Below are 72,089 nucleotides of genomic sequence, written 5' to 3' on the forward strand. Positions count from 1 at the left end.
GTGTTCTCCTGTCTACATAACAATAAGGGAACTTACCCATTGTGATTACCGCCATGGAGGAAAGATGAGAAAATGAAGCACTCTAACCTTCAAACCTGTGGAGGGAGTGGTATATGTCTTTAGTGAGGAGCAATTGGAGTACGCAGCCCTACCAGCATTGCATAGGATCCTCTGTCCATGTTAACAGGGAAAAGCAGCTACTCAAAATGCTGGCTTTCTAACAAGGGAGAAGACTGCAGAGAAGACTGCTTCTGCTCTTATGCCTAACCATCATCTGTTAAGAAATAAAGGAGGAGTGTGCAATTTTTGACTGGAAATCTCTGATTATATGTGATGCTGTTTAGACATTTTTAACTTTTTGCCACATTTTACATAAATACCACTTTATACTAGATATTTAAATTAGTTGTTGCTTCAATGCCACTTATCTCATGATCTGCAGTTTGAGGTCAGTTTATTAGCTACTTGCAGACACATTGCTGCTAGGACATGTTTATAATTTGTCATTTATATTTAAACCTGCTATCTTGATTGACTGCATACACACCTAAATTGTGAATTTAGAAGAAACTTTGATATTGCACAGATATGTTACGTTAATATTTTAACTGTAAATATGTGTAGTTTATTGACAGGTACTTTATATCAAGTTGATAAACTGAAGAATTTGATAGCAGAACGTAGCTTTCCAGAGCAGTAGCAAGTCTATATAAAAGTCTTACAGACATGTGTAAAAAGATGGCAATAACAAAAGGTAAGTAAAAGCTCCTGAGAAGCATGTACTAGCTGGTAGATGAGGTTGTATATGGCTACATGCTAATGCCAGGATTGAAAGTTTTAATCTTAAGTGGCCAGGGAAGCCAATATTAAAAAACAGCAGTTATGTGATTGAAATGAACGTGCCTGGTAATAACATTCATAACGCATTAAACAGAGAACAGGCTAGAATACAAAAAGGGTACAGGGAAGGATACATCAATCAACAATTTAAAAAAGTAATTGTAGGAAATATAGCACTCTTTGGCAATGCAGACCAGCAATTTATAGGCTACAAAATTAAGCATTTAAGGAGAACACTACATATGGCTAAACATGGTAGAAGATCGATAATGTCTGCTTTGCAGCCTCTGGTACTAGAGACCTTGACCTTAGTGAAGGAATTATGAAATCAGAGGATTACCAGTAAATTGAGCAAAATCTACTACCTAGCGCAAGAAAACAAGACGTGTGTCAAAGAACCTGGGTCTCCAGCAAAATAAAGACCCTAAAACACAGATCTAAAAGCACAAAAAGCCTTGTTGAAAAGGATAAAAATTTACTGTTTTAAACTAGCAATGATTACTGAACTCAACCCAATGAAAAAATCTTTGGAGAGAGCTGAAATATGCCATTGGGAAAAGAAATCCTACAAATATTCGAGAGCTTCAAACTGCAATGGAAGAGTGGGATAAACTACCAGAAGACAGGTGCAAGACACTTGTATGATAGCTATAAGAAACGTTTGGAGGCAGTCATTGTTGCCAAAGAGTGCAATCAAATACTAAGGGTGCCTTTAATACTGTCCAGGTCATTTTTTTTTATTATTTTTTTTTAGCCTTAGACATTACTACGTGTAAGTTGAAGAGGAATGTTTTTTAGTTCATAACCTTGGAAACCCTGTTAAAATATTGTGATACTAAGTTGGCACATGTCCATTTCTAAAGATATTGTGCAGGTTATACAAAAAAAAAAAATCAAGGGTGCCAATGTTGAGCAGAAATGTATATGACACTGTAGAGTAGCTTGTCAAGGTAAATGGAGTCAAGTGATATATCCTTTAGAATAGATGTTTAAAAGATGTCAGCCCAAAATTTGTTTTTCAGACTATGCTCTCTATCTTGCATTTAATGAATACAGCAGATAGCAGTTGACTTGACAAAATCAATTGAAAAATTAAAAAGTAGTCATTTAGGAATATACTATAATTAAAAGCTTTCAGCAAAGTGATAACTACAGAAATTGGGGAGGTTTTTCCACAAAATGTGGACAGTTTCATGTTTTTAATCCGTAAACAAATGAAGAACCAGAAGTTACCACATGAGGTTGTAAGAGCCAGCATGTATCAGACACCAGAATGACTGCAATAAGCTATTCCACAAAAGGAGTTGTAAAATGTGTTACATTACAGATACTGCACCAGATACTTCTTAAAATTCTCTGGGTGTTGAATTCAGTAGTGGACCACAGTTTTCACCATCTTAAAAGCTTTAGTTGAGTATAGGTATTCGAACAAAAAAATGCCAAAACAAATTGCTTGTTGTAATGATTTTGATTTAATTCTTCTTTAATGGAACTATGAAGAAAGTGTTTGTTACAAGGCAAAAGTAGTCTGATAATACAAGCACAACCCTCCTTAAAAAAAAAAAAAGAAAAAAAAATTACAGTATGTCAACCTTATATTAAAACAATTCTTAAAAATGATTAGTAACGTGTAAATCGAGGGTCATTGGGTCTGTTTTGCCCTGTAAAGTTTCCTCCTTGAAGTCCTAAAGTTGCTGACATATTTGGAGAGTTTTCACTTTGAAGAAAATTACTGTAAAAAAAAAAAAAAAAAAAAAAGTATTAAATATAGATGAAACAGAAAATAACCCCCGCCCCCCCTCCTCCGACCTCAAGCCATTCAAATACATTTACCCTCCATATGTAAACAGCCATCAATTGTCAAAATTGTGGCATTAGCCCAGAGACCTAGCAGCCTTAATAGAGGACAGTTATAAAAATGTGTATCACAAGTATGGTGCATGACTTCAGAAAATGCTAAAAATGGCAAAGAAATGGACTGGGTTGACACAGAGATTGTTTTGGTTTTTTTTCTGGCTGCACACAAAAACACTTCTACAGGACACTGGCAAAATCGATGTTCTAATTTACAGTCATGGCCAAAAGTTTTGAGAATGACAAGTATTGGTTTTCACAAAGTTTGCTGCTTCAGTGTTTTTCGACCTTTTTGTCAGATGTTGCTATGGTATACTGAAGTAAAATTACAAGCATTTCATAAGTGTCAAAAACTTCTATTGATAATTTTATTAAGTGTATGCAGAGAGTCAATATTTGCAGTATTGACCCTTCTTTTTGAAGACCTCTGCAATTTGCCCTGGCATGCTGTCAATCAACTTCTTGGCCACATACTGAGTGATGGCTGCCCATTCTTGCCTAATCAATGCTTTTTGTTTGTCAGAATTTGTGGGTTTTTGTTGGTCAACCCACCTCAAGAATTGACCACAAGTTCTCTATGGGATTATTGTTTGGGGAGTTCCCTAGCCATGGACTGAAAATTTCAATGTTTTGATCCCCGAGCCACTTGGAGCACCTTGCCATAAGACAAAAGTGATAACTATCATGCTGAAAAAGGCATTGTTCGTCACCAAACTGTTCTTGGATGGTTGGGAGAAGTTGCTCTTCAAGGATGTTTTGGTAGGATTCTTTATTCATGGCTGTGTTCTTAGGCCAAGGGAGTGGGCTCACTCACGATTTTGCCTGAGGACCAACTCCACACATGAATGGTCTCAGGATGCTTTACTGTTGACATGACACAGGACTGATGGTAGCGCTGACCTTCCTTCTCCAGACAAGCGTTTTTCCAGATGCCCTAAACAACGTGAAACGGGATTTATCAGAGAAAATGAATTTACCACACTCTTCAGCAGTCCAATCCCTGTACCTTTTGCACAATATCAGTCTGTCCCTGATATTTTTCCTGGATAGAAGTGGCCTTTTTGCTGGCCTTCTTGAAACCAGGCCATCCTCCAAAAGTCTTCACCTCACTGTGCGTGCAGATGCACTCACCTGCCTGCTGCCATTCCTGAGCAAGCTCTGCACCGGTGGTGCCCTGATCCCGCAGCTAAATCAACTTTAGGAGGTGCTGGCGCTTGCTGGATGTTCTTGGGCACCTTGAAGCTTTCTTTACAACTATTGAACTTCTCCTTGAAGTTCTTGATGATCTGATAAATGGTTGATTTAGGTGCAATCTTATTAGCAGCAATACCCTTGCTAAGCCCTTTTTGTGCAAAGCAATGATGACTGCACATGTTTCCTTGCAAGTAACCATGGTTAACAGAGGAAGAACAAGGATTTCAAGCACCACCCTCCAGTTGAAGCTTCTAGTCTGTTATTCCAACTCAATCAGCGTGACAGAGTGATCTCCAGCCTTGTCCTCGCCAACACTCACCTGTGTTAACGAGAGAATTACTGACTTGATGTCAGCTGGTCCTTTCATGGCAGGGTTGAAATGCAGTGGAAATGTTTTTGGGATAAAGTTCATTGTTATTTCAAAGAGGGACTTTGAAATAAATTGCAATTCATCTGATCACTTCATGAAATTCTGGAGTATATGCAAATTGCAAACACTGAGGTAGCAGACTTTGTAAAGGATTTTTTTTATACTCCTCTGATTCCATCTGGGGGACACTGCTACCAGTGTGAGGAGAGTGGAGTTTGGCAGTTTGACTTGTTAATGTATTATGTTGACAAACCCCTCCCTTCCGCAACCTCCCTCTACAGCCTCTTCAGTTTAAGTATAGAGCCCCAAAGAAGGGGAGTCAACCAACCAGAGACCAAACAGTAGAAGTGGCTCCCAGGTGGAATCAGAGAAACAGATTTACCGTGAGTGTAAAAATTCTCTTTTCTCCTATATGGGGGACACTGCTACCATAGGGGCGATCTAAAGCAGCCGCCTTAAGGGAGGGACCGCTCTAACAGCACTACGGCCAAAACAGACATCTGCAGACACAAATACATTGCATTGATAAATCTTTGTAAAAGTATGGACCGAAGACCAAGTGGCCGCTCTGCATTACTGGTCCGCTGAGGCCCCATTTCACGCAGCCCAAGACGCCCCCACCAAACGAGTAGAATGGGCAACAATATGATTTGGCACAGGTCGGTAAGCATTGATAAAAGCCTGCTTAATAGTCAACACAAGTCACCTAGCAATTAATTGCTTGGAGGCCGGTCATCCTCGTTTTGAGAAGTCAAATAAAATAAAGTAATTTGTGCGGCGAATCTTTGATGTCCTATGGACATAGATTCGGAGAGCTCTGACCACATCCAGAAACTCCATAGAGCGTGTCCCTGAAGATTCTGGCTCCACTGTGAACCACTATTTCTTGGTTAACATGAAAACTGTAAACCACTTTGGCAGGAAAGTAGTAACTGTTCGGACAACCACCCTATCATTGTGAAAGACAATATATGGTTCGCGACATGAGTGCACCCAACTCGGAAACTCTACGAGCAGACGCAATAGCTAGTAGAGACGCAACCTTCCGTGTTAAGAACCGTAATTCCGCAGTCTAACGAATCAAAAGGAGGTCCTTGAAGCACATTAAAGGACCAGGTTGAGATCCCAGGGTGCCGTGGTCGGAAGATTTGGAGGTTGGATATGCAGGACTGCCTGCAGGAAGATCCTGACAACCGGTATGTCAGCCAGGCGAAGGTGAAAAAAAAAAAACACACAAAGGGGACAAGATCTGCACTTTTAAGGAACCCAGGCAAAGGTCCAGATCCAGGCCATCCTGGAGAAAAGCAAGAACCCTTGAGAGGAAGGAAACCGCGTGGCAGGGTCGGCTCTCACCATCTAATGTAGGTAATGCGGTGGCAAATGCAAGCAGAGACTGGTTTTCTAGCATGAAGGAGGGTGTCCACTACTCGTGGAGAGAACCCTCTAGACCTCCAAAGGTTGTCTTCTACAACCATGTTAAACTCAGCCGAGGTCAGTCTTTATGTTGGAATGGTTCTTGTAGAAGGTCTTCGTGAAGAGATAACCGAAGACCTGATAACAGAATTTCTGCATACCAGATTAGCCGCGGCCAAGCTGGAGCCACTAGTATGATTGGAAGTCCGCCTTGCTTGACTCTTCTAAGGATTCGGGGAAACATGGAAATGAGAAGGGAACAGGTACCCAAACCAAGGTACCCAAGGTAACAGTCCCAGGGCATTGTCATTATATTGATGGCCACCGCCAAGGGATCCCTTGCTCTTGAGTAAAATTGTTGGACCTTTCGGTGGTGACGAAATGCCAGTAAGTATCAGTCCGGGGTCCCCCATCGTAAGTTTAGAGTGGAAAACCTCTGGACGAAGAGACCATTCCCCCGGCAGAATCGCATGCCGGCTTAGTCTACTTCCCAGTTCTGGATGCCTGAAATAAAGACTGCAGAAATGGAGGGAATGTGGTTTTCAGCCCAGGTCAAGATCTGAGCAGCCACCTCCATTGCTCCTGCACTACTGGTGCCCTGTGTCTGTTGACACTGCTGTGGCGTTATCAGGCTGCAGACTGACCTGGTGCCCGTGAAGGATGGTCTGTAAGGCCATTAGCATGGCTTTCAGTTCCAGTATGTTGATTGGGAGAGGAAAAAGGTCTCCCAAGTGGACAGGAGTCCCTAAAGTCCTAAATGAAGGACCACAGCCCCCCATCCCCATAGGCTGGTGTCTGTGGATACTAAGATCCAGGACCATGGGGCAAAGGACCTGCAGACTACCAAATTGTCCTGGACCATCCACCATCTGAGGGATTCTCACCCCTCTGGTGACAAGCGTATCAGTTCTTATTTTTGATGGGATCCTGACCAATTCTGTAAGAGGTCCAATTGGAAGCAAGAGTGAAGTCGGCCATAAGGAAGTCTCGAAGGTCTACACAATATCTTTCCTAGTAGGCGCATGCAAGTAGTATTCTATATATTATGCTATTTGCAACAATTTTTTAATATACCTTCATCTAGATCCACAAGGCCAAGATGTCTGTAGCAGGAAAGGTCTGTCAGCAGCTCTGCAATTCCCCTCTGAAGTAGCTGCTGCTTTTGCCAGGCAGTTGCTTTGGCAAGTCCAAATTGTGTCTGCAGGTGACGGGGCTCTATTGGCTTTAGCTCCCCATCCTGCACCTCTGCTGTCTGGCCCTCGTTTTATAGTAATGCCCGCAATGGCGAATATGCTGCTTCTTTAACAATCAGTAAATCGCCCAATCTTTATTTCTGTGGCCACTATAAGTAATAACCAAGTTCACCCCCTCCATTTCTGAAGAGGGTAATTGGGTAAGGATCAGTGACAGTGGCTTTGTAAGCCAACTGTCAGCACTGAGAAAAGGGGAGATAAAAAATGATCCTGCTGTCAGTAAGAGCCGTCCGGTTCTCACTGTCCGACAGCTGTAAAACAGAGCACACTTCTGTAAAAGGTTTGAAAAAGAAAAAAAAAAAGGATTTATATACTTACGTTAATTAAATCTGTTTCTCCGATTCCGTCTGAGGGACACTGCTTACCATGGGGTGTGAAGGGGAGCATGGGAGTTGGCACCTAGCTAGCTAATTTCTAGCATTACTGAGACCCCTCCCCTCCCCATACCCCCGCCTCTTCCTCCTCAGTTAATTCAACAAGGAGAAAGGTCAATCAAGCAAGAGCATACAGAGGAAAGGCAGAAGGTAGGGATCACAGTGTCCCCCAGACGGAATCAGAGAACGGATTTAACGTAAGTATATAAATCCTCTTTCATCCAGTCTGGGGGACACTGCTTACCATGGGGACGTTCTAAAGCAGCCCCCTAAGGGTGGGACCGCTCTGAAAGACCCACTCGTAGAGCACTACGAGCGAAATCTGCATCTGCGGACGCGAATACATTAAATTGATAGAATTTGGTAAATGTGTGGACAGAAGACAAAAACGGAACTACAATTTCCTGGTTCAAATGGAAAGAGGACACCACTTTTGGAACAAAGGAGGGGAGTGTTCTCAAAACCGCTCTGTCCTCGTGAAAAACCAGATATGGCTCCCGACAAGACAGAGCACCCAATTCCGATACCCTACGTGCCGATGCAATTGCTAAAAGAAAAACAACCTTCCAGGTCAAACACCTAAAATCTGGCTCAGGTAAAGGTTCAAAGGGAGGCCCTTTAAGCATGTCCAGTACCAGGTTAAGATCCCATGGTGCTGTAGGTGGAACATAGGGAGGTTGAATATGTAAGACTACCTGAAGAAAAGTCTTGATATCTGGCAAATCCGCTAATTTCCGATGAAAAAAAGACTGACAGTGCCGATACCTGAACCTTTAGGGAACCTAAACGAAGACCTGTTTCCAGCCCATGCTGAAGAAAAGCCAATAAGCGAGGGAGACGTGTGATATGACCTATTTTCACACCATCTGATATAGGTTCTCCAAATGCGCCGATAGATGAGAGCCGAAACTGGTTTTCGAGCTTGCATCATAGTGTTAACTACACTAGAGGAAAAACCCCTAGCCCTCCTGAGGCTGGCTTCAACCTCCATGCCTTTAAACTGAGCTGAGGAAAATTCTGGTGACTGAAGGGAACTTGAAGAAGGAGGTTGTCTCGTGGCGGAAGACAAAATCCTTATCTTATCGGAAGACCCCCTTGCCTTACTCGTCTGAGCATGCGAGGAAGCATGGGAATCGGAGGAACCAGGTATCCCAACCTGAACTCCCATGACATTGTCATTTCGTTCACTGCCACCGCTAAGGGATCTCTTGCCCTTGCTAAAAACCTGTGAACCTTCTTGTTGTGTCTGGAGGCCACGAGATCTATATCTGAAAGACCACACTTCTGAACTAGAGAACGAAATACATCCGGATGGAGTGACCACTCCCCCGGCATCATTTGATTTCGACTTAGATAGTCTGCCTCCTAACCCCTTATTCTTGGAATGAATACTGCCGAAATTGCCGGAACCTATTGCTCTGTCCAACAAAAAATCTGAGCTGCAATTTTCATTGCGGCTGCACTCCTGGTTCTTCCCTGCCTGTTGACATATGCCACAGCCGTGGCATTGTCGGACTGAATTCTGACAGGGTGGCCCTAAAGGAGGGACTGGGCCCCCCGAAGGGCTAAAGGAAATGCCTACAGCCGTAACATTTATTGGTACGGCTGATTCCTGGACCGACCAAGGTCCCTGGAGCCGGAGGAGCAAGATTACCATCCCCCAATCTCTCTGGTAATGGGAGGGCTCCACTGCGAATCTTAGGCTGCAAATGACTCTTTGTAAAAGAAGAGAGGCGACACAGACTTGTATTGCCTGACTTCCTGATCGCCCTCGGGGTAGAGGTGTAACAAAAAAACAATGTGGTACCGGACCCAGCAGGTCTAACATGTACCCCCCTGCTATAATACCCCGAATCCAAGTGCCTTGGGATGACACTGCCCACTGTTCCCGAAAAGAGACAGACGTTTACCCCCGCGGCACCACCTCTGGCAGAGTAGAGTGGTCGTCAGGACGCAGGCTTCTCCTGTGTCCTAGAGGCCTGGCGCCTAGCCGCAAACGAGGATCTACCCCTGACTGAAGAGCCACGAACATTTGGCTGTCTACCTCTAAATGACTGTCCTCTAGGCCAGGAGTTCCCTCTAAAGGGCTGACGAAAGGAGCCGACCCGAGAAGTCCTGCCCCTACTGGCAAAGAAGTGCTTTTGCCCCCTGTTGCCTGGGAAATCATAGTATCCAATTCCGGCCCGAACAAACCTGCTGCTGAAAAAGGAATGGATTCAACGGACTTCTTTGATTCCAAATCTCCTTCCCAGGATTTCAGCCAGAACGTTCTTCTTGCTGAAATGGATGCAGCCTGAATAGAGGAGGACACAGACGCTGAGCTCTGAGCCGCCTCATAAAAGGTACCCCGATGCCTCTTTCAGATGCAAAGCCAGGGGAAGTAACGCTGAGTCCTGTAAGGCCTCTGCCAGTTGGTCTGCCCATGTTACCATGGCTCTAGCAACCCAAGCTGAAGCAAATGTGGGTCTAAAGGAAGAACCCGCAGCCACAAATATAGATTTTACCTGGGATTCCACCCTGCGATCATTGACATCCTGCAGAGTTGCCGAACCTGGGACTGGTAGTAAAGTGTGTCTGACCAAACGGGCTACTGGAATATCTACCTTAGGAATACTCTTCCAGCGGGCCACATCTTCCTCCTGTAATGGATACAGGGAAGAGAACTTTCTGGGAACAGAGAACCTTCTATCAGGCTGTTTCCAGGCTCCCTCTGCAATATCTCTGAGTTCTACCGAAGGGGGAAAACGATTAGCCTTCCTTTTGGCCTTCTTAAAGAGCCTTCTGTCTCTAGGAGTCGGTTCAGGGAGGTCCAACACCTCTTACCGCTAAAACCAAATCATTAACAAAATGGCTTTTAGGGTCTTCTTCCTGCACCAAAGGTTGCCCCTGGTCAGGATCAGAATATACTTCCCCCTCCTCCTCAGAAACTCCCTCCGGGTCTGAAAGGACCATAAGGATATTAGTGGGTCTAGGCCTCTTCCTCTTAGCAGGTGGGATGTTTGGGGATTCAAGTAACTGGTTTAGATTATCCAAACCTTTAATAAAAGCTGCGGACCATGCCGGCTCTGTGGGAACAGGGGCTTGGTCTGTAAGCAATGAGGAAGGTCCTGGCATAGACTCTTCAAAAGAACCTGTGGCAGCAGGAAGGCCCAAAGGCTTACTAGCACTATTAGCCACCACGGCTGCCACAGTAGACATCAGCTGATTGGACTGTGACACCATCTGTGCTAAAGAGGAAACCGACTGCGTCAGGGACGCCATCCAGGCCGGTTCCTCCGTCAGTGGGGCTGCAACAAGCTGGGATTGCGTAGGGGGTCCACCTGCATCGCAGCCAGAACATAGAGCCAACGGGTCCCTCTGCCCACTAGGTAATTTTGCATTACATTTTGAACAGGTGAAACACTACTTTAGGGCCCTTTCCTTTATCTGTCATTTTACAAAGGGAGGCACACCAAACATACAGACTTAAATTTAGCTGTTAGAGAGCGAGAGACAGCATAGAAAATATAAAAAAGAAAAAAGAACAGGCATAAAAGTTATACTTGTAAATTATTAAACCAAAATAAAATAACTTGGCAAGTGGGAGAACTGCAATATAATTTCCACTAGCCCACTTTGCAGTCAGCAATACAATATATGTTTAAATAAATCAGATACTTAGCCTAAACAGAGGAGAAGTCCAACAGCAGTGCCTGCTCCCCCTGATCTGTGTCCTTTCCCGGACTTATATTTGGCGCCAAAAAAGGCTGGGCTAATCCAACTTTCCATGGAGAGCAGAGGAGCTCTATATCATAGCTTCCCCCCTCTGATAATGCTGTCTCTCTGAAGTGCTTTTCCTGCCCCATTAGCGGGGAGAAGAAAACAAATAGTATATGGCAGAGTAGTGGAGACCTCAATTGAGGTCTCCGCAGCGGATTTTCACCCCGATGCCCCCTCCTATGTATGAGGGAGGGAATCCTGGTATGGCCCCTTCCGTTTCCTCTCCTCCGCGGCTATATTTTTAAAATTCTTTTCATTCTGATAACCGGCCCTCCATGCCTAAAGGCAGTGACGGTTATCGGTGAGGCCCCAAGAGTGACAGCGGTCCGGAGAGACCGCTAGTCACTCTGTATTCAAGCACCCTAATTTGCTCTGCCAGTGAGAGCCTCTGGCTCTCAGCTGACAGAGCAGTGCCTGTGCTGCTGTTCTGGGAGTGTGCTCTCTATAATAGAACATACTCCCAGGTCTGCCCAAGATATTCTCCTACAAAATAAGAAAATAAAATAAAATCTAGCAGCAACTAAAACAGTGCCTAACTCCATGGGCACCTAGAAAAAACTGAGGAGGAAGAGGAAGAGGCGGGGGTATGTAGAGGGGAGGGGTCTGTCAGCAATGCTAGAAATTAACTAGCTAGGTGCCAACTCCCATGCTCCCCTTTCACACCCCAATGGTAAGCAGTGTCCCCCAGACTGGATGAAAGAGAAAGTTACATAAATTATTTTAAATCTTTAGTTAAAACTATCTAGCATAAGAAAACAACTCCCTTGGGCACTCAACTAAAACTGAGGAGGCTACAGGTTTGTTGCAGGGGGTTTGTCAGCATGATACATTAACATGTTAAGTGCTAAGTGCCAAACTCGACTGCCCTCATACAACCCCATGTTAGCAGTGCCCCCAGATATGATGAAAGAGAAAAATATTTGTGTCATTCTCTAAACTTTTGGCCATGAATATAGTGTGTTAATATTGCGCACTGTATTTCTAAACGCATTGTTATCACCTTTCTAAACCTTTTAAAAATATGCATATATAGCCCATGAACAGATTTTGGCTTACCCATGAACTCCTCTATTCATGTGTCCTTGTCCTGAGGGACCGGGCGGCATTCCACGTCCACCTTTCAAAAGAAAAAAGATAATATAAATGCATTTTAAGTGCTGAATGAGGAAAGCCCTATAAAATATACTCAAAGTAAAAGATGGTTGTCACGTGAAGTGAAGCTTACTTTCATTGACCCAAAGCGACCCAATTACCACATATCGTGACCTCTAGCTACAAAACAGTTCACATTACCTGCTCTTGAACGATCAGCTTCCATTTTACGACCATGATCTCCCCAATCGCGGCCATCCCTAAAACAAACATGCATTTATAAAAAAAAAAAAAAAAAAACATGCACTGTTTATATAACAGGTTAAAAGTACTCTGGGGAAATATTAACGGATAGTTCATCATTTTTATAGAAACTAATGACCAATGTATTAACAAAAATAGTAACATGGAAGTCCTATGTTTTGCCCATATAGAGGACGTTAAGAATATTTTTATCAATGCAAAAAAGAAAATTGCACTAAATAGTAAGCCAAATAAACCAGATTTTCACTTAATAAAATCATTTTCTTAGAGCCAATGGGAAGCACATTAACTAATAGTTAAGAATCATTAGGAGTCAGAGCACATATAGTCATGGAGAAGGGGATAGACAGTGGCCACTTCTTGTTACACCACACTGTCAGGCTGCAGCCTGACATAACAAAAAAAAAGAAAGAAAAAAGGGCCCTGAACCTTCTGTGTAAAGGGCACCTTCCTTAAAGGTGGGCCCCAGTTATTTTGTGTTCCTCCATACATATATACACACACACACACACAATAAAGAGAGGATTTTTATACTTACAATAAATCCCTCTGATTCGATCTGGGGAACACTGCTACCACGGGGTTGTAGCTGGGGTGTGTGGAGTTGGCACTTAACTAGTTAAACTGTGGCTGCTGACAGACAATTCCTCTCTGTAACCCCCTGTATCTAGTCAGTGTAATTCTAAAGCCCTCAAGGAAAGGGAGTCGAACGAACCAAGAAGCAAACAGCAGAAGAACAGAAGGGAGGAAACGCAGTGTCCCCCAGATGTAATCAGAGAGGATTTTTATACTTACGATAAATCCCTTTTTTCTCCTTCATCCTATCTGGGGGACACTGCTACCATGGGGGTGTACCAAAGCAGCCCCCAAAGGGAGGGACCGTCCTGGAAGCCCACCTCGTAGCATGCTACTGCCGAAGCTAGCATCCGAAGATGCGAACCCACTGAACTGATAAAATTTGGTAAATGTGTGGACCGAGGACCATGTGGCTGCTCGGCATAGCTGACCAGGCGAGGCCCTATTACGCTCAGCCCAGGAAGACCCACAGACCTGGTGGAGTGTGCCATGATGTGTGTAGGCAGAATACGGTTAGCCTTAAGATACGCCTGTTTTATTGTAAAGGTAAGCCATCTAGCAATGGTTTTCTTGGAAGCTAGCTAGCCTCTTCTTTGGGAATCAATTAGGATAAAAAGAATCCATACTTTGGATATCCGAAGTTCTTTGGACATAAATATGTAATGCCTTGCCCACATCTAAATATTCTTAAGAAACACCTGCGGAAGCATCCTGTAACACTGGAACCACTATATACTGATCAATGTGAAATCCGGAAACTACTTTCGGTTGAAAAGGGACAGTCCGAAGCACCACCCTGTCATCATGGAAGACCAGGAAAGGCTCCCTGCAGGAAAGAGTCCCAAGCTTCGACACTCGTCTGGCCGACGCCATGGCCAGCAGGAACACCACCTTCCATGTCAGAAATCTAAGGTCCGCTGACTTTAAGGGTTCAAAAGGAGGTTCCTGAAGAATAGATAGTACCAAATTAAGATCCCAGGATGCCGTGGGAACAAAGGGAGAATGAATTTGCAGGACCCCCTGCAAAAAAGTATGGACTTCCGGAAGGTCCTCCAGACGCCTCTAGAAGATGGAAAGGGCCAAGACCTGGACCTTTAAGGAACCCAGGTGGAGCCCTACATCAAGATGGTTTTGAAGAAAACTTACCAGCCAGGGCAAATTAAATTTACTTGTGTTGTGTGCCCGGTCTTCACACCATTTAATGTGTAAATACACCAGATTATATGATAAATGTAGGCTGACACTAGCTTTCTAGCCTGTAACAGGGATTTCCTCCAGGATGGTGAACACCCTTTTGACCGTCAGAGGCTGGTTTCAACAGCCATGCCGTCAAAGCCAGCCAAGGCAAGTCCTGATGCTGAAAGGGACCTTGCAGAAGGAAGTCGTTGCGAAGAGGCAGACAGACAAAGTACTTGTCCCACTGCCATGAAAAAGGATGTCTGCATACCATATCCTGCAGGGCCAATGGAGAACCACCAGTATAACTGGGAATCCTCCTTGCATGACCCTCCGGAGTACCCGGGGGAGCATTGGAATGGGAGGGAAAAAATATCCTAGCTGGAAATTCCAATGCATTGTCATTATGTCCACCACCACCGGATCCCTTGCTTTTACACAGAACCTGGGAACCTGCAGATTGTGTCTGGACGCCATCAGATCCAGAAGGTCTCACTTCCGTACTAACATCTGAAAAACCTCTGGATGGAGTGACCATTCCCCTGGCATTGCTTTGTGACGACTTAGGAAGTCGGCTTCCCAACTTAGAATGACTAATGAATAGAGCCGACTGATATGGGATGAACTGTTCTGCCCAAATATCTGCCCATTGCTCTTGGACTTCTTGTCCCCCCGTTTGGTGACATATGCCACCGCCGTGGCATTATCAGATTGTAATCGTACTGGGAATCCCTAAATTAGAGACTGAGCCCCTTTTAGAGCCATAGACATGGCCTTCAACTCCAGGATATTTATTGGAAGAAAACTTTCATGTCCCGGCCAAAGACCCTGAAGGTGCAAATGTAGCGCCACTGCACCCCAGCCCTTTAGACTGGCATCCAACGTTATGATGATCCAGGAGCACAGGGCAAAGGATCTGCCCTTGCTTAGGTGTTCTTGACTCTTCCACCATCTGAGAGATAGACGGGCCTCTGGGGACAACAGTATCCTCTGTGCTCCAAGTGGAGAGCTGAACCTGATCACTGCTTTAGGAGATCCCCTGGAAACATCTCGAGTGAAACCTTCTATAGGGAATTGTCTCAAAGGTCGAGACCATCTTGCCCAGTAACCTTGTGCAAAGAAGCACAGGTGGTTTATGACTGTCTAAAACCCTGGTCACTATGTCTTGTACCAATAAAACCTAGTCCTGTGGAAAAAATTGCGCCTTCTGGTGTCCATTATAAGACAGAAAGAGAAAAAGATTTCCAATCCGCTCTAAGGTAAGGACAAACTTCAGATACATATAGTGTGTACGGTGAGGGGGTGCTCTCCAAACTAAACGAATCTAGAAGGGAAAAAGATCGGTTGATAAATCAACCGACCAAAGTAGTATATGAGGCACTCCTGTCCCCAAAAAATTTTTATTAAGCAATTCAGCTTTGTAACAATTTCTAGGACAACAATAAAATCAACTTTTATTGATAATTATTTAAAATGACGACAGATCTCCAGAATCTCATCAGAATAGGCGAATTTAAAAATATATAGAGGTGCAAAAGTTGGAAATAGGTGTTAGAGAAATAAAAATAGGAAATGACCCATAGGGGGAGCCGGTCACAATTGCTGGTTAATCTCCTTGGGAGGAATATTGAAAATTAGTTCGATAGGTCCAATCTCCAATTAAATCATGGTGGAGATTTATCATCATGAGACCAAATTGACTAATATATTTACCGAGATGATTCCTATGGTGGGTGCAATCACCGTTCTATTAATCAAGGTGAATATTGTTACCCCACATTACTATGTATTGCGTTACCATTTACAATGTATGCATGTGTAACATAGAAAACCATAAAATGCCTCCTTTATTATATTTGGGAAACGAGACAGGAGATTCAAACTGTCTTTCCTGTTATTCAACATAGGGGTTGGATGAAACACATACCCATCCCCCAGTTATTCCAATATTATTCAGGATATAAGTGTATATATTATAAAAGGTTCCGGAATAAGGAGAGGAACATAATGATGGTTAGCGTTTCTTTATTGTTTGTATATATCTCTTGTCACAGGAGTGGTGTTTAAACAATATGCAGTTTCAAATTATTAAATCCACCGATCTCAGTAGCGGAGTGAATAATCACCCAAAGTGTTATTTTCTATGATACAAGGGAAATACTCATGTTGTTGGATAATTACAATAAAGAGTTTAATAACTCTAGTGTCACATAAGGGTCAAAGTATCACTATATAAAAGTCCAAGGTAGTGGAATGACCCATCATAATATTAGGTCCCTAACATATGATGCATATGATAACCGCATGATTTGGCTAAAACCAAATCATCAATAAACTGACTTTTAGTGTTCTCTTCCTGTTCCAAAGGTTGAACCTGGTCAGGATCAAAATTTGTTTCCTCTTCTGAAAAACCCTCAGAATCTAAGAGGTCCATAAGAGGATTAGCGGATCTAAGCCGCTTTCTTTTAGCAGGGGTAATGTCTGGGAATTCGAGTAACTGGTTTAGTTTATCCAAACCCTTTATAAATGCTGCGGACCATGCCGGTTCTGTGGGAACAGGGGGCTGGTCCGTAAGCAAAGAGGAAGGTCCTGCTATAGCCGTTACAATAGAACCTGTGGCAGCAGGGAGGCCCAAAGAGGCAGCCACACTAGATATCAACCGAGTAAATTGAGAGATAATCTGTGCTAAAGAGGAAACCGACTGTCAGGGAGGCCACCCAGGCCGGTTCCTCCGTCAGTGGGGTTTGACTTAAGCGGGGTTTGCGAAGAGGGGACCCCTCCTTCACAGTCAGAGCAGAGCGTCAACGGGTCCTTCTGCCCACAAGTTAATTTAACATGACATCTAGAACATGTAAAATATTTAGCAATAGGGCCTTTTCCCTTATCTGACATTTTATAAGGAAAAGCACACCAAACACACTAGATAACGATATAGAGAGAGACAGAGCAAGCAACAAGTAACCAACTAATCTGTAATAAAAGTTGTACTTGTATGTGTGTAACAGACAGTGTAATATTTATGCAAGTAAGATAATACAATAATCCTTACTAGCCTCCCTCCTCAAACCACAAAATACAGTTTGTAAATGGTTAAAGAAAGGTTTTTGGTACTTAGCCAAAAGGGCCACACAGGGGAGAAGTCCAACAGTAGTGTCCTGGTGCCTGCTCCCTCCAAGATAAGTTCCTTCCCGGGCTTCTTTGGAGCCAGAAGACTGGACTGTACCACTTGTGCTGAAGAGCAGGTGAGTTCTGTGATAGTTCCCCCTCTGCAGCCTTCTGTCTCTCCTTTCCTCTTTTTTTAGAAGAGGTCTCCTGCAGAGATATATACCCCGATGCCCCCTCATATTTTCCTGAGGGGGGATCTTGGTATGGCCCCAGCTCTCTCTCTCTCCTTCTTGCGCTTCTCCGCGGACCAATGACTTCATCATGGCCGCCGGCAAGGTATTCCGATAACCGGCGCTCTATGCCTGCAGTGGCAGCGCCGGTTATCGGGGGAGCCTCCAAGAGTGACAGTGGTCCGGGAGACCGCCTGTCACTCTGTAATCTGACCGCTATTGCTCTGCCATGGAGAGCAGTCTGCTCCCTCTGACAGAGCCCGGTCAGTTCTGCATCTTTTCTGGGAGTGTGCTCTCTATAATAGAACACACTGCCAGCTCTGCCCTAAGCCTAACTATTCTAAAAAGTAAAGAAAATTAAAGTTATTAAAAAATAAATAAAAGAAAAAACTAGCTGTTTCTAAAACTTGCCCAACTCCTTTGGGCACCTAGAAAAAAAACTGACAGGAAGAGGAAAAGGCAGGGGGATTGTAGAGGGGAGGGGTCTGTCAGCAGTGCTAAAGATTAACTAGCTAGGTGCCAACTCCCATGCTCCCCTCCACAACCCCATAATAAGCAGTGTCCCCCAGACCGGATGAAAGAGAAACACCATATACTTCCTCTTATATAGCAAGTACAGTGTAATCTAGAGAATGAATACTTAGCCTATCCTGCTTAATGTTTCCTTCCCAAGGCGATGCTTTGGCCCTGTGGAAGTAATAATTCCTCCCTGTCTGCAGCATCCAGCGGGCCTCTTGAGTGCTTGTAAGAGTTTGTCTGCAGCGCTTTTCCTATTAAACCTGCAGACTGCCTCTATCTTAATGCATTATCCAAAGTAGCTCGGCCCCTGCCCCTTTCTGAGGAAGGAACTCTGTAGCTTCCAAGATAGCGGCGGCCATCACTTCTGGATTCTGGAACTGCTCTATGCTCCACAGAGCAGCGCCGGTCCCCTGGAAACGATGTGGCCGCGTCTTTTCCAAGCATCATACAAAGAAGATGGCGGTTTTTGTGAAAGCCGCCGCTCTCCCGAACTGACAGCGCTGCAGTCCCTGTAAGTAATGCAGGCTTGCTGTCCCAGTCTTTCTATCTCCTTTCTACACTAACCTAGAAAGAAAAACAGCCTATAAAAACAAGGTTAACAGCAGCAAAATAAAAGTCAGCCCAACTTCTTGGGCACTTAGACTACACTGATTAGCTTACAGGGGGGTGCAGTGGGGAGGAGTCTGTCAGCAGCCACAGTTTAACTAGAGTGTCAGCAGCCACAGTTTAACTAGTTAAGTGCCAACTCCACACTCCCCAGCTACAACCCCATGGTAGCAGTGGCCCCCAGATGGAGAAAATGTGTTAACAGGCTGTGTGAACTTAAAGGGATACTAAATTCAAATTTCCATAATTTGCCTAGCACATTGGAATAAAATGGCAGAGCTTTAGGTTATTGCTCTGTACATGTTCACAGCAAACTAAGTGACTGTCACCTCTAAGTGTGGTCACATTTTTGGACAATTCCAAAAAGACACTATGCTTGACCTGCAATGTTACGTACCCGACCATTAAACCACACCTCAAAGCTTGTATTTTAAAGAGGATTATTACACATTATTAAACAAAACATGTAACTTGCTTGTGGTAACCTCAAATTTTACAAACCTTCCATGTGGTGGCATACCCCGCCCTTCACTGACACGTCTATCATAATCTCCCCACCCATCACGAGGCTCTCTTCCATGACGATCTGGATAATTCTATATGAAATGTGGAGGGAAAAATAAAAGTAATAAAAGTAAGGATGCCAAACCTCAAACCTTGGGTAACTAGTAACAAAATGCTCATGCAAGTGAAATATTTAGTTTTAAATTGCTGTATTTGCTTAAAACAGAAAAGTAAATGAAACTCTGAATAGTAGGGCTTACATTAACTTTGTTTTTAAAGGTATGGAAACATATGCATCTTTATTGGATATACTCACCACATCTCTGCCTCCCAAGCCAGACCTTGATTCATCCCTCCTAGAACACATTTGAAAGTTACACTAAGTTATCATAAAATGCACCAACCAGAAGGTATAGGACTACAATTGCATAAATTCAAATATTTTTTTTAGTGGGGCGCAAGGGAGGGACAAAAACTTACCTGTCCATACGGAAGTTATCCATGTATCGACCACGATCCCTATTGTCAAAGTCATGAAATCTGTCTGGTCTTCCAAAATCACGATATCGATCATCCAAAGCCATTCGCTTTGACTCTGGCCAATAAGGATCATCTCTTCTACAGACCAATATATAAAAAAAAAAGTTCTGCAATAACACATGCTGAACTAAAAAGTGAATTTAATCTATGAAATGCTTAAACCATATAATCCAAACCATGCACTTGTATGTCTATAAATAGTGCCAAATCTGAAGAGTACATGAAAAGTATACCTTTGTGAGACGACTAAGAGGATTTTTACTCACCGTAAAATCAATTTCTCTTACTACACTGGGGGACACTGCAATACATTGGGTATAGTAGGTGGGACTGCAGTTTAGGCACTTATAAAACTTGTTTGTTCCCCTGACTCCTCCCCCACTATGCCCCTCTGTAGCTGAGACTTCAGTTTTGTATAACCAAGCCAGGAAGAGAGGAAAAACAATTCAGAAATTAACACCAAGGACAGCACTACTTTCAGAACAAGGGAGGGTGCGCAGTGTCCCCCAGTGTAGTAAGAGAAATTGATTTTACCGCGAGTAAAAATAGTCTTCTCTGTCCTACCACTGGGGGACACTGCGATAAATTGGGGAGCTACCAAAGCTGTGTCAAAGGACGGGAATGCTCTGGAACGGCTGTGCGCAATATTTTGTGGCCAAAAACCTGCATTAGTGAATGCAAAGGCATGCAACAAAGAAAACAACATGCAGCAGAAATAGACGCTGCACGACTCGCCATTGAATGACGCTATTGTACCGTCCAAGAAGCTGCAACAAAGCAAGCCCCATGATGAGAACTAGATTCCCTGGAAATACCCGACCAACCAAAGGTGGGCTGAGCCTGAAGAAACCCCTAAAGCAAGACAACCTTCCGCTGAGCTAGACGGAGAGCCACGGAAACTGCCGCTAAAGGAAGTAGGGCGGAGACTCCTATCGGAGCCGCTTCTTAAAGAATACCCTTTAGACATTTTTGAGTGGGATGTGAAATTCTAGGAATTTACACCAACTGAATATTGTTTCTAGCCCAAGGAGAACAGCTGAAGCAGCTCTATGGCTGTATTGGAGGTAGCAACCATTGCCTGCAAAGACTCTCTGGTCGTAAGGGGTGGGCGTCCAACGCCACAGCGTCAAACTAGATGATGAAGAGCAAAAAAGGCCCGAACTACGAGATGAGGCCGCTCCGGAAAGCGGGAAAGGAGGGACGTCTATGATAGTCCCCTAAACCAGGAGAACCCTGCCTTGCGAGACACCTGGCGAGCCAAAAGACTAGCTGCGATGCGCCCACTCATAGAAACTCTTTAGCACCCACGAGGAAATGGAACCTGTAATTAGCATGTACACCCCCTAAGTTCTAGGGAGACCTGACTTGGCTATGGAAAAAAAAAAACACTTGAGGGTAATTAAATTGAGAGCCGAAACAGAAAACAGGTTAAGATGTGAAAGGAACCTGGGCTCCCTCTCGGAGTGCCCTATGACCTAACCAGGAAAGCAAAAGGAAACTCATGTTACTGAAAGGAGCATTCTAGAACTGTGTAGAAGAGAGATGAGCGTGTTCTTTGGTAGGAAGATACGGAGTGTTCCAGTCTAGAAGATGAGGCATAAGGCAACACTTCTGGTGTGGTAGAATGAGCGAAGACCTGGGTAGGTGACCATCTGCGAAATCAATAATGCAGACTTGCACCTTGCTGAGAGGCTGCAAGAATAATATTCTGGCTGAAAACGTCTAGCGATTATTATCCTTTATTTGTTAGGCGCCACAAGGTTTCCGCGGCGCCGTACACAGTACAAAACAGTCGACTATACAGGGTGAAACAGTACAAAACAATAAACAAAAATACCAATACTTCAGAAACTCCAGGCAGGCTGATGCAAAAAACGGAGCAGAAGAACAGGTAGGGAGACATGAGGGAAGAGGGCCCTGCTCTCCCTCCTAAGGGAGGGAGAACAGAACAGGAACAGGGGGAGCCAGAAAGGTAAGGGGGAGAGCGAGTTGAGAGCGAGTGGCGGGGTTATGTGGATGGTTGGTATGCTTTGAGGAAGAGGTGGGTTTTCAGCGCACGTTTGAAGGAGCACAGAGTAGGAGAGAGACGGATGGAACAAAAGAGTTCATTCCAGTGAAGGGGGACAGCGCGGGAAAAGTCTTGGATTCTGGAGTGGGAAGAGGTGATAAGAGTTGAGGAGAGGCGTCGATCGTTGGCCGAGCACAGGGAGCGGGCAGGAGTGTGAATGGAGAGGAGGCTAGAGATATAAGGGGCAGTAGAGTTGGAGAGAGCCTTGTAAGTGGTGGTGAGGAGTTTGAAAAGGATTCTGTAGGGGAAGGGGAGCCAGTGTAAGGCAAGGCAGAGAGGGGAGGCCGAGGAGGAGCGGCGTGAGAGGAAGATGAGTCTCGTGGCCGCATTGAGTATAGAGCGGAGGGGGGAGAGATGGGAGTGGGGGAGGCTGGTGAGGAGGAGGTTGCAGTAATCCAGGTGGGAGATGAGTGCGTGGATGATAGTCTTAATGGCATCCTGAGAGAGAAAGGGACGGATGCGGGCGATGTTGCGTAGTTGGAAACGACAGGCTTGGGCAAGGGCATGAATATGGGGGGCAAAAGAGAGAGAGGAGTCGAGGGTGACACGCAGGCAGCGGAGTTGGGTGACAGAGGAGATGGTAGTGTTGTTGAGGACAATAGAGAGGTCGTGGTGGGATGGGAGTCTGGACGGAGGAAAGACAAGGAGTTCAGTCTTAGAGAAATTAATTTTGAGAAAACGCTCGGACATCCAGGAGGAGATGGCGGAGAGGCAGTCAGATATACGAGAAGAGGGTAGAAGAAAGATCAGGAGAAGAGGTGTAGAGTTGAATGTCGTCAGCATACAGGTGATATTGAAGACCGAAGGAGGAGATGAGAGCACCAAGGGAGGAAGTGTAGAACGAGGAGAAGAGGGCCGAGGACAGAGCCCTGCGGGACTCCGACGGGGAGAGGGCAGGGGGAGGAGGAAGAGCCGGACGTGGATACAGAGAAGGAGCGGTTAGCAAGGTATGAGGTGAACCATGCGTGGACAGATCCGGAGAGACCGAAAGAGAGAAGGGTTTGCAAGCAGGAGGGGGTGGTCCACGGTGTCAAAGAGGATTAGTAGGGAGAAGTGACCCTTGGATTTGGCCGATAGGAGGTCATTAGTAACCTTGGCCAGTGCAGTTTCGGTGGAGTGAAGAGGACGGTAGCCGGATTGGAGGGGGTCAAGGAGGGAAAAGACCGAGAGGTGCCTGGTTAGGCAGCTGCAGACAATCCGCTCGAGTAATTTGGAGGCAAAGGGGAGCAGTGAGATGGGGCGATAATTAGCGAGAGAGGTGGGGTCAAGATTGGGTTTTTTGAGGATGGGAGAGATAAGAGCGTGTTTAAAGGAGGGGACTACACCAGAGGAGAGTGATAAGTTGAAGAGGTGAGCAAGGTAGGAGCAGACAGTGGGAGAAAGAGCGAAGGAGGTGGGAGGGGATGGGATCGAGAGGACAGGTCGAGGGAGGAGAGGAAAGAATGAGGGAGCTAACTTCTTCCCCTGTTGTGGGGCAAAAGGAGCACCAGAGTTGATTGTTGGCGGGAGGAGAGGTGATGAGGGTGGTGGGAGAAGGGGAAGAGAAGATGTTCAGTCTGATGGCCTCAATTTTGGAAGAGAAAAAGGTGGCAAAGTCCGAAGCGGAGAGGGAGGACGGGACGGGAGAGGTAGGGGGAGAGAGGAGGGAGTTGATGGTGGCAAAGAGGCGGCGGGGGTTGGAGGATTGAGAGGAAATGAGGGACTTGAAGAAGGATTGTTTAGCGAGGGAGAGGGCGGAGCAGAAAGAGGAGAGAATAAATTTAAAGTGAAGGAAGTCGGCCAGGGAGCGAGATTTCCTCCAGTGGCGTTCAGCAGTGCGAGAGCACTTTTGGAGGAAGCGGGTGAGTTTGGAGTGCCAGGGTTGGGGAATAAGGCGGCGTCTGCGGATAGCGGAGGCCTGGGCAACAGCATCAAGGGCAGTGGTGAGGGAGAGGTTGTAGAGAGAGGACGCCTCGTCAGGACAGGCCAGGGAAGGAAGAGGTGATAGTAGAGTTTCAAAAGAGGAGAAAGAGGAAGGGTCAATAGCATCAAGGTTGCGCCTAGTGAGGGTGGCTTTAGGCGGGGCGGGAGCGGGGGAGGACGACAGAGTGAAGGAGAGGAGATGGTGGTCAGAGAGTGGGAAGGGAGAGTTAGAGAAGTCAGAGAGATCACAGAGATGAGAGAAGACAAGGTCGAGGGAGTGACCAAGACAGTGGGTGGGGGAAGAGGTCCACTGAGTGAGGCCAAGAGAGGAGGAAAGGGCGAGAAGTTTAATGGTGGCGGGGTCAGAACGGTTGTCAATGGGGATGTTAAAGTCACCAAGTATGATGGAGGGGAGGTCAGAGGCGAGGTAGTGGGGGAGCCAGGCAGCGAAGTTGTCGAGGAAGAGGGACGTGGGGCCAGGGGGACGGTAGATGACGGAGACACGGAGGTGGATAGGGGAGAAGAGACGGATGGAGTGAACTTCGAAGGAGGAGAAGGAGAGGGAAGGTAAAGTAGGAATAACCCGAAAAGTACAGTTAGGGGACAGGAGGAGGCCCACTCCACCTCCTGGGCGCTCATCCGGTCTGGTGGAGTGAGTGAAGGAGAGACCCCCATAGGAGAGAGCAGCAGGAGAGGCCGTGTCAGAAGAAGCCAGGTTTCAGTGATGGCAAGAAGATTTAGATAGTTGTAGATGAAGAGGTCATGGACGGAAGATAGTTTGTTACGGATTGACCTGGAATTCCAGAGGGCGCATGAGAAAGGGAGGATGGGAGCAGGGGAGATGCAGATGAGATTGCCGGGGTTGGAGGAGCGAGGGGGAGGGTGAGAGGTGGGGTGGTGAGAGTTGGGCAGGAGAAGGGGGGTGGGGGAGAGGATAGGTATGGGAAATGAGCGGGGCGGCATAGTACAGAGCAAGATCAAAGGCAGTGGCGAAGACCATATGAAATGCAGTTAAATGCAATGCAATAAAATTAATATAAAGTGTAGATGCAATGACATGAAATGAAATAAGAAAATGAAAAATGGGATGAATTGAAATAAAAGCGAATAAAAGCTACAGTGTGAATAATATAAAATAAAATAATATTAAGATAAGATGCAAAGCAATAAGATAAATCATAAGATAAAATAGAATACACTACAATACGATAAAATAAATCTAAGTAACGATGAAATAGATCTAAGTAGAAGGTATACACTACAATACGATAAAATAAATCTAAGTCATAAAATAAATAAATAAATCAAAGTAATCGGATAAAACAGGGGCTGCAGAAAGCCGGTACCAGGTGTGAGGAACGGGAGAGTCCAGGAACCGGAGAGTTCTTGGTTGGAGAGTCCAGAGACCGGGGAAGGGGAGTGCAGGGCTAATCACCACAGGTCGTTGTAGTCGTCAGTGTAGTGTAGACCAGAGGTCAGGAACAACCAAGGCAGCGGGAGACGCGGCCAGGCTGCCCGCAGGGCGAAGACAAGGCAGCAGGAGATGAGATGGCGGCGGGTGTCCAGAGGAACTGGCCGGCAGACCAGGTGGGGGAGACACGAGGAGAGGCAGCAGGAGATAGCAATGTCCAGAGATCGGGCCAGAGATCAGTCCAGAGATCGGGGCCGAACACCACAGAGATCAGGAAGCTAAGCGTTGGTAGTAATAAATAACTTCCACCTTCGGGGGATGTCCCCAGACGTATGGGTGTTTACCTGACTGCCATAAACTATAAGCCCCCTTGTAAGGCTAGGCCTGACTCAGAACGTGGCACCCTGACCTCAGATCAACAGAGAGGATGAACACGTAAAAGTCATGGCCTGAAGCACACCTACCGCCAAAAGCCTTTAGGATACTTGCTTATAATAGTGCAAACTGAGAGTTCCGTTATTGGAACGTAGTCCTGTGAGCATGTAGCTAACTATTGGTATCATAGCTGTATGGCTGTATGACTACCAGCTATGACTCTGCTGGGTGAATACAAACCACCCCAGTAACCCTTAATGTAAATAAAGGCTAGAGAACTTCTGTCAGAGAGCCTCTAGATAAAACCCTTTACCAGCTTCTGCTCTGTGTAGGAGAACCTCTTCTGTCAGCTCCCGCCAGGGATAGCAGAATAAGAGAACTGAAAAGCCACAGGGTTGTCACCAGCAGGGATTACTTCCCTTGTATTCACTCTGGCGGGAGAGGAAGGGGAGTTGAAAATTTGGCCAGTCTATTACTGTTTACCTGTTTTGTTTTCAAAAGACAGACACCAAGTCTCAAATAGGGTCTCAAATTGCGAATTGAAATATAGACTGGTGTTTTGTAAATGCTAAAACTGTGTAAAGCTTAAGCTGGGATTATCAACCTCGTGTGTGTAACCAGAGGGAATAATGTTCTTGTTCGTAAAACAAGATCGAAATAGATATCCTCTTGTGAGGAATGAACTACATCCCGATTCTGACTTAATGAGTTCGGCCACCAGAGGCAACAGTGATTTAGGCCAGACCTGTTTCTGCAAAACTGCAAACACCGAAATGGGAGCGCCCTGTTTGTAGACCCTAGCCCCGCAGTCTGTGCGAGGCATTCGGGCTAGGCTGTTGAAAGGATAATTTAAAAATTACATTTTGCACCTGTATAATGCCACTCAGACCTCCCAGTGGATCTGTCTGAAAACATAAGGCAATGGTAGGCAAGGTGACAGGAAATAAGTTTGTATAACAATTATTTTGGACAATATATATATATATATATATATATATATATATATATATATATATATATTGTAGTATCTGCAAACCAGCAAGTATTTTACTCCTGGAAGAGTCACCTATTGTAGACTGATACAATAGTAAGAAAGAAGACACAGAATAAATCTGTTCTATCTTTTTAACTGGTAATATATATGTGCTCTTAGCGGAATAGAACCCACAATACTATGTTATCATAACAGTTTATATATCAGTTGAGCCACAGCTCCTGATGTACACATACACATTTACAGACACATATACACTTGGCTATACAGACCAACCAGCCTGCCACGGGATAACACTGTATAAAATATATATATATATATATATATATATATATATATATATATATATATATATATATATATATATATATATATATATATATATATACACATACACATACACATACACATATATATATATATATATATATATATATATATATATATATATATATATATATATATATATATATATATACACATACATACATATACACATACATATATATATATATCAATATATATCTGCCTAAAAAGCAAAATATGTCACAGGAGGATAGGAAATTACCAACTTTGTATAATCGGTAATCCTATGATTGATATATATATATATATATATATATATATATATATATATATACACACATATACATATATACATACACACATACATACATATATACAAATACATACACATACATACATCAGTCACAGGACCCTGAAACAATAGTCCTGACTGTGTGTTAAACAGCTGAAAATCGTTTAAAAATAGAATTAAAAAAACGATACCACAATACCAGGTGGAGAGAGGCAGAGTAGGGAACAGCATGCACTGTGATGTGTGTGTTCTGGAGTGCCAAGATGTCAGCCAGCCGCGCCAGGAAGCCGATGGGGAGAGGAGGAAGTGAACTCTCCAGATCCTCCATTAACATGGCCGCCTCTAATGCCCGCAAATCAGCCTATATTTTTTAATATGGCTGTTGGCTGAGAAAGTGAGAACCGCCGCAATTTCGTGCCCAGGGTGCGTACGGTCTCACTGACAACTGTATCGCCTCCTAAGAGAGCGATCGTTGTCCTTCTCCCCCGCAGCTCGTTATCGAGGAGGGGGAGGCTGCCGGCAAGTCGGGCGGGCAGGTGAGGCTGTTACAGCTTCACTCCCATTTGCTATTTCCTAATGTGGCCGCGGCCGCTATATGGCCAATATAGTTACAAATTTTCAGTGCCCCAAATAAGGCTGCCAAAAAGCAGACTGTAAAAATATGGCCCCTTGTGCTCGTTTCTAGGGGAAGACTGCCAGCAGAGGTGCGAGGGAAGCGAGCTTTAACTGCTGCTTACCTGCGCTGGGACTCAGAGTGAAGAAAGCCACCCGGTCTATTCACTCCTCTGGGTCTTTGCATCGAGTCCAGCGCTGCACCTGACAGGGAAAGAAAATAAAAAAATGAAAACCTAATACTAAAGCAAGTATAGGCAGGAGCCTATACTGAAGTGACCTAACTCCTTAAGGCACTTACAACTGAAGTCTCAGCTACAGAGGAGGGGCATAGTGGGGAAGGAGTCAGGGGAACAAACAAGTTTTATAAAGTGCCTAAACTGCAGTCCCATCTACTATACCCAATGTATCACAGTGTCCCCCAGTGGTAGGACAGAGAAAAAGGGATTTCGGTTCTCGTTAAATCCTTTGCCAGAGGTCCACCAATAGACCAGTAGACCATGGAACCATGTGGTATAAAGATGCGTGCAGAATCTTTGATGCTAATAAAATTTTGAAGTGTAAATTTCCCTTCCGCTATATGCCCCAGCTGGAAATCGCTAATAGTAAAGAAAATGCAGTTCCAAAAGGGTCTAAAGCAGGCCTGTCCAACCTGAGGCCCTCCAGGTGTTGTGAAACTACAAGCCCCAGCATGCTTTGCCAGCAGACAACCTGTTGATAGCTGGAAGGGCATGCTGGGACTTGTAGTTTCACAACATCTGGAGGGCCGCAGGTTGGACAGGCCTAGTCTAAAGCTTCGAAACAAGGGAGACTAAGATCTTTAGAAAAAAAGGTTAAGATCCCACAGAGCAATGGAAGAAAAGACAACTTCTGGGACTAGTGCCAATCTTCTCTGGGAGAGCTGAAAACTGCACTTTAAGAGCCCTAGTCTTAAGCCATCCTTCAGTCCTTCCAATAAAGACTGAAGAAACGTAAAGAAAGCAGAAACATTTTCACTCAAACAAGGAGATGCAAGTCTTCCAAACTCTATGACAGTTCTTAGCTGAAGATAGATCTCTAGCCTTCAGCATGGTTTCCATTACCTTGACAGAAACCTTTATATTTCAAAATCAGCTTCAGCAGCCATAATATTAAAGCCCATCAATATAAATCCAGATGATGGAACTGACCCTGGGATAACAGGCCTTGCATTAGAGGAAGGCACCAGAACGGGCCTCTTGCCATCATTAAAATCTGTGTGTACCAAGACCTTCAGGGCCAATACAGAGAAATCAGGAACACAAAGTTTCTTAATTTTTTCTTTTAGAACACCACATGCTAGCAATTACTACAGGAAGATGTGAAGCCGATGAAAGATCCACGGAACAGACATGACATCTACTAGACACCCTTCAATCGAGATGCCATCATGTGATCATCTGGTGATCACTTTTTCACTAGCTGAAGGAATACCTTTGGATAAAGGGACAATTTCGCCAGGATGTATAGCATTTCTGATGATAAAATCCACTTCTCAGTTCTCTACTTCCAGAATGAATACAGCAGAGAATGTAAATTATGTCAAATTTAATTTTAATTGACTTTCCCTTCAGAAAAGGTTGAATCTTGATAAGAGCGCTTAAAATTACTCTGAGCTGCACAACATTCAACGTTGATTCCTGTTGGGACCACCATGGCTGTAGACTGTTCTGCAGGGTCACTGCCCTCCAGACTTGTAGACTTAGAGTCTTACCATTGTCCTAATAAGAGGATGTCATACTGTGGTAAACATGCTCTTTGTTGTACAGTACCAAATAGAAATCCTAGGAAAATTATGTACTGGGTGATAAGCAGACTGGATTTTTTTTTTTATCATTTATAAGCCACCAGTGCGATTCTAAAATCTGGGCAGTCGGAGTATGAACCTTGAGACGCACAGAAGAATCTGCTTTGATAGGCTGTAGGTTGTCTATTTAAGGAATGATAGTCACAAAAACAGCGGACATTGCAAAGATCATGGCGCAATCACTAGACCAAACTTGAATAAATTTGGTAATGCGTAAATCAGACTGCAAATCTGGAGGTGTCACTGTGTCCTTCCCAGATTGGTACATGCAAATATTTATCCCTGATGTCCATGAACACAAGAAATTCTTCCTACATCATGCAGTTTATCACAGATCTCCGAGACTCTACCTTGATCCTGCCGACTCAAAGATGGATGTTTAACTCTTTCAGGTTCAAAACTTGCCTGAAAGCACAGTCTTGCATTTTGACTAGAAAAAGGTTCAAGCAGAAACACAACCTTTTCTGATGTTCCATTACAGGATGATTATTTCTGAGGACAGTAAAGATTAAAAAGTCAAGGGGCCAATTCAGTCTGTTTATGGCAAAACCTGTAATGAAGCACCGTCTGGGCGAGGTCTTCAATAGATCTAGGATATATCTCAGATCCATGATACTTCACACCCAGGAATCCTGAGTGGTCTTGAACCACTGGTGACTGTATAGAAGATAAGCATCCACCACAGGAGATCCTAGGTTGGTAAAGAATCCACCTTGCTGGTCAAACTGTCATAGGAGACCTGTCTTCCCTTCTGCTGGCCATCACGAAGAGCTAAGAACTGTCCTCTGGAATAAGCCCATCTTGTTCTGAAGGCCGAAAAGACCAAAACCTATTCACCTTTGGTTCGGGTGCATTAATGAGGAAAGAGTTCCTTCCTGCTCTCCTCCACATTACCAGATTGATATTTTCTTCAAAGCATTACAAATAAAATATGTTCAGCCCAGAGGCTCAGTATGTGGGCTTAAGTGCCGATAGAGAGGAGTTCTACCAGGCGCAGTGTCTATCTCCACTGCAGGAGCTCCAATATGCGAACAGTGGGTGACAGTGCTGCCATAGGCAACACAGTTGACAACGTTCTGCTCTTATGGGCATATTGAAAATAATGAATGGCTTTGACTGGGGGGATATAGATGGGGGGGAGGTGGGTTTACACTTCACTAAGATTTTCTTAACCCCCATGATGTAGACAAAGACTTCACAAAAGCTATTTGCCATGTTCGAATACATTAAAAATGAAAGTAAAGAAAAAATGTTTTTGAATTTGTAACAATCCTACATTCCAGCCACACCAAAATTTACACTGTTCATTTCACTGTTATGAAAACAAAATATGCATTAGAAGAGTCCTAACCATCTGGGAAATTTGCTCCACTACAACATTAAGGAGGACTAAAGCAGGATCAGGATGCAAAAGGTAACCAATGTCCGAAATTAAAATTTAAAGACTGTACTGCAACATTTAATTTATATGTAGTAGAGTTCAAATACCTCCAAAATCTCCACATTCTACTGAAACTCAGACATTGCGCTTAACCCTCCGTACTACTCAACTGACAACATACACCTCATTAATCTGAACCCCCTACACTCAAAATAAACTCCACCTATTCCTTACAGTCACAAGCCTGAATCAAATATTGTAGCAATAAGCCATTTCGAATATTCAATTAGTTAACATTATAAGTAACTTCATTTCCAAGAACTATCAAGCGAAAGCTTTACCTTCCGTCCACATCATATGGCCTTCGTACTCCTGGACGACGATCCTGTTCATAGCGCAACCGCTCCTGCTGGCGACGCAGTTCATCTCGTTCTCTTTGGATACGCTCCTGTTCTATTCGCCTCTCTTCCTCAATGCGCATCCGCTCTCTTTCCAGTCTTTCCCGCTCCATTCGTTCCCGGTCAAGGCGTTCCCTTTCAAATTCAAGTCTGACACGTTCTCTTCGTAGTTTCTCACGTTCTTCTTTTTCACGGACCATTAGGACTCTCTCTCGCACTCTTCTATCTCGTTCCCTGTTGCAAAAAAATTAGCCAATTACCCTCATTTTGATGATGTATATTCATGAGAAAAAAAAAATACTGCCTTCATTTTTTTCACTTTGACAAATACATTACTAAGACAACTTGATTGCCACTTATACTCTTAACCTTCAACATATCAATTTTCTTGAAATAACGGACGAAAAATACAACCAACTCACTAAAAACATACCTTTGTCTCTCCATTTCTCTTATCTCTCTCTCTCTTTGCCTTTGTCGCTCGCGTTCCCTTTGTTCCTTAATTTTATCAAAGGACAGTATCTCCTTCTTCTCTTTACTTTCAGATTTTCGTTCCTGACTTTTGGAACTCTAAAATATAGTAAAGTATTGTCTCAGTGTATATGCACTTACTGCAAAAAAACATTTCCTCACCTGTAGCCTAGACAGGCAGAAAATGTAAAAAAAAAAAAAATAATTTCTATCCAACAAGCTTTACATGGGTAAATAGTTTATCTCCCCAATTGAGACAGCTGTAACTGGCTCCTGTGACTTATCCATTGTGTTCCCTGGCCTCACTCTAGTTAGAATTTAGATCATGCAGTTATGACACTGTATTCAAGTCTTTTAGTAGATATCTGATAACGAAACGTAGAAATTCTGCACTTAAGAAAACGGGAACAAAAGGAAGAGTTATGACTAATATTCAAATGTCCCTTCTGGCTGACAGTAAAGTGACAAGAGTCCTTGCAGGAAGAATACAACGCAATACAGGTAAATCCACATGTGGGAGGCCGATCTAGTTTAGGGCTAGTTTTATGACCTACCAGGAGGAAAAACAAACAAAAAAGAGGATTTATGTACTTACGTTAAATCCGTTTCCCTGATTCCGTCTGGGGGACACTGCTTACCATGGGCTGTGGAGGGGAGCTTGGGAGTTGGCACCTAACTAGTTAAACTTTAGTACTGCCGGCAGACCCCTCCCCTCTACAATCCCCCTGCCTCTTCCTGTCCAGTTAGTTTTAAAAAGCCCCAGGATAAAAGAGGGCAGTCAAACAAGAACACACAGAAGAAAAACAGAAGGGAGGGATCGCAGTGTCCCCCAGACGGAATCAGAGAAACGGATTTAACGTAAGTACATAAATCCTCTTTTCTCTTTCATCCGGTCTGGGGGACACTGCTTACCATGGGGACGTTCTAAAGCAGCCCCCTAAGGGTGGGACTACTCTGAAAATCCTGCTCGTAAAGCACTACGAGCGAAATTTGCATCCGCAGAGGCAAATATATTAAACTGGTAAAATTTGGTAAAGGTGTGGACAGAGGACCAGGTGGCTGCCCTGCAAAGCTGGTCCGCAGAAACTCCATTCCGCGCTGCCCACGAAGCCCCTACTGATCTGGTGGAATGGGCTGTAAGTCTCTCCGGCACAGGACGGTTAGCCTTTATATATGCTTGTCTGATGGTAGACGTAATCCATCTTGCGATGGATTGCTTAGAGGCTGGCCAGCCTCTCTTATTAGCGTCATAAAGGACAAACAGAGTCAGTGTGCCTAATCTGTGAAGTTCTTTTGACATAAATGCGGAGAGCTCTAACAACATCTAACTTATCCATAGATAGATTATCTGAATGGGAAGCAGATGAAAAGACCGGAACTACAATTTCCTGGTTAAGATGGAAAGCCGACACCACCTTGGGGACAAAAGAAGGAAGGGTCCTTAACACCGCTCTGTCCTCGTGGAAAACCAAATAAGGTTCTTTACAGGACAAGGCTCCTAATTCAGAAACTCTACGAGCTGATGCGATAGCCAAGAGAAAGAGGACCTTCCAGGTCAACCATTTTAAATCTGTCACCCTCAAGGGCTCAAATGGAGGCCCCTTGAGCATATCCAGTACCATGTTGAGATCCCACGGAGCTGTAGGAGGTACATAAGGAGGCTGTATGTGCAAGACTCCTTGAAAAAAAGTTCTAATATCTGGCAAATCAGCTAATTACATATGAAAAAATACTGAAAGTGCTGATACCTGCACCTTTAGGGAACCTAATCTGAGACCTGCTTCCAGGCCCTTTTGAAGAAAAGATAACAAGAGAGGAATATGAAAAGCGGACGAATTACATGTCCTGTTTTCGCACCACTCAATGTAGGCCTTCCAGATCCTGTGATATATGCGAGATGAAACAGGCTTCCTAGCTAACATCAAAGTGTTAACTACTCTGGATGAAAAACCTCTAGACCTCCAGAGGCTGGCTTCAACAGCCATGCCGTTAAACTGAGCCGAGGTAAACTCTGGTGCTGGAATGGACCTTGCAGAAGAAGGTCGTCTCGATGCGGAAGAAGGACCCCTGGACCTTCCGCCATAGACAAAATGTCTGCATACCACACTCGGCGCGGCCAAGAGGGAGCAACTAGGATTACTGGCAGACCGCCCTGCCTTACTCGTTTGAGGATGCGAGGAAGCATGGGAATTGGAGGAAACAAGTATCCCATTCTGAACTCCCATGGCATCGTCATGACATCCACTGCCGCCGCTAGAGGGTCTCTTGCCCTTGCGCAAAACCTTGGAACTTTCCTGTTGTGTCTGGAGGCCATGAGATCTATGTCCAGAAGACCCCACTTCCGAACCAGAGACTGGAAGACTTCCGGGTGGAGCGACCATTCTCCCGGCATCATCCGGTTTCGGCTTAGATAGTCCGCCTCCCAGTTTTCTATTCCTGGAATGAAAACTGCAGATATTGCCGGAACGTTTAACTCTGCCCAAACCAATATTTGAGCTGCAATCTCCATAGCAGCTGCACTCCTGGTTCCTCCCGGTCTGTTGACGTATGCCACAGCCGTGGCATTGTCGGACTGAACTCTGACTGGGTGACCCCGGAGAAAGGACTGGGCTCCCTTGAGGGCCAAGAGAATGGCCTTCAATTCTAATACATTTATGGATAGAGCTGATTCCTGAACCGACCAGCGTCCCTGAAGTCGGAGGTGCAAGATTACCGCCCCCCAACCTTTCAGGCTGGCGTCCGTCGTGGCAATGATCCACGACCACGGAGCGAAGGATCTGCCCACTTTCAGATGATCCTGAACCAGCCACCACTGAAGAGATTCTCTCGCCTTCGGGGATAGGGAGATTTTCTGAAGTTCCAGGTGAAGGTGAGATCCTGACCATTTCGACAGTAGATCCCACTGGAAACATCGAGAATGGGCCCGACCAAAGGGAATGGTCTCGAAGGAGGCCACCATCTTTCCGAGGAGCCTCATGCATAAATGCATTGATGGGCTTGGGGAAGACAAAACTTGAGAAGTTACAGACTGAATAGAGCTCATCTTCTCTACTAGGAGAAACACTCTTTGTTTGCTGGTGTCCATGATGAGTCCCAGGAAAACCATGCGCTGACACGGAACCATTTGGGATTTTCTTAAATTTATCAGCCAACCGTGGCCCTCGAGAACCGCACGGGCGAGGGCTAAATGATGAAGTAGACACTTCTCTGAGGAAGCTTTGATAAGTAGGTCGTCCAAATAAGGAACGACCTGAACTCCCTGCAGGTGAAGACATGCTGCCATTATGGACATAATTTTTGTGAAAACCCTTGGCGCAGTTGAGAGGCCGAAGGGGAGAGCCTGAAACCGGTAGTGGAGTGATCCCACCGAAAATCGGAGAAGAGACTGATGGTGGATCCAAATGGGAACATGAAGATATGCGTCCTTTATATCTATGGACGCCATATACTGGTCCTTTTCTAGGCCGTTTATTACTGACCTCAGAGACTCCATACGAAATCTGTCCACTTTTAAGTGAACATTGAGGCTTTTTAAGTTTAGGATGGGACAAAAGGAGCCGTCCGGCTTGTTTACTAGGAACAGGTTGGAATAAAAACCCCAACCTTTCTGGCAATCTGGAACTTTGCAAATAACCTTCTGAAGCAGAAGAGTAGCGACACAAGCCTGTATAGCTTGTCTTCTTAATGGATCCCGGGGTAGCGGTGTCTGGAAGTAACGCTGCGGGCGGGCTCCAATAGGTCTATCCTGTACCCTTCTAAAATAATACCCCGGATCCAAGGGTCTTGGGAGGACGCTGCCCACTGTTCCCAAAACAGAGACAGACGTCCCCCCACCGGTGCCCCCTGTGGTATAGGGTGGTCGTCAGGACGCAGGCTTCTCCTGAGTCTTGGAGGCCTGGCGCTTAGATGCAAACGAGGATCTCCCCCTGGTGGAGGAGCCTCGAGAATTAGATTGTCTGCCTCTAAAAGACTGCCCCCTATGGGAGGAGGTCCCCCGAAAGGGCTGGCGAAAAGAGCTGCCCCGTGGGTTGCGACTCCTATACGAGTATACTGGCAAGGAAGTGCTTTTGCCCCCCGTTGCCTGAGAAATGAGGGTATCTAATTCCGGCCCAAACAATCCTGCTGCAGAAAACGGAATAGACTCAACGGACCTTTTTGATTCTGCATCACCCTCCCAGGATTTCAGCCATAGTGTTCTTCTTGCAGAAATAGAGGCCGCCTGAATGGAAGAGGAAACCGCTGCTGAGTTCTGGGCTGCCTCGTATAGGTACCCGGAAGCCTCTTTTAAATGCAGGGCCAGGGGTAAAAGTTCTGAGTCCTGCAAGGCCTCCGCCAGCTGGTCCGCCCATGCTTCCATGGCTCTAGCCACCCAAGCTGAGGCAAATGTAGGTCTGAAAGAAGAACCCGCAGCCGCAAAAATGGATTTTAACTGGGATTCAACTTTGCGGTCATTGGCGTCCGGTAGGGACGCTGAACCAGGAGCAGGGAGTAAGGTATGCTTTGCCAATCGGGCAATAGGGATATCTACCTTGGGAATAGTCTCCCAGCGGGCTACCTCTTCCTCCTGTAAGGGATACAGGGAGGAGAATCTCCTAGAAATAGAAAACATTCTCTCAGGCTGCTTCCATGCCCCTTCAGCAATAACCCTAAGCTCAGCAGAAGGGGGAAAATGGCTGGCCCTTCTCTTATCCTTCTTAAAGAGGCTTCTGTCTCTGGGGATAAGATCCTCTGGCTCTGGGAGGTCCAACGCCTGTCTCACCGCTAAAACCAAATCATTTACGAATTGGTTTTTGGGATGGTCTTCCTGTTCCGATTGTATTAATAGGTCAGGATCCGAAAAAATCTCCCCCTCTTCCTCAGAGCCTTCTTCAGAATCAGATAGGACCATAAGAGGGTTTACTGATCTAGGTCTCCTTCTCTTAGCAGGTGGGGTACTAGCGTTATCAAGCAACTGGTTAAGCTTGTTCAAGCCCTTCAAAAAAGCTGTAGACCATGCCGGGTCTGTAACAACAGAAGCCGGGTCAGGCTGCAATGAGGAAGGTCCTGGCAGACCCGCTGCACTTGAACCTGAGGAAGCTGGGAGGTCTGACTGTGGGTTAGCATTATTAGCTACCGAAGTTGCTACAGTAGATAGCAACTGATTTGACTGAAAGACCATCTGAGCTAAAGAGGAAACCGACTGTCAGGGAGGCCACCCAGGCCGGCTCCTCCGCCGGTGGGGCTGGAATCTGCTGGGTATGCGTAGTGGGAGCCCCTGCTTCGCACGCAGAGCAGAGCGCCAAGGGGTCCCTCTGGCCACACGGTAATTTTACATGACACTTTGAGCATGTGAAGTATTTAGCCATGGGGCCCTTTCCCTTATCTGTCATTCTTATAAGGAAGGCACACCAAACACACAGAGTAAAATATTACTGTTTAGTACAGAGGAGAAATGGAGAGAGAGAGATAGAGAGAGCAAGTATATATATATATATATATATATATATATATATATATATATATATATATATATATATATATCTATCTATGTCTATATAAATGTGGAGGAACAGGTATATAAAACAAAACAAGTAATCAACAGATCTTTATAACCGTTGTACTTGTAAAAATAACACCACTAATAATATATAAACCAGTAGGAGACTTAATGTAAATCCTACTAGGACAGGTATTAACATTTGATAGTTCAAATAAAGGTGATACTTGGCCAAAAGGGCCACAGAAAGGGAGAAGTCCAACAGCAGTAGTCCTGTGCCTGCTCCCTCCGTACTGTTCCTCTTCCCGGGCTTCTCTTGGCGCCAGAAGGCTGGGAAAGACCATCTCTCTCTGGAAGGAGGGGGGGAACGCTATGCTGTAGCTTCCCCCCCTTCAGTACTGCCGCTTTGCAGCTATATTATTTTCTTTCAAAAATAAAATTGTAAAAAACGGAGCCTATAATAAAAGCTCCAAGCGTGGCAGAGTAGTGGAGACCTCCAGGACAAAGGTCTCCGCAGCGTTAGCTACCCGGCACCCCCCTCCTATGTATGAGGGGGGAAAGGTGGTATGGCCCCCTCTCCTCCTTCTCCATTAGCGCTGGCCTCCGAATTAAAAATGGCCGCCGGCGTCTTCCGTTGCCGATAACCGGCACTCTCTGCCTGTAATGGCAGCGCCGGTTATCGGTGGGGGCTGGAGGAGTGACAGCGGTCCGTGAGACCGCCTGTCACTCTTCAATCAGGCACCTATAGAATGTTCAAATCAATGCCAGTGAGCGCCGCTGGCGCTCATCTGGCAAAGGGATGCCTGCGCTGTCCTGCTGTGAGTGTGTTCTCTATAGCAGAACACACTCCAGCGCTGCCACTGCTAGGGAAAAAAATATAAAAAAATCAATAAAATAAAGTAAATATATTACTACGTACTAAAAACACTGCCCCAACTCCAGGGCACCTAAAAAAAACTGGACAGGAAGAGGCAGGGGGATTGTAGAGGGGAGGGGTCTGCCGGCAGTACTAAAGTTTAACTAGTTAGGTGCCAACTCCCAAGCTCCCCTCCACAACCCATGGTAAGCAGTGTCCCCCAGACCGGATGAAAGAGAAAAAAAACACAACACTATTTTATTTGACACCTAAAAAATCCACACTCATTCTTACCCTTTCTTTTGAATCAGATGAGGTTTTCACACTAATTACAGGCTCTCCCTTTGATTTATCCATAACAACGGTCCTTTCAGTTCCTCTGCTCCCTAGCAGTGGGGAAAAAAAGGGAAAAAATGTATGCACTTCCATGGCAAGTTCAGTTTAAAGCTCTGTAGTTCATCGCACAGCCCTCATGACTGCAGCTTCCGATTGATCCTTCCACTCCAGTGTCATTTTTAAGTGGCAAACACGTTTTGATAAATAGTTGGAAATGCAGCTCTAAATGCATTTACACAACATAATGCCTACCAAGACAATCTGTTAACATACCAGATTTACTAGTTCTTGACCGATCAGATGTTCCACTCTTGTGCTCTTCCTTATCTGTGATTGTGCCATCACCTTTATCAGAGACTTCATCTATCTTGCTTGGTGAAGACCTTTAAATTGCATAAATTACAGGTTTTATTTGTAGTGCAATGGCAGTTATAAAAACAGTGGCTAAGGCTGTGTACACACTACAGGGTTTTTAGACAATTATCGGGCCAATCACACGATAATCGAGCATGAGGCTCCATAACACAATGTGTACACTGCAATGATGAACAATTATTGTTCCAAAGCTCATAGTCTCGTTTCATTTGATTTTTAAACTGAACTAAAAATCTTGTTCAACAATGGAATGATGTTGTTCCAATTCTGCAATGTGTATGCACTCATGACAAGCAATCTCCATAGATCTCTATGGAGTGTGCAGAGTGAAGATCTTTTCAGCCGATGGTTAGGACAGATGAAGAGCACAGATCTGAAGGTAAATATTGTAAAATATGTTTAGTATGTACACAGGAATCTGCATGTTGATCTGGACATTTTAAAAATCGGTGGTAAAATCATTAAGGATATTTCTTTGAGAGAAATTTTGTGTAGTGTGTACCCAGCCTTACACTAAATACTCTACAATACATTTACAGTTACTAAATGTACTAGCACCATCAGTGAACGCAGTCTCCCCTTTTGTCCTCTACACAAAGTTAAGACTTCAAAAGGAAGACATTATGTTCGTACTTTTCGGACTTGTCTGTTGAAGGTCGTCGTTCACCACTTAATGATTTCTCTTTTTTGGGCTCATTTTCTTTGTCCAAAGGTTTCTTACCAGCAGGTTCATTCTTTGCCTTGATCAAAACAAAAAAAATAAGTGATACATACTTAGCGAACCGACAGAATACACATACATACACTCAGATAGAGATAGAAAATGATTCAATGCAATGCTTAATCATATGCCCTAATTTTCAACAAGCCAGTTTTGCAAATGTCAATATAATGCCAGCTTTAAGCATTATATATTAAGCCACCATCCTTTAGACTGCTGTTAACAAATTTATACTTCTGCTGTTTCCAGTATTATTGCCTAATGTGGAAACCACAGCTTCATGGTACATGATGTTGTTAGCAAGGAGGCTTAGGTAGGCCACTCAAGCTCTTTCTACACTGTAAACTCTTCCCTCTCCTTCACATGACATGCTGAGAGTTGTGAGTGAGAGACTGGCAGCCATACTGGTCTCCCCTCCAGAGAGATTCTGAAAAGGAGATAATGGTTTGTAGGACAGATGCAAGCTTATAAGATATTTAAAGAAAAAAAAACCTTCTATTGAACTACTTCTTTAAGTAGGATATAGTAAATTAGTACCCATTTCCAGTAGAGATGTTTACCGACGCTCATGTTCTGGTTTCGGTTTTGAATCTGGATTAACTGTGTTTTGGCAAAACCGCCCTTGCGTGTTTTGGTTTTAGATCCCCATTTTTTTTTTTTTGCTAAAATCACAACATTTTGCTTTTTTCCCCCCCTTACATTATTATTAACCTCTAACACTAATTTGAAGTCATTTGCAGTCCACTTTAACCATCTCAATATTACTTTCAAACAAAGACTGCAGTGACCTGGCTGGATGCTATGCAACAGAGCAATGACAAACACAAAGCAGTTCATAGCACATCTAGGAAATATTGCCACACAGCAGTGGCAGAAATAAAAAGTGGTGCAAGATGTATTTGCCCTTGGATCATAAAATCAGTTATGGCTCAAATGATCGCTCCACCCGTTCCTTGGATAACTGTGGTAATTCTACAGCTAATACATGGCAATGATCGCTAACCCTCCCACCCACCCTTATGTTGGATCTTATAAAGGACATGCACACTTTAACAAACCAAACACTTTAGCGACAAGGAGTGCCACTTTTGAGGCTGATGTGCTTGGTTTGTTTGGGTCCCCACAAAACAAGCCAACACTGGGCTTAAGACACCTAAACTAACAGTGCTGTTAATGAATTCTACTGTGGCAAGATGTTGTCACCATCCTCACCCTCATCAGTGTGTACATCATCCTCACACATTATGAATTCATCACTCGTGGAATCCACCATTACAGATGTATCCGTATTTTGATGTAATTGGCGGGAAAGGCCTTCCTTGTGGAACTTGAAGTTCATTTTTATGAAGATCTTTTCCACAATCTGAGGAATTAGCCTCCTACGCCGATACGGTTCCCGGCTGTGCGGAAACCGCTTTCCGAGTACATACCGGAGGGTGCGCAGCTTAGGAAATGCAAAGCAAGTTGGTACATGGGTCACCAATTTCCCTTTATTTTTTTTCTCCCGGTATGTAAAGGGACTGTCTGATGAGTCTTTCTATGCTGTCGTTAAAATAACCCTCCACCATCCTTTGGATGTTGATAGTAGAATCAGGTGGAGTTACGGCAGAGGTTTCACGTTTATTTTTGGTCAATTATTTTAGACCAGACGTCAAAATGTTGCGACGATTCATGTGCAAGTTTTATTCGAAGCAGCAGTTGTGAGAAACTGAAGGGGGAGACACCGCCTGTCAAGTAACACTTGAGCTGTCATCTTGCTCACAAGGAGCTCCTTGCATCTCTTCAGATCTGGGTCAGTTGGAAACAAAGAAGACATAGCTCTTACACCTAGGATCAAGCAAAGTCTCCAAAATGTACTGATCCAATTTCAAGATTTTGATAACTCTTGGATCCTGGCGAAGCGAAGTACTTGATCTACAAGTCTGACAGACTTAGCGTAATTGCTTGGTTTAATCTCGTCCTTCAGTTTCTCAAGCTGCTTTTTCAAAAGTCTAATTAAGGGAATCACTTGACTCAAGCTAGCAGTGTCTGAACTCACTTCACAGGTGACCATTTCAAATGGTTTCAGCATCTTGCACAACACAGAAAGTGTTCTCCACTGTGCTTGAGTAAAATACCCCCACCTTTCCCAATGCCATTGGCTTGTGGAAAAAGCGTGGATGGCTTTTCGCTGTTCCTCCATCAGCAGCATATACAGGGTGGAATTCCACCTTGTCAACACCTTTTGCTTCAGTTGGTGGCAGGACCAATTAAACTGCTCTTGTAGTTGCTGCAATCTCCTACATGCTGTTGCCGAATGCCAGAAACATCCAGATATTTTACGGGCCACAGCATCTCCAGCACGTCCCTGTCAATTTTTAAAAAGCTCTGCACCACCAAGTTTGTGTGAGCAAAACAGGGAATGTGATGGAATTCACCCAGCTTTAATGCTCTCACAATGTTGGTGGTGGTATCAGAAATTACATATCCTGAGAGTCAAAGCGGGATAAGCCATGTTGCAATGACATCCCTTAGTTTTTGTAACAGATTGTCAGCTGTATGCCTCTTAGTGAAGCCGGTGATTTATAGAGTAGCCTGCCTCTGAAAAATGTGACGTACTTGGGTACATGCTGCTGCTGTTCCTGCTGGTGAAGGCGAATGACCAACCCAGTGGGCTGTCACAGTCATATAATCTTTACTTTGCCCAGTTCCACTTGTCCACATATCTGTGGTTAAGTGTGTAGTGTGTAGAATGGCATTTTGTAGCCCAATAATTACATTTTTACGAACCTTCTGCTAGAGGCGAGGAATAGCTTGTCTAGTAAAATGGTGCCGTGACGGAATTTGGTAACGGGACACAAGACCTCAAGGAACTGTCTAAAACCAGCTGCATTAATAGTGGATATTGGACGCAGATCTAATACTAGCATAGTCGCCATGGCGTCTGATCCGCTTTGCGACTGGGTGACAACTTTTATACTTGCTTCCTCTTGCAAAGGATTGTTTAACAGCAATTGTTCTAAACTACTAGCAGTCTACTTCTTGGCCCGCTTCTGGGATGAAGATTCACCCTGAGCAGCAGCAGTGGGACTGACGCTCAAGAATTCTTCTTAGGAATCAAGGATAGTGGAGGAGTCATCTAACCTAAGCAACTTGGATGCAGGATTAACTTCGATCGCTACTGAGGATATTTAGGAGGACGGTGTTGTGGGTGTAGATTGCAGTGTCGGGATCTAACTGAGAGAAGGGAAATAGCTGATGATGGATTGCCTGTTATTTTTTTTAGCATAAGTTTCTGAGTTTCCCAAAAGCTTGCCATGAACTCGCTTCAAATGGCGCAACATGGATGAGGTTTCTAGATGGTTAAGGTCCCTACCTCGACTGACTGTGGCTTTACAAACGCTACAAATGGCTAGACAACTTGTCAGGATTTGGGAAAAAATAATTCCACACATAAGAGGTGGATTTTTTGGTCTTATGCCCAGGTATGACAATGGCCTTATCAGTTGCAAGAACAGCTTCCACTAGTGCAGGACTTAGACAAACATGATCATTCTTATCAACATCCTCATTAGCGCCCTCGTCAGCTACGCAAATACCCCCCTCATCCTGTTGCAATTCCAAAGTGGCATCCTCAATTGGTGTATCACCGGCTACTCTCGGGCTGTTCAGGCACACATCTGCAGAAAGGCTGAAAGGGGCCTTCTTTATGGGTACGCTATCAGAAAGGTCAGGATTACACATACCACTCGTGGACGGACTCTCTCCTCAGGGATTTGTGTCATTTCTGAATCAGAAAATACATTTTCCTCTAATGCCTTACTGTTTTCTTCTAGCTCGGCTTATACACGTAAAAGTATTCGGACACCACTTTTGAAGTTCGAATGACAAGGTCTTGCTTGGTCATGACTGACCTTACAAGAAGATGCCTCCGTAACAGTTGCAGAACTAGCACTCAGAGAATGGTGAAGGCCTCATTCTTTCCTTGCCACTGCGTGCATAGAATGGCATGTTGACAATTTTATTTTTTTCTGGAGATAACTTTGCCTGGATTACAGGACTTTTTTTCTTGACCAAGGTAAAGTGTTTTTTTTCACATTTTTGTTTCCCCGACTTAAAAACACTATGCACTTTAACATAGGCTTTAGCAGGTGACGTAGAGGGATTACTATCATGACTGGTGCCAGCAGCTACTTGGTGCTCCTGGTTGTCTGTGTACTGCTGGGAATCCATTTTGATAACAGTACAATGTGACTGCAGATTAAGAACACTGCCAGCCCTATTTGTATTTCAACAATGACAATTAGCAATGGACCTCTGTGTGTTACCTATATAACAGTACAATGTGACTGCAGATTTAGAAGACCAAGCCTACCAGCCCTATTTCAGCAATGACAATTAGCAATGGACCTCTCCTAAATGTCACTGGAGACTTTGAAGAACACTGCTACACCCTCTTTCTTTTCTACCTATGACACTGCCCAACTGCACCAGAGACTGCACTACACTTTGTGTCCCTCTGTGAAATGGCACTGGATCGCCATGAAGGGCGGGTACTTATAGAATCCACGAGATCAGACAACGTAACAATGGCTTTTGCCTGGTTTTCAATTCCGAGGGCATGCGAAAGTAGAGAGACGGCTCGGCACTCGGATCTGATAAGTTCATGTGTGTTCGGTTCTCGGGGAAACAAGCCTGAGCATCTCGGATTTCCAGTCAGACTTTTTCTTCTTTTTTTTAAAGCCATTAGCTATTTCAGTAGAGTATCTGAGTGTTAGTTACACTAAATAAATAAATCTCTAGGCAGACAGTAAGTGAAATATACAGATCAGATACAGTCAATGAAAGTTTGCTAAACTGGCAGTCACTGTATGCCTATTTAGAGCACCATATCCCTACTAGCAAGGCAACAAGCACCATATCCCCTCAGCATAATAGACTTTGTTTTTTCTAAGTAAATAAGCCTCAGGCATTTCATTTATTTTACACAGTTATACACATTTGATGTGGATTTAAAGCCAGGTAACTCTTAATTCAGATAAGCAATGCTGCGTGTGACCACTTACCTTTTCTACTGAAATCATCCTTCCATGTAGCTCTGTTCTGTGAAGATGGTTTATGCATTTTGTGGCATCTTCAGAGGAGGACATTGTTACAAATCCATAACAGCGTGCCCCAGGACTACGAGCATTGGTTACCACCTTAGCACCAACAACCTTAAAGAAAAAAAATGTTTTCACACAATCAATAGCACTCATTCACAAACATTGGCACAGACTATATGAAAATACACACAAGATGAAAATTTACTCTTACGTAAAATAGCAAAAACTTTTTTGTACTTGCGTCAAATTAGTGTCCCCCAATAAATTCCGAGAAAATAACGCAGGACTTTAAATTTTCATCACCATCTCTGAACCCCCCCCCCCTTTTCTATATCCCCTCCCTGCAGGGACCGCTGATAATTTTCTAACCAAGCCACACAAGAATAGAGGAAAACAATGATTATTGGAGATTTCCAATGCACAAACTTTTTATAAAAGAACAAGAGCATAAAGGGTGGTTGCAGTATCCCCTAATGGATCCAGAGAAGAATGTAACAAGTATAAAATCCTATTCTTACATCCTATGGGGGGGCGGGGAACACAGACAATGGCAACCCCGAAAGCAGCCCATACAATCAGGAGTTGCAGTGTGCAATATCTTCTCTTCAAAGCTAACATTTTTTCACATCAACACATTGAACTTTTAATGTTTAGCTGAGGCACCATGCCACCAATGAGGTGGTCACAGATCTGGTAGAATATGATTCTAACCCGAGGAACAGGTTTCCCAGTCATAATGAAAGCATGTCAGATCAAAGTAACCCACCTTGGAATTGTTTGCTTAAAAGAAGACCAATCTCTCTGGTGGGTATCATAAGAACCCAGAGATGATCAGTTTCCCTATAAACTCAAGCTTCGTATAAAGTTCAGATCCCGAGAAGCTAGAGGAGCGATGTATAGTGGTTGTACATGAATTACTGTACAAAAAGCCTGTCCTTATGGCAACGTGCCACCCTCTTCTTAAAGAATACACCGCTGACAATGTTGGAACATTTAGTTCCAAGTCAGCACATGAACATGTCATTTTCTGTAATGGCAAGAGAGCTCCTTTTTGCTCCCAATCGTTAATGAATGTCACAGTAATGACATTGACCGACAGTCTTCATGGGATTTCTCCACCCCCCCCCCTCCTCGCCCAAAAGAGGTCATATGACTAGAACTTTTAGCACCACTCTTCGTTCTAGGTAGCACATTTATCTGGAAGCCCGACTTTCACTGGAAACCAAAAGACCTTGAACCCATGTTAAAAAGAACAGTGCTCAGCACTGAACACTGGAAACCGTGGTCCAATTTTACTACTCCAAATTGCAAAGGGACTGTCTACTCTAAGCTACCAAAGGGGCAAATGGCACGTCTGGAGATCGTTTTGTGAAATGGCTAGTCAAGTGAATGAGAGACTAGTTCCATTTCAACAAGCTCGATCAGGAACACTCTAGAATGAAACTGCGCAAAATGCATTGTTTAGAAGGCAAAGACGCAGTATTTTCATGCCTAAATGAACAGATTAAATTTGAAAATGGATAGATTTTGTTAGTATGTGCAATGAATGCATTTGGTCTTGAAGCAAGAAGAATCTGCTTTCGGAAGTAAAACAGCACGACCCACAAAACAAGTCTCTGGATAAGAACTTGATTGGATTTCTGATAGTCACTCCACCCTTGGGATACTAATGTATGTGGCGTCATCTGCACACTAGTGAAGTAAAGCTCAGGACAACAAATTAATCAATAGTCATTCCTTATCTGGACTGTCACCCCTTTGAACAGTGGTCATGACTTATGATCTTCGTGAAGATGCAGACTTAACGCAAGGGCGAAAGGCAGAGCCCGAACTTAGATGGCAAAAATGGTAAAGCCAGACTGTGAATTTGAGAAGACATTGATGGCCTTACCAGACAAGAGCATGAAAATAAGAATCCTGGACCTATGTTGGATATGACAGATCTCAAAGATTCCGGTCTTGAACCTGTCCATTCGAAAATGTGTGTTCAAAGTCTTAAAATTGGGCTAAAATGATTTAACTGGCCTCTGTACTAAGCAGAGGTTAAAATAAAACACCAATACTATTTGGTCTGCAGTGACTGATGCCCACTCATACTAATCATAGCTACCTGTAGAGCTCTCTGTTTTACTTAAAGATGGCGGTGCTGACAGCTTGAAAGCCGAACCTTCAAAATCTGCTCCAAGCGCCTTGATAAACCATGTGGAGGCTAAACCGGTCCAAGAGAAGCCACAGCTGCAACATATGACCCGAGGGCTGCAGCATTTGCAATAGTAGTGGTCTTCAACAATTGTGCTAGTGGTCTTCAACAATTGTGCTATGGGAGCATCCATCTTGGGTGGGAATTCCCATGAATCTATGTTTACACTACGAAAAGAGTATTCAATTTGCATGAAGGCTAAAACATGTGTCCAGGTTTTTCCCACACTTCAGTAGCGAGTCCCCTAAATGGGATTAAGGAAAGGAAAAACTATCTTCTTCCTTAAAAATTCATATTGTCTGACACATTCAACTCTTCACTGTCTTGAATGTTGAAATTGTCTTGAATGTTGAGATTGAGAGATTGCTGCACCGCGCTAAAATATCCACACCCTGCTGCCCAGGCGAACCCTCCACGGAGTATTTGTAATTGTCAATGTACAAAGCCACCGCTGCCTTGCCCACCTCCTCCTGAGAGAACACAGTCTGAATCCCTACAAGAATGGACTAACGTCGGACTGATGTTTGAGTCATAGGTCGGGAGGCAGATCGTAGAATCCTCTCTAAAGAGTAATATACCTTAAAGAGTAGGATACCTTAACGAGGTTCTGGACTGTCCTCGCTAGACTTCAGGTCCCCAACCAACTCATCAAGTGGAATAGTCACAGGGCCAAAGAACCCCTGACTGAGATAACTCAAATGAACATACTCAATCGCTGAGGTTTCAGCAGATGTAGAAGGGATGTTTTCTTTGCATACCCCTTTAAAACTTGTGACAAGACTTGAGAGTTCAATAACAGACTGGACCAAAGATTTAGCCCAGGACAATTTTGCTAGATTAGTGGCCCCCTTGCAGGTATGTGGGGAACTCTGCGCTCAGACTTGCATGCTGCGGAAAAAGGCATTAGCAGCTGATATACCTAAGATTTTTTTTGTTTATTGTTTATATGGGGCATATTCAATTTGGCACAAGGCACACAATGTGTCTCCAGAACAGTCCGTTATTGCGTCAGTTTTTACAAAAATTTCGGCAACGTTTTTCCTCGGGTCCCATAGCGGTGATCAGAAAACTTTGCGAAAATTTCTTACCCCAATAGCTGGCAATAGGTGCATCTGAACATCGAGACGATGTTCAGCTGCACCTTGTGCCAAATCGAATCTGCCCCAATCTATTTTTATTAAGGAAAAAACATGGAAAACCAAAATCAACATAACAGTGTTAACGTAAGATATCAAGAATTATGCATCATGAATTTAGCATACATAAGTTATATTAAGTCACTTGTAAATACAGAAGGTCAAATTAAGAATATAAAGATTCTGATAACAGCAGTGTCAGAAAATGAGGAATCTCAACAGTAACATTCAAAGAACAAAATACTTCCACTGAATTAAAGAGATCCTATATTCCTTATTAAATCAACGTACTTCTAAATACAAAAAAAAAAAAGTTACATGAAAAAGGGGACAGGTGGAAGCATAAGGAAAAGGGAGTCTCGGGTAAGGAACAAGCCTTCAATGAATTTCACAGAACAGGTTGACGGTGTTGAAAATGAATACAGGCATATGGACATTTACCAAATTATATCCAATAAATTGCCTTTATGAGGTTAAAGTAATATATATCTCTGCATCTTGGAACCTCAGCCAATTAATCCAAATGGCACAATAATTCAATAATTGTCAAACCTGTCAGGATGAAAAGTCATCCATATTTCTGTTGCTCAAGTCTTCCAAACCACTCCTTTAGCGTAGGAGTATTGTACTATATCTCTCTGCGTGTCATTTTGTTAATTGTTTTACATCTTAAAGCATTGCAGATCCTATGGATCAGTCTCAATGCCTTTGGGCACTGACAATGTCATTTTGTACCTAAAGACCAGTAAAGTTTAATAGCCAGAAGCTAGGATTTTCTGGAACTTCACTTTGGGTAATTTTTTTTTTTATATGGCAATTACCCAATCCCAAAAAAGCCAAATAATTGGGCACTCCCAAACATGTTAAGGGACTCCCAATAGCTAGATTACATCTTCCAACAGATTGTAGTAGTCACTGGGGACATTTTAGCAAGGAGACTAGGCCACCAGTACATAGAGGTAATTTTACTTTACATTTTGAACACTTCTGAAATGCAACAGACAACTTTGCTCAAAATTCAACTGTGGAATTATTCTTTATCAGACAAGGAGACAAAAATGAAAATTGCAGTACACAAAAGGAAAGTGATTCTGCAAAGACAGGCACAACTCCTGCAAGAGAGTGGAGGCAGAACTCACATCAAAACCTCTCGTGACTACTTCCCTTAGAGCTATAGAGGAGCAGGAGCTGCAGATACCTGTGTCGGGCACTTATCTCAGTGAGGAAAGTGCTCAGGACAGATATAAAGGAGGAGCTGCAAGTACCTGCGTCTGATGGGCTTTTGTCTGAAAGAGGAGCTAAAGCTGGGTACACACTACAGAAATTTCAACCAACTTTTTATGCCGAGCGATTTTACATGCGATCGATGGTCCGATCGCTCGGTCCATGGACAGCATACACACTAGCCTTGTTTAGGACGATAAAGGGAAGAGCGGACGTCCCTTTAGCGACTTTTTACAGCCATGTTGTCGTGAGTAATTTTATACTCACTGTTGTGGATCGGTCGGAAGTTTATACACACTACATAACGGAAACGAGATTGGAACGAAAAATTTAAACGGTACGACCAACCAAATGAGGCGACAATCGTCCATTTGGGCAGACTTTCGACCATCGTGTCACTGTACACACTGACCCAACTTTTGAACAAGCGGTCGTATGTCGGCTGATTTAGCCGATTATTGGATGAAAACCGTGTAGTGTGTACCTAGCTTAAGCCGTATGAGCTTTAGTCAGATAAACCCTGAGGTAATTTTGACCACTAAAAAAATAGAACAGACTCGCTGGCACATTGGCAGTGATGTTTTAAATAAATACAATTCTTGCTGCCAGAGGCAGCCCTCAAGAAAAGCACTCTACACTAGTGGGCTCTTAGAAAAAAATGAAGTTCCCTACAGGGAACATAGGAAAGTGGAGGAGTTTCAACCTAGTGAAGAAAATCTCCTGCCTGGAGATTATTAGAAGAAGAGACTTAAAGAGAATTAAAGTGCAGATAGTGGACAAAAAATAACCCAAAAACAACACACTTCTGAATACAACGGATATCAAGCATATAGAAAGTGAGGGTTTTCATATAAGTGTGGTTGATACGTTAACATCCCAGCTTGGTCAGGTATAAAACCTGCTGAACTGCCCTGGTTCCCTATAACTAGGCTAGCATGGCAGCAAGAGAGCCTCAGCACCTATAAATCAGAGTCATTGTTTGGGTACATTTGACAGGAGCCGCTGTGACAAACACCTTAATCTACTAATGTTTCACAAGCAACAGTTTTCCTCAATCAGCAAAGGACAACAGTGGGCAGAAGCATATTCAAGGTCCAGATATGTCAATGAATTCAACTTGTAGTGTAAAACAGGTAAACTGCAGATGAATTAACTGCGAATTTCAGCATCTGGCGTGAGTAGCCAGTTTCATCAAAAACTGGCCTGACGAGAAATCGACAGCAGGAAATCATGCAATTGGGTTGGTATGCAACCCTGAAAATGCATGCTGCCAACTCAAGTGGTACAAAGAGCAGAGATAATGACTACTCAGCAGTGGAGATTGACATGGTCAAATGAATCATTTTTCACCATTATCTACAAACTGCCAAGTGCACGTATAGCACAAACTTAAAGTCTTGAAGGGTCCTGGTGGTACCATGATGTTGCAGGGCACAATTTTCTGGCGCTCTTTGGGAGTAGTCCCATATAATTAATGATTAGCAGTCAACTTGCCTTCTGAATAATCTTCGCCCCATGTTGCAGCAGTTCTTTCCCGACAGCATCGGTGTCTACCAGGATTACATTGCCCACATCCAGAGCATGTGCAGTCACAGAAAGGTTTGATGAGCAGGACACTGATTTTATACATATGCCATTGCCTTATCAGTCAGCAGACCTCAAACAAATCAAGCCTTTATAGACTATTTTGGTGCAGTAGCAGATAGTCTTCCACCATGATCCACCGGACATCAGATGAGCAACTTGAGTGGAAGAATGGTGCACAATTCCAGACATTGTTAGAAGGAATCAACGGAAACATTCAGAATTCTAAAATGCCCTTTTCATTGCACCTTCAAATACTCCAAAAATGGGACTAAACAAAACTTCTGCACCCAGCTTGAATCCATTGTTTTAATCTTGAAGCACTTTCTAAATGTGCATAACCAGGATAGGAGCCTCTACCCTTGAATTTAAGGATACTAGAAATATCCTTTTTTAAACACTGGTCTCCAAGTTTTAATCTAGCGTTCAAGATGTTCAACAGGCATCCTGATGACCCGCTCTCAGCGACAGAAGCTCCCTCCAGAACTCCACACCTGTTCTGTCTACTCCACTGTTTTTACTCCTGAACAAACACTGCCAGTTGCAGTGTGCAAGATTGAAGGGAGCAGCATAATAGCACCAATACAAATTCAATCAGTTTTCCCATGTTACACTGTTGCAAAATATTGCACTTCTTCAGTGATCTAGCCTGCTTTGAGAAAGTAGTTTAATATACGCAGGATTGCAGGAGGGAAAAAGAAAAGAATCCCACACGTGTCACTTGGCTACAATATGCACAGAAAACATGATCGTGAAAGATTTTCATTCATATGAGCACACTCGGACAACTCCAACTCCTGTACAGGTTTTTTTAATGCCCAGTCCTGAATGTCTTATGTGCTGGTTTGTTTGCAACATTTAAGAATCACACAAATAAAACAAAAACACCAAACACATCTTACTGCCAACATCTCATGCTCTTGTTACTTTCAAATCTTACCACAAATAGATAGGTGGACAGTTTAAATTAAATGACATTGGAAGCATTTTGCACAATTTAGGGTTGGTCCATAGACTAACACTGATTCAAGTTACGTAGAATGACATGAAACATTGTGGTTAACAAACACCATAGTGTAAGGCTTTTGATAAAACAATCGCTAAATACTGTAAATATAGTTGGACAAAATGGCAACTATAAATTCTACTGGAAAAATACATTGGAAATTTATCTTACAGATGTATTTGACTATATTACTGTATTAGGAACAAGTCTTGTTCCACTGCAGAATATGAAACTATATAAAAAGAAAATTAATGTACCTTTCCATACTTGCTGAAGAGGTTCTTTAAGTCTGTTGCTCTTGTGGTAGACGAAAGCCCACTTACCCACAGATTTTTACCAATGTTGGCATCTATTTGCCCTAATAAACAAAGTTAGGAGTCACTATTGGTACATTCACAAATTTATTAAACATTAAAATCTAAGGTAGCAATGTTTACCAATAATCATTAAAACACCAAATACTTGTTAATTCACAGCCCAAGGGTGAATACATATAAAAATAAAACCAGAACGCAGTTATCAGAAAGTCATAGGAAAAAAAGCCAAGTGTCTAGAATAGTCAAAGAACATTGCTGCAAATACTTGTACAAATAATAGTGTTTATACAAAGTTACTCATATAGAAGAGTATCAGAAATGACACCAATTCCTAGTATGTTACTATACTAATCAGAGAACAAACAAGAAGTTTGTTCAGAAGATGGTGCACTAAAAACTCCCTTATGTTCTCAATTAAATATGTTTATTGATGAGATGTCTTATTCTTAAGAATATTTTTCTTTAATTTCATTCAGTTAACATAAATGAATAAAAAAGTAAAGCTTATGGTTGCACCCCATGGGTAATTAAAAGGAGAAATAACTTTTTAGAAATTGAGACCCAAGGGTACATTTAATGTTAACATAAAGCTATGACTATAACATAGCTACAGTCAACACGCTCATAGAGTTGCTCTGCATTCCTGAGACAGTAAGCTGTGATGTAGAAGGAAATCCCCTGGGTGTGGTCATAACAGATGACAAAGTCAGCAAATGGTATTTAAATAGAATATATGCTAATCTCACCACATATATACATATATATTTTTTTTCTGACCGGTCCAAAAAACCAGAACCACAAACTAAACTGCTTTTGAACTGTTTGCGACAATGCTTCACATAAAGTATACTTTGTTATTCTACATACCTTTTTCATCTTTTGAGATGCTTTTATCAGTTTCTTCCTCAGCCAAACTAAATAAAAAGCGCATGTTAGTGAACAATTAAATGGCATTCTTACAGGTTTTCAATACCTACCGTTTCGCAATTGTCCAAATGTTTGGAAGAAATGACATGCAAAGTATATTCATTGTATTTGATAACTAGGTTTGAATCTAAATCAAAACACGAATAGACATAAAAATAAAGTTAAAAAAAAACCTAGCAAGAGTTACTACAGAAAAGATTGCCAAAGAAAACCATATTGTAACCATAGCTTTAAACACCTCTCTAAAAATACGAAAGGAAAAATATATCTTGTCGAATACTTAGAAAACAACAAACCTCATTTTCTGATCATCCTCTTTTGCAGAGGACTCTCTAGTGGCTGAAGTTTCTTCCTCTGTGCCTTCATTTTTATTTGATGCTTCTTCGCCATCAAATGCTTTATCTTCGCATTCCAAGTTTTCACCAAGATCTGGCTGCTTTGGGCTACTCTGACCACTTGCTTTATCTAGATCTACCATTTCAAAGTCTGTGTCCTTGTTTTCGTTCTGTTCTTTAGACTCCCTATCACCTAAAGATTTATTGTCTTCAGCTTCACATTCTTGATTAGATTCACCATCTAAATCTAACGTGCTGTCTGCAGATTCGATTGTCACAAAAACCTCTTCCTCATCCTTGGTCTTTTCTGATTCAACACAACTGTCATCTTGATTAACTGACTCCTCCACTTCTGGAGCCTCTTCTTTGAGCTGTTCAGATTTATCACTTTCCCCCAATATGTCGAGTACTTTCTCATTTTCTATAGATTTAATAGGAATAGAACGGCAAAATTTAATTACCAGGGAAAAAACAAATCACAAAAACGTGGAACTGGCATGGCTGCCAAATTAGAAAATTACACAGAGATTGGAAAGTTGTGCTAAGCAATATGAATATATTGAGCTGAAAGCATGTAAGATTAAACAATGAATGCCGGCAAAACTAAAAACGCTGCAAATAAAACACGGCAATCACTTAAGCTTCAAGGTGTCTTGAATTAAGGCTGACTTGATCTTATGTAGATGTTCTGTCTTCTTGTAGACTTCAAATTGTCCATGAATTTATTGTGGTATTTTATTGAGACGTGCCGTTCCAATTTCTGAGAAATCCATTAAAAGAATTAAGTAATCTTCCAGTGATCCATAATGCAAGAAACGCAACGCATTAAACCATGTTCCAAAGAAAAAGCATGATGGTCCTTCTCAAGAATAACTCATCTTCTTGCATCTGATGCTTTACTTTCAATGTAATTTTGATGCACCGAGATTAACCAAACGCCTGTTCTCTATCGCCAGATCTATGAAATTCAAGTTTCTTTTAACTATATAAGTTTTCAAGCACACAAGATAAATTGCACAGATCTGGCAATCTACTTTTCCAATCTCTGTGGCCCATGCCTCAAATTAATTGGGCACAAAAAAAAAATATTTAAACACCACAACTAAAGGTGATATCTTTATTTTAATTTAGACCATACCTTGTTCCAGAATAGTTTCTTCATTTTCCTGAGAGAAGAAAAAAAAAAAAAAATAAGTTTTAGTGGAACACACACAATTAACTACTGTAAAACATAGCAATGATGAAAAAAAAGTAACTAATCTCTGAGAAATCACTCCCCAAACAATACCCAGACTTTCAACCTCTAGGTATAACTGTAAACCCATGGCATTCTCAAAATTGTTCCTTCATTCCAACAGAAGCTTTCTTTCCAGATACACTGACCTATATAGCATGTGTGCACGTTCCATGTAAAACCATTTAACAGTCTGCACTCAACCATCAAACACAGCTAAAGACCTCTGCTTCCACCTTTATTTTGTTTCCAGACTCTTAAGCATAAAATACCTGAGACACTGACTAGCAAATGATTGCAAACCAATCTGTGTATTGCATACACAGACTGATTCACCCTCACCTGCAGCGGCACATGCTGCAGTGTGGTTTATAGTGATAAATGCCCAACAGCCCATGAAACCTACAGATTTATTTTGGTCATTCTCACACTATGGGATTATAGGTTATTTCATCACTATTTTTCCAGAGACAATCTGCCCTCCCCTGCATGGTTATAGTAACAATACTCCTGCCTAGATGTTCCATTACAGTTAGCCCAGCAGGTTTGATATGACACCACCCACACCAAACCTCAATACATGATGCAAAATAGCAAGAAAGAGGGATGCACACAGAATAGGGTGACTTTATTCTTATAAACAGGTGCACAGTTGTAAGAAGCCATAGCAATAGAATCTGTCCAACCCATACATATTTACACTAATATTTTAAGGGTCACCTGCTGATGGACAAAACACACATCTATACTTATATTACCTGACTATCGCCTGAATCCTCCTCCAGACCATTATCTTCTGCTCCTTCTTCTTGCTTTCGAACTATTTAAGAAAAAAAAAAGGCTTAAACAAAATAACTCATTTTTTTCTGGGGGGGGGGGGGTTGTTTCGCAAAAGATGGGCAAACGATTATAATTTGCTTCATTCAATCTTCATCGCTAATGTGGCCAGCAGCATCCATGCAGGCTAGTAGCCGCACAATGCCCAAGGAGTAGGCTTAGGAGGTACCGTTTCAGTGCCTCATCCTGCCGCTCTCCAGGTGGGTCCTGAACACTGACTTCACAGGTAATTGAGAGACCATATGCCATCAAGACAGACAGCACACTGAAGGTGGTTCAGGGAAGTAAATAGTTGCAATCTGTTAACCAAAACCAGGCTTTGTGCAAAGTTGTGGTGCCAGCAGTGTCAGAGAGGTGCATCAGATGGGGACTGTTTAATATAATTCAGAAAAAACAACAAACTTTTGCAGCGCTGCACACTAATGTACAAAACAAAATATGAAATCAGCTCCTGGTCACTATATAATCAAATATATTGTTTAATCAATAATGCATATAAAAACATAATACAATATAATTAATACATAAATAAAGGAACTCAACCAAGAGAATCATAAATATACTAAAAAAATGAATATATAAAAAAACAATACCAAATAATAAAAGCAATGGATAGATACAGAACACGCTGTAAGATGATAGGATAATTTTGGGTATGAAACAACTCCAGTATTTCCACTAAGCTTCTTCCTCCAATACCATTGATTTGATATTCATATGAGGGCTCACAATATATATTTTATGCTCCATGTACAATGACGGGTATGGAGTTTTAGGCAAGGTTAGTTATATCGATCCTCCGATCTTAGATATATTTCAAATGTGCTGCTCAGTAAATAAATGGATAAATATCAGTCTAATAAAACCATATATCTTGCACACAAATAAAAATGTGCATAGATCCGAAATTGTCAGCACCGTCACTCTCCGTTTAGATCTTGATATGACACGCAGTAAATAGAATCACACTGTCCATGTTATAGCAGACTTTCAACAGCACTCACCAGTCCGGTTAATATATTACCCAAATTATAAAATTCCTTCCTGGCCAGCGGTTACATCCGAATGATGTAGCAGCCGGCAAGGAAGGAATTACATACCTGATCCAGACCTTTTGCGACCATTTATTACCTCTTCCAATTTTGGACAATATATTAACCGGACAGGTGAGCGCTGTTGAAAGTCAGATTGCTTTCGAGAGAGCGCCATTATCAAAGGTGAAGTGTGTATTTTTGATATAATTCAGGAATTTCAAGCAAGACAATAGAAAACAAAGAAGTTTGGCACTTTTATATGTAAAATATATACTTTGGAACTGCACTTTACACGATTGAATTTTGAGGCTTAATACTCATTCACATTATATTTGCACTTTATATGTTTGAGATACTTAACATTTTTGTGTTTTTATTTTCTCTTTTGATATGTCTCTTTACCGCCATCTCCACCCTATTGCTGTAGTGTTCATCCGCTAAGTTTGATAAAGGGAGCAATTCCAAAGTTAAACCTGGAGAAGAGCTTTCTGCTACATCCTATAAGTGTTCAAAATGTAACTCAAAATTACGTCACAGTTTATCGGTCACTAATGCCTTATGGACAGCTTACAAAGCTGAGTGTCAAGTGCCCAGCACATCAGGATTCCCCCAAAGGATCTAAGAGAAGACTGGATTTTTCTATTTGTGCTAAATTCTTTTCTCTGAATCTGTTTTTAACATGCTCACAAGATAAACTACTTCAGCTCTAGATTGATTTGTACAAAGAAAATTTGTTGGAAGTCTGTTTGTGAAAAGATAATTTGGTTAAAACATTGCTAAAATTTGTTGCATGTATGGGTACTGCAAATTTTAAGATAAACTTAAAAACTGGACAGTGCGCCACAAAACTAAGGCCCATATCACATATATTGGAATAGGTCATGATCCATGTTTAAAGCAGCTAATTTTGCACACAAACCTCTTCCACTTCGCTTTGGAGTCTTTTTGCTTGGAGTATCTGGTGTTACTTCTATCTCATCTGGATTTCCACCTTCTTCCTCAATAGCCTTTAAAATAAATTACAATTTGAAAAATTAGAGAACCACAACAAAAAAAATGTTTATAGAAAAAATTCTATAAAACCTAACAGAAGGAAAAACTACAAACAAAATACAACATGCTAGGATTGTAAAAACACAAACACACTATAAACATTAAGTATTATTATTATCATCGTTTATTTGTTAGGCTCCACAAGGTATCCGCAGCGCCGTACATGGTACAAACAGTAGACTATACAAGGTAGAACAATACAGAACAATAAACACAAAGTACCAGAACTTCAGAAACTCCATGCAGGCAAATACTGTAAAGACGGAGCGGAAGAACAGGTGTGGAGACAGGAGGGGAGAGGGGCCCTGCTCATACGAGCTTACATCCTAAGGGAGGGTAGACAAAATCAGGCACAAGAGGGAGCCAGTGAAGCAAAGGGGAGAGTAAAAAGGAGCCAGGGGAGAAACAGAAGGGTGAGAGGTTAAGTGGATGGTTGGTAGGCCTTAAGGAACAGGTGAGTTTTAAGAGCCCGCTTGAAGGAGCACAGATTGGGTGAGAGACGGATGGAGCGAGGGAAGTCGTTCCAGTGAAGGGGGGCAGCTCGGGAGAAGTCTTGTACTCTAGAGTGGGAAGAGGTAATCAGAGTGGAGGAGAGGCGGCGATCATTGGCTGAGCGCAGGGAGCGGGCGGGAGTGTGAATGGAGAGGAGGTTAGAGATATAAGGGGCAGTAGACTGGGAGAGAGCCTTGTAAGTGGTGGTGAGGAGTTTGAAAAGGATTCTGTAGGGGAAGGGGAGCCAGTGTAGGGCAAGACAGAGATGGGAGGCAGAGGAGTGAGAGGAAGATGAGTCTCGCAGCCGCATTTGGTATAGAGCAGAGGGGGGCGAGGTGGGAGCAGGGGAGGCCAGTAAGGAGGAGGTTGCAGTAGTCGAGGCGGGAGATGATGAGAGCACGGATGACAGTTTTGGTGGCATCTTGAGAGAGGAAAGGACGGATGCGGGCAATGTTACGGAGTTGGAGTATACCCAAATCATTAACTATTTTGGAGTTTTTCCATGTGCTTTTTCTTTAGTTTGTATCATTTTTTCTAATTCCAAAAAGGAATGAAGGCAGCCTAATGCTGACTACACCAGACAAAATCCAACTGGTCTAGATCAGAGGAGCTCAAACCCAGTTATCAAGAGCTATCAACAGGTCATGTTTTCAGGATTTCTGTCTGTACAAACAAGTGGGATAATTATACTGACCCAAACAAGTAGATTAACATTGTGCATGATTAAAGAAATCCTGAAAACATGAACTATTGGTAGCTCTTGAGGACTGAGTTTGGGCATTCCTGGACTAGATTGTTGCAATCTGATTGGATCTATGAAAAATTAGCCTAAGGCTAGTTTCAGTGGCCCCATACAATGAGTACAGACACAGTGTAACCCTCTATTTAAGAGAGAACCAATGGTCTTACACATGTGCCAATAAGGGTCATTTGCTAAACTGTTCTGCATACTGCTGATATAAATACTAGCTAAAGTATACTAATCTAGTATGAAGGTACAGTGTGGTTGGTCAATAGGCCAAATGGTTTCAACCATATACACCGTATGCTCTCTACAAGCATCTGAGCATGGTGGATTAGTGGTTAGCACTACTGGCTGATAGCACTGGGTCATGAATAAGATTCCCGACCATGGCCTTATTGTGTGGAGTTTGTATGTTCTCCCCGTGTCTGTGTGGGTTTCCTTCGGGTGCTATAGTTTCCTCCCACACTTCAAAAACATACTTGTAGGTTAATTGGCAGCTATTAAATTGACCTTAGCCTTGTCTCAGTCTGTGTATGTTTTGGTGATTTAGATTGTAAGCTCTAATGGGGCAGGGACTGATGCAAGTTCTCTGTACAGCACTGCAGAATTAATGGCACTATATAAATAGAAGATGAAACATGTTGCAGCTGTTAATTGCAAAACTCATAAACAAGTACGTGTGTGTGTGTGTGTGTGTGTGTGTGTGTGTGTATATATATGTATATATATATATATATATATATATATATATATATATATATATATATATATATATATATATTATACACACACGAGTGATAAGGTCACACAAACGTGGATATATCTTGGGCTTCATTTCCATAACACTACAAGCACTGAGATTTCTACCAACTCATGCACAAAGAATAGTCCCTAGAGCCTGGCGAAATAGAAGCGTTTGCCTTGTGGGAAACAAAGGGGGGGCGTCATAAATAACAATACCCTGCATTTCACATGCATCCCTACACCTCTTCTGAAGCAGGCACAGTAAACAAGAGTCAATACCTACCACCTCACTCTCCATCCCTAAACGCCCTCCACCCGCTGATCTGCCTCACCTTCTTTAGCCTCTCCATTAGAGCACTCTTGTTCCCGCCGGTATCCAAGTTCCGCCTCTTCAGCTCGGCCTTCAGGTCAATAACACGCAGCTCGCTCAGCTTCTTGGTCTCCGGCTCAGAGTTGGAACCCGCGTCCACGGGAGGCTGACTCTCTGCCATGCTGTCCCGGGAGAAATAGGAAACCTCTGCTAAACAAAACCCTCTCACACGAGCGACGTACGCCACCCGAACAGAGTAAACTACAAAATGGATGCGGCGCCTGCGTAAAGCCCACCATACGGAATAGGCGTAACGAAAGAGGTTGGACTTACTCCGCACGCATGCGCAACAAGAGAAACGCGCGTGAAAGGGAAAGATCTGTTGTTTTAATGATAAAAAATAATACTTCATTATGAGTTACTGGAATCGTAACTGAAACGCAAGTTACCCTTGAAATTGTATTCAGATACAATGTTACAGCAATTTGACAGGGTGTAGGTTATGCATATAAACAAACTGGATTGTACCGATTGATATGATTGCAGAACGAGAATCATTTGTTAAAGCGGTCATGGAAGGTTTTTACAAAAAGTATTGTGTCCCCCTATACATTTTTTAAGTCACCCCTCCGTTCACTTTGACTTGATAGTTTTGTATCTCATTAAGTTTTGTATATCATTTACAATTAGAAAATCATGTATATTAATGGCTTGATTTCTCCTACAATTCCTCTGAGCTCACAAAATCTGTGATGAAGGAGGCAGCTAGCTGGGACTGAGTAAAGCTGGGTACACACTACAGAAAATATCTGTAACAGTTTTACCAACGATTGTAAGTCCTGATCAGCATGCCCATTTATGCGTACAGGCTTACACAATTGTACATCTGCTGTCAATGCATCAATATGCAAACATCTTTTAAAAAAAAGGCTGAACCTCAGTGCATACAACACCCACAAACAAATATCTAGGAACAGGAAATAACATCATTGCTATTCATTACTTTGCTCTGCTTTGTGTATAGTGTACGTTTGGTAACTGTTCACAACTGTACAATAGGTGCAATTCATTGTTATATAATGAACTGTTCAAATAACCAAAAATCTTGTGCTTTTATGCTTATCGCTATGACATCAAATCTGCAAACACTTAACCATAGGGAAAGAAGAAGAAAGAATTGGACTTGTTGGAGACTGGTTGCTGAGGAGAGACTCTTTTTCAAATATGCCACTGCTGCAGGAGATAAGGGACAACAATCCTGATGAATTTAGGAATTTCCTCCAGATGACTGATCCTACATTCCAGGAGCTGCTTCAATTGGTCAACCTACTGTTCCACAAGTAGAACACCTATTTAATGAGACTCATATCTGCAGACCAGAAACTGGTTGCTACCCTCCGATCTTTGGCCACTGGAAGGACACTGGCTGATCTCAAATACTGCACAGCTATTTCACAGAAAGCTCTGGTTCTGATCATACCTAAGACCTTTGAGGCCATCATACAAGTTCTCCATGGACAATATATGAAGGGTGGTCCAAGAAATACTCAGATTTTTATTAAAATAGAAAATTATCTTATTAAACACAATAAAAACAACCCAAAAAATATATACATATATACAACAGTTACGAGAACCACAAAATCAAACTTTAAAACACTGATCTAAAAATAGTGGTGGTGTACATTTTACAACCAGTAAGCTTCAAATGTATACCAGCATACAGTGCTGTTTTGTGTCCTAAAGTCAGGCGTGGTATAGGACTCATATCTGCACAGCAGAGACTAATTGCTACCCTGTTATAATTGGCTACTGACTGATCTCAAGTACATATCAGCTATTTCACCCCAAGCTTCCAATGAATGCCTGCATACAGTGGAATTGCTGCTTGGTGTCTTAAAGGAGCCATATGTGTAAAGGTTGGTTGCAGCATTCTGTTTTTTTGGCCATCATACAAGTTCTCCAGGGACAATATATGAAGTTTGGTGAGAGAAATGCTCTGAATTTAAATATTTGGGCTCCAGGCCCATACTCCTCAGTTCGACTGGGTTCGGGCTTAGGGTACTTCCTGGGGCCCTCAATGCCATAACCAGCGCCTCACCTTGCCTCGTTCTTGTGTGTCTCGTACCTCCTGCCATATTCTTTCCTCTGAGACCATTCTTCCTCCCGCCTATGGTGCCTACAAAGATGTCTTTTCCAAAATTAAGTCCGAGGTCCTCCCGCCTCATCGTCCCTGGGACTGTCCTATTGATTTAGTTCTGGGCACACAGATTTCCCAAGGAAGGACCTATCCTCTGTCTCTTCCGGAGACCCAAGCCATGTCCCAGTACGTCTCCAAAAACCTGTCTCGCGGGTTCATCAGAAAATCCTTTTCTGCTGGAGCTGGATTTTTCTTCATCAAGAATGTAATGCCCCCGCAGTTTTCCAGTCTTTTGTCAATGAGATTTTCCAGGACCTTCTGTACAAATCTGTTGTGGTCTACCTTGACATCCTGATTTTTTCACAAGACATTTCGTCCCACTGGACTCACTTCACTGAGGTCCTCTCCTCAATTTTAAGCTTTACTGCAAACTAGAAAAATGTATCTTGGAGGTCAAGCAGGTTTCATTTCTTGGTTTTATTGTATCTGGTTCCGGGTTACGGATGATCCTGAGAAAGTAGCTGCGATCAACAACTGGTCTCTTCCACAGGGCCTCAAGGCTGTTCAGAGATTTGTAGGTCTTGCCAACTATTACAGGCAGTTCATCAAGGGCTTTTCTATCGTTATTGTTCCGATCACTGCTCTCACTCTGCCAATCCTAAATGTTGGTCGCCCAAAGCACTAGAATGTAATATTCTGTGGGCTTCCTCCACATAATGAACTCTATCCTGAATGACTATTACCCCCTCCTTTATCTGACCCCTTAATAACAATAGAGCTATCATTCTGGAGGACAACTAAAGCTTGCCTCTCACTCTTAGATAGATTTGTGAACTTCTTATTTGGTTTAGCACACAAGGCTCGAATATTTTCTAAAGTCACTTGATAGAAACAATCTATGGAGGAACCTCTAGAAAAAGGAGGAAAAAACTTGAAAAAAGAGACTAGGAGACAGAGAGGAGGGAATAGAGTCAAGAAGGCAAAGGAGAAAGGTTTAGGACAAGCGGTATTTAATTTATCTTCCAAAAATCTAATGAAAAGAGAACTAAAATTGTTAGCCAAAGGATTAAGTTTTGCCCCGACCATGGAACCCTATCTTTTTGATTTATTTGTTGACCTAAACAGATATATTCGATTGATGTGTGGTAAAAAGTATTTTTACAATAAACAACTCAGGAATAGTTGTGAACTTTTGGAAACTTTCCGTAAGAGAGATTATCCCGAGCCCTTTCTAAAGAAAAGCTCTTAAGGATGTAACCTTGGTTGATAGAAGCTCCTTACTTCAAATTAAGACAGACAGTCAGAAAACTATTGATAAGGATGAGACATTTGATCAAATGTTTTTTCTAAATACACTAAAAGGTCTGGAGAGATAATTAATATAATCAGAAAGAACCATGTAATACTCTTACGGGTTCCAACTTTGAAACTAATTTTGCCAGCGCAACCGAAAATTGTCTTTAAAAAGAATTCTAATATTTAAAATTTGCTAGCACCAAGCCTTTTATGAGAGTGAGGTGCACAGAGTGCGGGTACAATAGAAGGAGAAAATTGGTTACCAGGTCAAGGGTTGTTTTAATTGTGGGGGTACTAGATGTATTACCTGTGGTTATATTTGAGATAAATTCAAATTGCTCACCTTTAATGGTAAACATTATCCCATTAGACATTTCATCAATTGTAACACCAAATGTGTTTTTTATGTATTGGTTTGTCCGTGCAACAAACTGTATGTTGGAAGAACCATCAGGGCCTTGAAGACACGTTGTTTAGAACACAGACGGAATATTGTAAATAAGTCCCTCACACACAGTGTTTCACGTAATTTTTTTGAAGTACATAATTCTTGTTTGGATAGTTTGGAAGTTTTTGGTATTGAGACCGTTAAACCCACTCTACGAGGGGGTGATAGGTTTAAAAGGCAAAATAGACAAGAGACATATTGGATATACTTACTCAATACTATGAGTCCTATGGGACTGAATGAGAATCTCCAACTCAATGGACTAATTAATTGAATTCACAATAGATCCCTATCAATATAGTTAGATCTGTGTTATTCGGGAGAAATAATTATTCTGGAAAACACTGGAACGGGCCGCGAACTTAATCCACGTTACCGCATTAACGTGGATTTTCATTCGCAGCCCATAGGGTTGCGTATGAAAATCCGCGTTATTGCGGTACCGTAATACCGGCAATAACGCGCACTTTCCGCTGTATTGTGCGTTACCGCGAACCGGAACCCTAATTGAATATGCCCCTATGAATTTTGAGTGGGCTTTAAATATGACTATTATTCTCTAGAAACTTATCTATCGCTACTTCACACATATTGTGTATATAAGTCTACAATATCTTATGGGGCCTGATTCATTAAGGATCTTAATTTAAGAAGCTTCTTATGTCAGTCTCCTGGACAAAACCATGTTACAATGCAAGGGGTGCAAATTAGTATTCTGTTTTGCACATAAGTTAAATACTGACTGTTTTTTCATGTAGTACACAAATATCAACTTTAAATTTCAGTGTACAAATAAGCTATCAAGTATTTGTGTGCTACATGAAAAAACAGTCCGCATTTAACTTATGTGCAAAACAGAATACTAATTTGCACCCCTTGCATTGTAACATAGTTTTGTCTAAGAGACTGAAATAAGAAGTTTCTCAAGTTAAGATCCTTAATGAATCAGGCCCATGATCTATAAGTAAGTTCCAAAAAATCCATCTGTTTTCAATAAGAGTGAGCTTTGCCGAATATTCGTCATTCTATTTCTGGTGGCTCAACGAGTAAAGATCTAGAGAAGAGAAGTAGTTTTCTAAAAACCAAGGGATTAGGTTGTGGGTTCATATCAGTCATTTCACCAGCTGTTGATTAAGGGCTTAGATATTCTTATTTTTATGATAAGATGACATATGTTTATATGTATATGTAAGTGCTTATACATATGTGTGTTCTGCACAATAGTTAATATATTAACTGTTAGATGTCAGGAATGTGAATGTCGGTCTTTGGTGATTTATATATAGATAGTACTCAAATTTGAGATATAGAAGCCTTTATAACCCCAATGGGTAATAATACTTTTTAAGAAGACTATTTAGTCTAAATATGGGAGAGTTTTTCCATAGATTCTCTATCCTAAGCCCTGTGGCTCAATTGGTAAAGATTTAGCTAGGGAAATGAGAACATAAGTGGTGAGGTTGTGGGTTTGCATCAGAAATTCTCCCAATGATATAGTGGTTTCTTGTCACGGGCACTAGGAGTTTTACCCAGAATTCACTAGGTGTAGCTACACGTACCAGAGGTGCGGACCTCTGGGTAGTGTGGTGAATCAGTGAAACCATACAATAGAATAGGGGAAAGGAATTTCAATAGTATAAATGCTGAGTCTACAATGAGGAAAGAGTCCAAGGGGCATATTCAATTAGCTTTCGGATTCGCGGTAACGCGCCGGAACAGCCGCGAAACGTAATACACGTTACCGCAATAACGTGGATTTTCGTTCGCAGCCCATAGGGTTGCGAACGAAAATCCACGTTAATGCGGTACCGTAATACCCGCAAGAACGCGCACTTTTCGCGGTAACGCGCGTTACCGCGAATCCGAAAGCTAATTGAATATGCCCCTTTGTGCCTTAGCACGCAGGTAGCATATAGCAGGCCAGTACTTGATAACTGGGTAATGTTAGGCAAAGACCAATCAACAATGCAGTAGAAGAGTCAGCGACTTGCAGCTATAATACAGAGGCACTTGTAGACTTTAGTCCAGCTCATAGGTACCATACTGAGTAGTAGCTATATCACAAGGAGACATGAGTGGTCTACAGCTGGTAGGTTTCACCACAGATGTGTAGAGAAGACTTGTCCAGCGCAGGTATGTAACGGAATAGCGTGAGTGGTCCACAGTTGGCAGTTTACACCACTGATGAGAAGAGAAGACTTGTCCAGGTGCAGGTATATAACGGGGTAGTGTGAGTGTTCTGCGATTGGCAAGTTTTACCACTGATGTGTAGAGAAGCCTTGTCCTAGCTCAGGCATGTAACCGGATTACGTGAGTGGTCTGCAATTGGCAAGTTGTACCACTGATGTGAAGAGAGGGCTTGTCCAGGTGCAGGCATGTAACGGAGTAACGTAAGTGGTCTGCAATTGGCAAGTTTTACCACTGATGTATAGAGGAGACTTGTCCAGGTGCAGGCATGTAACGGAGTAGCGTGAGTGGTCTGCAATTGGCAAGTTTTACCACTGAAGTATAGAGGAGACTTGTGCAGGTGCAGGCATATAACGGAGTAGTGAGAGTAGTCTGCAGCGGGTAAGTTCTACTACTGATGTGAAGAGGAGACTTGTCCAGGTGCAGGCATGTAACGGAGTAGCGAGAGTAGTCTGCAGCGGGTAAGTTCTACTACTGATTTGAAGAGGAGGCTTGTCCAGGTGCAGGCATGTAAATGGAGTAGCGAGAGTAGTCTGCAGCGGGTAAGTTCTACTACTGATTTGAAGAGGAGACTTGTCCACAGCAAACGGATAACACGAGCAGAAACAGGAAACACCTCAGAGTCTCAAGGGAATGAGAACCAAGAACAGGCAAAGGTAATAGGGCAACAGGTGCCTTAAGTACTGAGAGGTGATTGATTAACCAATGAGACTAGAGGCAAGGTTTTAACAGTTCAGGGTTTCTGCACATGCGCATCTTAGTCAAGATGGCAGACGGCTCAGGAGAGGCGCCGGCAGGAGCGAGAGAGACCCATGTCCCAAACTAGACGCACTAACAGTCCGGTGAGTGACAGTATCCCCCCTTTTTAAGGTGGGCACAGAACACTTAGAACCAGGGGCCTGATTCATCAAGGTACGCAAACGCATACGCATCTGCTATGCATACTTTGAGTGACGCGAACCGATATGCGAGTGAAATAAGCATCTCAAACAGCAAAAACACACCCACTTGTGGTCCATACAACTAAGTGACGGAAATAAGCAGTGCAAACCTAAGAAAACACACCCACCTGCGAATCTTTAAACAGGCTACACGCATAAGCGACGGCTCTCAACTGATTGACGTCAAGCTAAACAATGCATACTTTACGCCCACTGTGGAAGGGGCCAACAGTTTATTTATATACAACACAACAAACATGCCTGGGCCTTATTTTTACGAGATAGCTCTTTACTCATTAAGCACTGTCGATTAACAGTAATCTGGAACACTCAACCTTGTTTTTCCTTTGCTACTAAGTTTCGTATTACACACTGTTAACAAACACATTCTTCACGATCTTTCACTGTTTAGGATTTCAAGTCGCCGTATAGTGCGCAAAATGCATGGACAATGGCTACATTAAAAACACATGAATAACGAATGTATCAAAATGTATGTGGTGTAAATAAATCTTGCCTTTTCAGCAAAATGCACAGCATACTCTTCCATAAAGGATACACACAAGAGTGTATACAACCTCCACATAGAGGAAGGGTTTCTGTCTGGATCAGAACTCAGGAATGACTATGCAAAGTGGGACAGCTACCCACTACCCCAACCTCAGATGTAATAAAACACAGACAACACCAACAATACAGCATGCGTGCTACACAGACACCTCACACTTAATACTACTCTTCATTCACACAAATTACTCACAAAATACCCAGTTCACAGGTAGCTCACTGGTTAGCACTTTGGACTCAACACAGCAGACATGAGTTCAAATACCAAGCATACCCATAAGTAATGTGGGGATTGGAATTGTTAACAAGAAATATGACACAATGCGTTCTTTTTTTTATTTTGGATTTGCTATACACGCTCAACCATATTGTAAAATATGCCCTCTGATTATACTGTATTGAATGAAAATCTTTTTTTGGATGGAAAATCCGAGAAGCCTCACGCCCTACACTTCACATGCACATTATTAGGTGCATGCGGACATTGATTATTCTGAATGGACTAAGAGGGGGGGGGGGTTGTAGGGGACAGCTTCCTTGGATGTGCATGCAACATTGGCAGCAAACAGACTTTCATCTGGATCCACGGCGTACACATTATGTCATGTACTCAGCTTTATTCAAACACACCGCTCTCCACACTCCAGTACCATGGTCCTTTGCTTCGCTTGCACTTCTGCCTTACACCACTAACGCCACTTCTGGGTACACTTTCGAGGCTCTCTTCAATGTTTCACTGGCTTTGCTCTGATACTTGAACATAACCTTGGACTATCACTACAATGACATGTATTTGGGGAAATTGGTAACTAGCTAGGGCATTTGACTTTGGGGAATTTATCTTGCACACAGGGCCTACAGATGAAATACCTCTTATAGGGGTGGCTTGTTCGTGGAGGGCACATGTTACTTGTGGATTACATGCAAACACCTAAAGAAATCCTTGTGTGCTATAGAAATGATGTTATAAGCAAATCATCTTTGTTCCTTACTCTTTTCGGATTATTATATATACCCACATGTTGTGTAATGAGATGAATAAAGACACACACACCAAGGTTTGTTTTTTTATAAACGTATATTAGATTTTTAAAATGGAACTATGTTTTTAAACTATTTACATACAAATATGTACAAAAAAAAATAAAAATAATTAAGTTTGAAATGAGGCCCTGTAGGCCAATTTGAATCTAATATTGGCTATATATTGTTGGAGCCCTTCCAGGTCCTCCACAATTTGGCCCATGTGGGCCATAACTTCTGCTGCGGTGGGTGGTGGTGGAGGCCAATTGGCAGCTTCCTCTATGGGTGCTGAAAGAAATCAGAAAATAAACATTACATACATGTATACCTATTTCATCAAACAGACAGGATTTACTAGAGCTGTGTACTGTTACATTACTTTCAAATGTTAGGCCTCTGGCAACAAAACCAGTTGGACGCACATTAGACTTTGAGAAGGCATTTGGATCAATGTACTACATTCTGGTGAGCCACGGGGATAGGGCCATGGACAGGGTTGTCTTTTCCAGCATTATTGGTCCCAGGGCAAAGCACTTCCATGGCCCACTACCTACACAATCACTCACAGATATTCTAACGGATTTGGTTGATATTTGAAGTTATAAACAATTCATTAATATACTGACAAGTTGACCAGGCTAGCGGCCACTTTTTTTTGGGTCCTGCCCTGCGTGGCCATGTGTTAAGATGGCTCTGGCTGTGGTTTGAGTGTTTAATGGTCCTAAATTTGGAAGCCAGATATTAAGTGTTAAACCTGTGGCATATAAGGCACCATGTAATCAACATGTGTGACAGCAGGGATTATGTACAAGTTTAATGCACATCTAAATCTTATATAATTATGTCCATCACTTATCGCAAATACTTACTATCTTCCAACTCCACTGCCTCTTGGCTGCCCGATGCGGAGTCCTCCAAATCCTGTGGCTCCGGGTCAGCCTGCTCCTCCTCCTCCTCCACTGCCACTGGCACCCCCACTGCCTCCTCCTGCTCCTCCACTGCCACCGACACCGGCTGGGCCACCTCCTCCTCCGATGACAGTGCCACTGCCACCGCCACTGGCTCCTACTCCTCCGATGACAGTGCCACCGCCACTGGCTGCTCCTCCTCCTCCGCCTGCGCCTCCACCACTGCCCGGCGGCGTTCCCAGCGTGAAAAAAAGGAAATATAAACAAAAGGACATGTTAACACAATCACCATTTGAAAAAAACATAGTATTATGACAATCAGGTGATCATACATATTTAATAAACTTCTTTACATTGTCAGCAGGCAGAAATATTAGCTACTAACAATGCAAGGAGCTAAACATGATGAACACAAAGCATTTCACATGACTTGTCCGCCTGGTACAGTGGTCTAGTGGTTAGCACATCTGCCTCACAGCACTGGTGTCATGAGTTCAATTCCCAACCATGGCCTTATCTGTGTGGAGTTTGTATATTCTCTATGTGTTTGCGTGGGTTTCCTCCTAGTGCTCCAGTTTCCTCCCACACTCCAAAAACATACTAGTAGGTTAATTAGCTACAATCAAAATTGATCCTAGTCTCTCCCTGTCTGTGTGTGAATGTCTATATTAGGCAATTTAGACTGTAAGCTCCAATGGGGCAGGGACTGATGTAAATGAAATCTCTGTACATTGCAGCGGATTTAGTGGCACTAGATAAATTAATGATTATGATGATGACCTGGCACAATTTTTGGTATTTTACATAGAGATGTGGAATATTGCAGTGGCCTAGTGGTCAGCACTTTGCTCTCACAGCACTGGGGTCAGGAGTTCAACTCCCTGATTATTGTTTCATATGTGTGGAGTTTGGAGGCTTGCTCCATACTTGCATGTGTTGTCTACCACACTCCCCAAACATACTACTGGCTGCCTAATTAGATTGTGTACAAATTTGCCCGTAGTATGTTTTTTCATGTCGGGGAATTTAAGTCTGCAAACTCCCATGGCCCTGGTAATGATGTCAATTAGTTCTCTCTTTACAGGGCCACAGAATTAGTGGATGGAGCTCCAAATCTTTGAATGTTGTGTATACTTTGGAAATCACCCTTTGTTGGGACTACCTCACAGTCTAAAATAGTCTAAATAGCCATTTAAGTAATGATTGATTAGCTATATCTAGTACACTCTGTAATCTGTTTGCATCTTATGGGAGCTTGAAAAAATGTGTCTAAACACTAAGGTGTTTGGTATTTAAAACCTGCCTTTTTAATCTTGCCCCAATAATGACAACACATCTGCCACTCCAAAATGTTTTTAAGGTTAGACCAGCAAGTTACAGCACTCGGGTCAAGAGTTAGAATGCCTGATTTCCAAAACCACCCTTAATGGTGAGAATTGTCACACAAAAACATTTAGGTCAGTAAATGGTTAGCAGACAAATGTAGGAGACAGGAGCCAAAGCTTTTTGGGTGCACTGGAAGGGGCATGACCTTTATAGTGTGCTTGCACATTGTTATGTAGGCCATGTCAGGTGATGAGGGTGAACATATTTACAAGCATAGAGCAAATATATATGTGTAGACATGTTTTTGCGATTAATAGAGAACTCACTTATTCGAATCTCACGACGGAGCTCTTGCAGAAGCTGGGGCTGGCGGCGCCGGAGATCGCTCCACCGCCGTTGGAGCTGAACAATACTTCTCCGGATATTGTATCGGAGGCGGAGGTGTCTGCGGACCCTTTCATAGGCCCGCACCTTTACCTCGTTGGAAATATACCTTCCAGAGGGTACATTGTCCATACCCTCTGGAAGGACTCGCAGTTCGCGCCCGGCGAAAATAGTAGCCCTCATTTTAGAATACTATCTGTCACACAAAATGGAGGCCTCTGCGTTCCGATTGGTTCGCTGAGCACGTATGGGCATGCTCACGTCACACGCGGAACTTTCCCACACCTGTGTTGTCTCTCTAGTTGTCTCTCCCACCAAGAACATGTCGGCCCCCTACGATGAGACGAGTACTCTGTGCGTAGCAATAAGGAAGAAGAGTGTACACCTGGTTTATTAATCCAAACCTCCATTTAAAACCACCTGTGCTTTGCCTTACTGCCTGTTCATGAGCTGATTTGGCTGGACAGGACAGGACACATTCAACTTTCTAACAAATTTAGCTACTTTGCCTAATAAGCAAACAACAAACAGTAAGTACAAAAGTCAATCAGATATTTTAATATATCCAATGTGTTTGTATCATCTAATGTAGCCTTCTGTTTTGTATGAAATATGTGTGTCATAGCTGTAATTAAACTGCTATGAAAAGGGGCCTTGCCATCACATTTGAACAGGCCAATAATGCTATATTTGTCTACAATAAGCTAAGTTATTTAACCGTATCAATCTTGCACTCAATACAACTTGGCTGTTAGCATTGTTGATAACATAACCTTACCTTGCATTTTAATTTACTTTATTTGTTGTTTTGCAGCCCACCCCAAGCATTACATACGGTCAATTCCCCTCTTTTGATATTTGTGTGCAAATATATAAAAGTAAGTATAAATAGGTCATATATATTGTATTATATACCAATAATTTGTATCTGCTCATTTAGCCATCTGTGTATGCACAAATATGTGTGTCATAGCTGTAATGAGAGTGTGACCAGAAGTGGGCTTGGCCTCATATTTAACTGGGAAAGAATGCATTAGTAGCTTACACTATGCTAAGTACTGTTAGATTATCCATATCCCACACACTAATAACTGATATTGCATTGAGGGACACATGCATCAAAATGTTTAAATGTATTT

At 42.9% G+C, this 72,089-nt stretch overlaps 1 protein-coding gene and 1 long non-coding RNA gene across 2 annotated transcripts in view; one reads left to right on the plus strand and one right to left on the minus strand.

The window, feature by feature from the left end:
• Positions 1–2,293: 2,293 nt before the first annotated feature.
• LOC142149657 (scaffold attachment factor B2-like) lies at positions 2,294–60,012 on the minus strand. The gene is made up of 19 exons (XM_075204975.1): positions 59,753–60,012; positions 57,306–57,393; positions 55,274–55,335; positions 54,420–54,447; positions 53,243–53,702; positions 52,887–52,933; positions 51,960–52,060; positions 44,514–44,663; positions 39,381–39,487; positions 38,646–38,755; positions 38,331–38,422; positions 31,667–31,803; positions 31,177–31,467; positions 19,610–19,747; positions 19,446–19,485; positions 19,127–19,221; positions 12,351–12,409; positions 12,114–12,174; positions 2,294–2,572 (listed from the first exon to the last, which is right to left on the minus strand). Exons 1-19 carry the CDS (start codon positions 59,909–59,911, stop codon positions 2,461–2,463), a joined length of 2,337 nt encoding a protein of 778 aa, XP_075061076.1. The 5' UTR covers positions 59,912–60,012; the 3' UTR covers positions 2,294–2,460.
• A 10,413-nt stretch (positions 60,013–70,425) lies between these two features.
• Positions 70,426–72,089, plus strand: part of LOC142107157 (uncharacterized) — a 2,940-nt gene continuing 1,276 nt past the window's right edge. Inside the window, exon 1 of the long non-coding RNA XR_012679888.1 lies at positions 70,426–71,828. This is a non-coding gene — a long non-coding RNA (uncharacterized LOC142107157). The remainder of the gene's footprint in view (positions 71,829–72,089) is intronic.

Source organism: Mixophyes fleayi, chromosome 1, assembly GCF_038048845.1.
Source record: "Mixophyes fleayi isolate aMixFle1 chromosome 1, aMixFle1.hap1, whole genome shotgun sequence".
Classification (NCBI taxonomy): Eukaryota; Metazoa; Chordata; class Amphibia; order Anura; family Limnodynastidae; genus Mixophyes; species Mixophyes fleayi.

Coding starts and splice junctions, on each gene's coding strand:
- LOC142149657 (XM_075204975.1), bottom strand. CDS start 59,911: ATGGCAGAGAGTCAGCCTCCCGTGGACGCGGGTTCCAACTCTGAGCCG. Junction 39,488..44,513: donor GGATGATTTCAGTAGAAAAG/GTAAGTGGTCAC, acceptor GTTTTGATCAAG/GCAAAGAATGAACCTGCTGG. Junction 19,748..31,176: donor CCATATGATGTGGACGGAAG/GTAAAGCTTTCG, acceptor ATTGGTCTGTAG/AAGAGATGATCCTTATTGGC.